Source organism: Physcomitrium patens, chromosome 14 (assembly GCF_059467195.1).
Source record: "Physcomitrium patens ecotype Gransden chromosome 14, ASM5946719v1, whole genome shotgun sequence".
Classification (NCBI taxonomy): Eukaryota; Viridiplantae; Streptophyta; class Bryopsida; order Funariales; family Funariaceae; genus Physcomitrium; species Physcomitrium patens.
In genome coordinates, this window is record NC_143423.1 from 16,985,824 (window position 1) to 17,057,141 (window position 71,318).

At 34.7% G+C, this 71,318-nt stretch overlaps 6 protein-coding genes across 9 annotated transcripts; 3 read left to right on the top strand and 3 right to left on the bottom strand.

The window, feature by feature from the left end:
• The first annotated feature begins 7,765 nt into the window (after positions 1 to 7,765).
• On the top strand, positions 7,766 to 13,238 carry LOC112291294 (UDP-sugar pyrophosphorylase). The gene is made up of 17 exons (XM_024538483.3): positions 7,766 to 8,274; positions 8,582 to 8,683; positions 8,816 to 8,932; positions 9,075 to 9,215; positions 9,407 to 9,491; positions 9,587 to 9,714; positions 10,000 to 10,071; positions 10,202 to 10,266; positions 10,411 to 10,471; positions 10,585 to 10,702; positions 10,871 to 10,998; positions 11,216 to 11,292; positions 11,656 to 11,761; positions 11,983 to 12,042; positions 12,232 to 12,312; positions 12,485 to 12,724; positions 12,840 to 13,238. Exons 1-17 carry the CDS (start codon positions 8,185 to 8,187, stop codon positions 13,017 to 13,019), a joined length of 1,851 nt encoding a protein of 616 aa, XP_024394251.1. The 5' UTR covers positions 7,766 to 8,184; the 3' UTR covers positions 13,020 to 13,238.
• A 690-nt stretch (positions 13,239 to 13,928) lies between these two features.
• LOC112291293 (uncharacterized) lies at positions 13,929 to 17,007 on the bottom strand. 2 transcript variants are annotated; one of them, XM_024538482.2, is made up of 3 exons: positions 16,865 to 17,007; positions 16,617 to 16,666; positions 13,929 to 16,441 (listed from the first exon to the last, which is right to left on the bottom strand). In XM_024538482.2, the coding sequence occupies exon 3, from the start codon at positions 16,426 to 16,428 to the stop codon at positions 14,371 to 14,373; it is 2,058 nt and encodes a 685-aa protein (XP_024394250.1). In that variant the 5' UTR covers positions 16,429 to 16,441; positions 16,617 to 16,666; positions 16,865 to 17,007; the 3' UTR covers positions 13,929 to 14,370. The 2 variants fall into 2 exon arrangements, with proteins under 2 accessions (XP_024394250.1, XP_024394249.1); XM_024538481.2 differs by lacking the exon at positions 16,617 to 16,666 and having other exon boundaries at positions 16,865 to 17,006.
• A 2,784-nt stretch (positions 17,008 to 19,791) lies between these two features.
• On the bottom strand, positions 19,792 to 25,588 carry LOC112291621 (choline/ethanolaminephosphotransferase 1). 3 transcript variants are annotated; one of them, XM_024539299.3, is made up of 18 exons: positions 25,284 to 25,588; positions 24,968 to 24,977; positions 24,530 to 24,580; positions 24,261 to 24,338; positions 23,967 to 24,042; positions 23,693 to 23,715; positions 23,364 to 23,464; positions 23,100 to 23,194; positions 22,854 to 22,922; positions 22,659 to 22,728; positions 22,481 to 22,544; positions 22,204 to 22,244; positions 21,879 to 21,963; positions 21,634 to 21,696; positions 20,995 to 21,053; positions 20,753 to 20,805; positions 20,478 to 20,550; positions 19,792 to 20,168 (listed from the first exon to the last, which is right to left on the bottom strand). In XM_024539299.3, exons 1-18 carry the CDS (start codon positions 25,418 to 25,420, stop codon positions 20,135 to 20,137), a joined length of 1,182 nt encoding a protein of 393 aa, XP_024395067.1. In that variant the 5' UTR covers positions 25,421 to 25,588; the 3' UTR covers positions 19,792 to 20,134. The 3 variants fall into 3 exon arrangements, with proteins under 3 accessions (XP_024395067.1, XP_090112207.1, XP_024395068.1); XM_090256081.1 differs by having other exon boundaries at positions 24,968 to 25,079; XM_024539300.3 differs by lacking the exon at positions 24,968 to 24,977.
• Positions 25,589 to 48,177: 22,589 nt separating this feature from the next.
• LOC112290959 (uncharacterized) lies at positions 48,178 to 50,401 on the top strand. Its single transcript, XM_024537847.3, has 4 exons — positions 48,178 to 48,407; positions 48,529 to 49,035; positions 49,391 to 49,617; positions 49,838 to 50,401. The coding sequence occupies exons 2-4, from the start codon at positions 48,812 to 48,814 to the stop codon at positions 49,843 to 49,845; spliced, it is 459 nt and encodes a 152-aa protein (XP_024393615.1). The 5' UTR covers positions 48,178 to 48,407; positions 48,529 to 48,811; the 3' UTR covers positions 49,846 to 50,401.
• A 6,136-nt stretch (positions 50,402 to 56,537) lies between these two features.
• Positions 56,538 to 59,376, top strand: LOC112291274 (uncharacterized). Its single transcript, XM_024538445.3, has 7 exons — positions 56,538 to 57,134; positions 57,240 to 57,413; positions 57,576 to 57,668; positions 57,816 to 57,884; positions 58,003 to 58,209; positions 58,440 to 58,565; positions 58,810 to 59,376. The coding sequence occupies exons 1-7, from the start codon at positions 56,775 to 56,777 to the stop codon at positions 58,951 to 58,953; spliced, it is 1,173 nt and encodes a 390-aa protein (XP_024394213.1). The 5' UTR covers positions 56,538 to 56,774; the 3' UTR covers positions 58,954 to 59,376.
• Positions 59,377 to 61,156: 1,780 nt separating this feature from the next.
• On the bottom strand, positions 61,157 to 65,937 carry LOC112291273 (uncharacterized). The gene is made up of 7 exons (XM_024538444.3): positions 64,986 to 65,937; positions 64,314 to 64,545; positions 63,492 to 63,568; positions 63,132 to 63,174; positions 62,850 to 62,910; positions 62,648 to 62,717; positions 61,157 to 62,512 (listed from the first exon to the last, which is right to left on the bottom strand). Exons 2-7 carry the CDS (start codon positions 64,540 to 64,542, stop codon positions 61,583 to 61,585), a joined length of 1,410 nt encoding a protein of 469 aa, XP_024394212.1. The 5' UTR covers positions 64,543 to 64,545; positions 64,986 to 65,937; the 3' UTR covers positions 61,157 to 61,582.
• Positions 65,938 to 71,318: the final 5,381 nt, after the last annotated feature.

Here is a 71,318-nt window from a genome sequence, read left to right on the forward strand (position 1 = left end):
GTTTTTTTTTAGTTCATTCTGTGTTATATTAAAACAAAACCTTAATTCCTGTATTTCATATATGTATAAATAATACATAATAATTATTTGATAACCTTTGATATATTTAAAAGATTTATCCTATTAAAAATCACTTTTAATAAAACTATATTTAAAAAAAAAAAAAAACATTTTGTAGATCTAAAAATACAATGAAATAATATATAAGAAAAAAATATATATATATATATAAACCAAACATATAACCATGTAAAACATTGTTATTCTTTGTATGGATTGACAATTAATGTATGAATCACAAAATAATTGTCATCTTCTACTTATTGTTTGGAACTGTAATTTTCAAGATAAATTAGTATAACTTTAAAATAACCAAAAGATTTATTTTGTAAGAAAAGCATAAAGCTACTCTTAACAAGTTTTTTAATAAAAACATAAAAAAATAAAAAATTGAGGATATTTGAAGATTTAACATTGCAATAGAAAAACTATTCTATGTTTTAATGCTTTAAATATTTTCTTCCTTGTTCATTCAATAAAGTAATTAAAATAGTGCATTTATATTTTTTAGAATTTATTATTATTATTTTATCAACATGGTTACTTGAAATTAAGATTTAGGTTTACAAGCAAAATTTTAAATCTAAAATAATAATGTATAAAAATATATATAAGAAACCAATCATGCCTTGCTTTTTTAGAACATATTCTATATATAGAAGAAATTCAATAAAATTATATGAACATGGCTATCGGCTTAATTGATAAATATTTTATACTTAAAAAATACAATATATAATAATAGCAAGATTGGTCTTATCCTTCTAAGCACATTGTATATAGGTTTTTATTTTTATTTTTATTTTATTTTATTTGGATTCTTTAAAAACTTACATATATTTAATATATTACAAAAATTTAAAAGAAATTGAAGTCAATTAAGAAGTTATGTGTGATAATGTAGTAAATGTATATCAAAAAATGTTATTTTCTACTTTGTTGTAAAAAAATCCAAATATTGCCATAATTAATAAATAGAAAGAAAATATTGAATTAATTATAGAAGAATCAATCACACTAAGCAAATATATGGGCTGTATATAATTTATTTTAAAATATGTCTTTAAGAAGTTACTTGACATATTTTAATACAACTACTTTATAGATGTAATCTTAGATAGTATGAATTTTAATTTCAAATTTGATATTTTGACATTTCTACAATTTTAAAATTTTAAAATTATAAGTACTAAAATTATATAAATAATTACTTAAAAGATGCAAAAAATTAATTTTAATCACAATGAAGAGATAACACAATTACTTCTATTGTTTCTAGATTGCAATCATATCCTATGCACAAATCTACACATGATTTGCAAGCTAAAGTTGACAATTTGACTAAATATTTCCAAATACAAGGCTTCTTTGGAATTGCATTAGCAAACATTGAAATCTAGTTGTAGACCCTACTAGACATTGTTATTATGCCACTTAGTCTTCTATTATTCTATCTTTAAGAATCTACACACAATCAAAAGATTGTCAAACATAAAAAGGACTTGATTATCATATTTTTTAACTCTACCACTTCTAAGACTATTATACTTATAAGAAATTTGATTACTTTAGGTCTTGGATACTTGGTCCTATTTTAACATGGAAACCAATGTTATTCATTTTAATAAGATGACTTGACTATTAAGTATCTTAGATATATATATTTCTATATTTAGATAAAGATATATATATATATTTCTATATTTAGATAAAGATATATATATATATATATATATTTCCAATTACAAGGAAAAGACTTAAGTCACTTTATTATTACTATTTAAGTTACTTTACAATCTATAATTTAAAAAAATTAGTTGTAGTTATTTATTACAAATTTTAGAATGCACATCTTTTTTGACTTTTAATAATATTTATTAATTCAAGATAGACACATCTTTGGTATAAAAGTTTCATCTCGGATCATATTTTGATTTAAATGACTTTATTGGCATAGGAGTTAATATCACATAATAGTTAAATATATCTACATAGTTTTAGGAAGAGGTAACAAATTACATAATTATAAGATAAAAAAATTAATATATATGGTTTTTTAAAATTCTAAAAAAGAAAGAAAGATGTAGCTAAAATTATTTAATTTTTTAATAAACAATATTCTACATATCTTATGAGATAAGTTAAATATGGTTAAAAGATCTTGTAACAAATGTTGTAAAAGAGTGTTGGCCAAAGACAAAGTTAACATATGAAATATTTAACTACTTCTTAAAAAATTGCTTAATTTTAGAATAATAATTTTGGACTTTTAGAAAAAATTCAATTTAAGATTCTTTAGGTTTATGAAGGCGAGAAATAGAAAATTTTGATCCTTTAATGTATTAATATCCTTTCTTGAACAATCTATGAAGAATCATTCAATAATGGTGATCTTTGAAGATAGCTTATTAAACCTTTGTACAAAAGATCTTCTAATAGACATTTTTTTAAAAAAAACACTCTTCATATAAAAGTTTTTAAACTAAAAATAAATATTTATTAAAAACCTCTTTTATTAGATTTTCCATTGAAAACTCCTTTGATTGTGACCATATAATAAAAAATGATATAATTACCTCAATATATATATATATATATATATATATATATATATATTTGAAATGAGCCAAATACTTTCATTTATATAAAATATAATAAATATATGCACCAAAATCAATTAAAATATGTACCACCATTTGGTAAAATATATAATTCTATTTAATATTAGAGCTTATCAGAAGTTCAAACTTAATAATAACACTCTTAATTTATTTTAATTTTAAAAATTATATATCTAAATTTATTATAATGTTTTAAAGAAAAGATATCATCAAGGTGTAATGTTGAAGGCCTAATAAGAAAGATAATATAATTACATAAATATTATGCTTATTTGGTAATTCAAACATATAAAGCCACAAGGCCAAAAAGTAACATAATAAATCTCTATTGAATGTGTTTTGGTATCTATACTCACCTATTATAAGAACCTAATGAAATTTTGAATATTTTCTTGTAATTTGGTAGGAGGAGATGATATTAAAATTTTTAAAGAAAAAAAAATAAACTTTTTAGTTGAAAATACTTATTTTTTTTGTTTATTGAAAATATTTTTTTATTATATATCTTTAATAAAGATGAATTAAATAATATTTTTCAAGTAACTTGAGACTATAAAAGACATGAAAGTAATAAAACAAGTAGCAAAAAACTTATTCAAGCCTTGGTTGTATTTTAATATTGTTACTATTATAAAAAGAATATAGTGAATACTTATCATATTTTTTAAAATATAATGTTTTATTTATTGATAAGATTTTTTTAAGTGAATGCTTATTTCTTTTTTATTATTTATTTTAATAAGCTGGTAAATTTAAACATTAAAAAATAAAATTACACAAAAGGCAAATATAGTATTTATTTTCTATAGAAAAAAATACAATTGATTCCAAGAAAATGATAAAAAAGATAATCCTTTTATTATACAAAATTTCTATTGGAGGCTCTTCTAATATTTGTATAAATTTTTTAAAAAAACCAATCTAAATTAATACATATATTAAAAGTACTTTGTTTAATTAGAAGAGCCCTTAAAGCCATAGTTAGAGAATATCAATCAAGAACAAATCATATTTTTTTGACCATGAACTTATTGTTCACTTAATCATGTTTTGGAATAAATAGCTAAAAATTTTAAATTTTAAATTCAAAATCTTCTTTCATAAGAAAGATGTCACATATTCTTATTAGAAGGTACCCCTTATTAGAAGGTATCTCTTATTAAATGTAATCTTTTTTTCATCCTTTAAATTATAAATCTTTGCAAATTAACTTTTCTAATTGTTCTCAATAGAGTGCAAGGTTCTTAATTTAAAACTAGGATTTGAGACCTATTAAATGAAATATATCTAAAAATATCATTGACCATATTATTGATATTATTTTATAGTAATACAAATACAAAATAAAAAAATGGTTGCACTTTGATAAACCTAATTAAAAAATACAATACATCCATTCTTTATTTTTTGGTGATTTTTTTTATCTTGATTTAATCCAATAAAAGTCCATTCAATTCAAGAAAAATAATATATTTTATTTGATCATTTACATTCAAATATAGATAAATAAAAAATAATTGATTAATTATATTTATAAGAAATTTGAAACAAGGTTAGTAATTAGTTATGCTTTTCAAAAACTAAAAATTTTAGATTCACACTAATTATGAATTTATTTTTTACTAAATTATTTGTAATATTATTATATAGATAATATTTAAAAGATGATAATAATGTGTGATTATGTAAATTTAACATTATCTTTTAATTGGCTAAATACAATCACATCAAGTACAATGTCTTCAACCTCATTGCTATTAGTGATGTTGAATTAGCTAATTGAATCATCCTTACAATGGTCTTGAATTTGTTTAGCCACTTGCAATATATTGATGTAACAATTGGCTTAGAATATGCTTTTATATCTTTAAAATTCTTTGGAATTGGCAATGATAATTCTTCTTAGTCATTTTGAATATCTTATAATATGACAAAAATAATTTTAATATTGCCTTTCATAGATTGTATATCCACAATATTCTTTTGCTTGATAAAACTTGATCTTAATAATTACAGCTTAGAGTCCATATTCACTTAATTAACAATCTCAATGTGGTTAAAATGACAACCATCACATTGTAGTAAAAATATGAAAATTGAGTAAATTATAAAAGTTGTGTCATACCAAAGATACTTGGAGATATATTGAATTTATAAATATAGTGATAATTCATGATAACAATAAATTTATACATAATACAAATAAATTTATAAGTATTTAAAATATTACGGCCTTTGAGTTGTGTTTTAATTTGGCCACTATAAATCAAATGACAAATCTAAATTTATTGATACATTGACCAATACACATCTATGCTTTGATCTATTGATAGCTAAAAACCAATACTTTTAGCAACTTAGAAAAGAACAATAAAGCACTTGAAAAATAGTCATTCATCAAAATTATAATGTACATAAAATTTTAGAAACTTAGAATGACCATATACAAGCAAATTCCTGAAGATCTTGAGTTGTATGTAGATTATTAGAAAGTGTTGTGAACAAAATTTTATAATATGACATAATCCAATAAATATCAATTAGAATGTATTGAGTTTTTGGATCCTTGAGATTCATGTCCATGATACCTCTGCAGATACTATGTTGAAGTTGCCAATCTTAAGATCTAATGCTTTGTCACATTGGCTCTTGCTTCCAACCATTAGCACCATTTACCCAAGCTTCCTCTCCCTCCATTGCTACATCAATTAGTCGCTTACTCTCAGGGCCAAAGAGCCAAATTGGCCCAGATCTGGGATGGAGAACTAGGATCGAGATGGGGGATGGGCAATGAGAATATGGTTGGGAATGGAGAGAACAAGGATGTAGGATGGGCACTAAAAATAGGGAATGGGAACTGTGGGAACAGGATTTGGGAACGGGGAGATGCAATGATGGTGGATCGATTTAGTAAAAGCATGGATTGATTTACCATTCTCCTATATATATTGATATATATATATATATATATTACATACTATGTAAGTTTTTCACCTTAAATTTAAACACAAGGAATACCCTGTTTTGTGTGAAAGAAACAACACCACCCTAAACCCTATGGATCGTGGAATCCTACAGCTACTTTCTTGAATGATTGGTGGTGGAATTAGAGTCGAAGATCAGTGCAGGGTGGCCTAATCCTTGTGATTTTGACTTTTTTCTCGAGAAATTTTGTGGGTGTTTATTTTGGGTCATTAGAATTTTGTTGGAGTTTGAGTTGCGGTGGATTTCAATGAGGTCGAGGTTGATTCTGAGATGGGCGAGAAGGTGTCTGTGAGTCGTGTTGCCTCTTGCGTTATGAGTGAAGACGATCTGCTGCTTCAGAATGAATGTGAGACGTGTGCATCAAATTGGAGTGTGATGCGATGGGCTTCCGGTGGTGCTGCAATTTCTCCAGAGAGTCCAAATCGGCCAGGCCTTCGAAAGTGCTAAGTGATACACGATCGCTGCTCTTCCTCTGCATCTCAGAGAAAAAGCTTTGATATCAGACTTCAGTCTGTTGCCTCCCACTAGGATCCCAGCTTCCCCTCACGCCACCAATTCCAGGCTACGTAGAAGTGATGACAAGGTCAGTAGAACAATCGGCCAAAATTCAAAAGATAAGATAAGCTTTACACCCTTCTGATCAGGCTCATCTCGACGAGCCAAATTCTTTTAGTTTACACTCGCTGAAACCCCTTGCTGTTGAAGTAGTCTTGCAAACTCAACAGCTCGGCAATCTCTTTTACCTTTGAGGCTTGAGCCTCATCCACCAGACCTATCGCATTGCATCCAGAGGTGGCAACAAGTTTCAAACCGGTTTGAAATTTGTTGGATGAATACAAACCGGTTTCAGGGTATGTTCACTCTGATTGGAACCGGCTTGAAACCGATTTAGAACTGGTTCAGACCGGTTAAGGAGTTGCCACGCATTCGTGTCTTTCAATCAGCTCTGTTTCATCTCATCCTCAGTCTATGCAAAGGCTACGAGCTGGTGGGTAAGACGATGATGCCACCATCCGTGCAGCAATTCGCAATTGACTAAAGCTGAATCCACGAACAGTCCGTCGTGTAGAAATTCAACACAACAAGGACTTGCAACTAAAACTTACTCTCCAACACTGGAAATTCACTTACAAAGTTAACAGCATGCTTACAACGGTGAGCTCCAGAGGTTTCACTGATGGTCGACAGAAGAGCCTTCATTGTGTTGAAGTTCTTGCCAAATCTAGTCATAACACTCCCCTAGCTAGTTCTCTCTGAATGTCCAGTTGTGCACATCTCTACTCTCCGAAGGGTGCGGACATGAATGGTTGAGTACCTCAGTGATCGAGATCGCACCTCTAGTTAACAAGTCCATGCTATAGAGTGAGAACTCGTGTCCATGTGGTTCAACTGCCTCTATTCTGAGATTTGTTGTGCAACTCGGCCAGCAGCGAATGACTCGGTGTGCTGGGGCAGCTTCAGGCTCTGAAACGGGACAACCACCTCAACATCTTGCATGGTCAGAAAATGTGAGATGTTACTGCGGAGCCAAAAGCTAAAACTGGGCACCACTTGAATTTACGAATTGTTACTTTCCTGGACCATGGACTTCAAGAAGCAAAGCATTTCGCACGCAGTGTTTTCATTGCATGAAGCCTGGTATCCATGTCTCACACAAATTGGTGCGTGACAAGACAGGAGACGTATAATATTTGTGATCGTTAAGCCCACGAACACCCTAATGTTATGGCACCCAACAACTAAGCGAAAGGGACTTCTTAAAAAAATAATAAAGTCGTATCCAAACCGAATGTCTTTTAGTATTTCAACAAACACATTTTTTCAATACTTGCACAATCTGGATAAACAACTGATCAAGGAGAATAATTAAATTCTCCAAAATTTTACTCCTAAAATTGAGATCAAGGAGAATAATTAAAATTTGGAGAAATTTTGAAAGATTGCAAATGTTTCACCATCACGGAAAGCCATAAATATCTGATGCATGAGTTGAACCACGAGGATAACTATAGACTCACGAATTTTAAATTTGAAAAAAACTCAGTGTCAGAATCAGGCACACATAGCTTATGTGTGACAATCAACTTCTGTTCGTTACGAGCCAATCAGCTCAACAAACGGTCTAGAGAGCGATTTGGAAGAGTTAAATGTTGACGACGAAGAAGAAGAGGAGGAGAAGGAGGTTGGGATGCTGAAGCCAAAGTGGAACGGATGTGGTGAGGGTGAACTTTTTCTTTCCCGCAAACTGCGACTCGTGCAAGCTTCTGAGAATATGCTTACGCATGCCTCGATCAGCTCCTGACCCAGCAGCTCCACATCGCACATGAAATTCCAGCTCTAAGATTGTCGTCGCAGGATTCAGACCGGAGCCCTGCAGATCGTAGAATTGGGGTTCGCTGTTTGTGCGGCTCAGTCTTGTATCCGGAGATTCAGAGTCGCTGGTTTTGGGTGGTGATCGGATTGGCAAGAATTAGTTTCGAGACGCTTGCCGTTGCGAGCTCGAGGGAGGGAGGGGGAGATGGGTGTCGCAGCGGTACCAGAGGCTGCTGCTCCTTCCACTTTGATGAATTCGATAGCAGCCAAGCTTCCCCACCTCTCTGAATCCCATGTATGTCTCTTCACATTGCTTGCATCGGTGGATTATTGACGCCCCTCATTGAGTTTGTGGGGTGCACCAACAATGAAGCCGAGGATTGCAAGCTTTCAAAGTGTTCTTGAGGCGGATGCTATTTATGAAAGTCGTAGATCATCGGGCGAAGGGTTTTCTTGGGATGAATTTGAACATGTGAGATGTAGAAAATTTCATGGTAGATTTATCAGATGAAGAATAGCTGCACAAGGGTTTGCAATTAGATTCTTAACACATTTGACCCAAATAGCAAGGCTAGTAATGTGATTGAATTGATGGATTGTAGGGGATGATGGTGGAGCTTCTCTTGCAAGAAGGACAGGACCACCTGTTCCAGCACTGGCAACCTGGACAAAACGACAACGATAAACTCAGATTACTCAAGCAGGTACTTCTTTCACTCTACAGTGCTTCTTTTGCTCAGTTTCTCGACTGAAAATTCGTTATCAATGACTAAAAATGTTGTTACAAGGGTAATACATACTTGCGTTCTCAAATTTGATCTGTTGCTGGGAAACAGGTGGAGAGGTTGAATGATAACTACCCCGGGGGTCTTGCTGCTTACATTCATAACGCAAGGAAGCTGCTTGCTGATTCCAAGTCTGGGAAGAATCCTTTTGAGGGCTACATCCCCTCGGTAAGTAAAGAAGGGTTTTTTTGTCACCAAATCTGGGTTCCGTTCGGCCTCCTCCTGGCATTAAGATTGGTTTTGTGAAGATAAGCTTTGCCAAGATTGAAATTGAGAAGAAACTTGACCCTATCGTAAAATGCATTTTCAGGTTCCAGTCGGTCAGCAGTTAAATTATGGAGATGAAGAATTTGTGAAGTTCGAAGAGGCTGGTGTGAAGGAAGCTAATAATGCAGTTTTCGTGTTGGTAGCAGGGGGCCTTGGTGAGCGCCTCGGTTACAGTGGCATAAAAGTAATCTTAATAACCCCCTCGCTTTACTTGCATAGATAGAGGTTTCAGAGCCGTACCTGGCCTTGACACAAGCTTGAATACTGCCTTGTTCCAGCATTTCAGTTTTTGTTGTTTGTTCTGGAAGAAATATAAGACCAAAGAGGATTATTTGGATCTGAAACATGATTTTGATCACCTCTTCATCTTCGCAGATTGCTTTGCCTTCCCAATTAACCACGGAAACATGCTACCTGGATCTTTACATCCAACACATCTTGGCTTTCCAAGAGGCTAGTGGTAAGCACGAGTCAAAGCATTTCACACTTCATGATCCAATTATCAAGGAATGAACAGTAAGGAATACATCCTTAGTATTGTAACATGTTATACAGGGAGCAGAGGTAATGGTATCCCTCTTGTGATCATGACGTCTGACGATACTCATCTGAAGACCCAAACGCTTTTGGAAGACAACAAATATTTTGGAATGTCTCCCAACCAAGTGCATCTCTTGAAACAGGTGACCTTTTCTTCACAGTACATTTAATGATATATCTAGCAGTGCTCATGGAATTGTTTAGTTTACATAGATTTTTCCTCAAGTGATTATTGTTAAGATCTATTGTGCAGCTAGGGTCCTTTGGTGATTCCTTTAATAATGTGCTGGGTTACATTGATATAAAATTGAATCCTTATTAGAATTGCCTTCTGCCTATTCTGCAAGGTTATCATTGTGATAATCTGTATAGTTGTTTTCCAATCGTTCTGGATAGAGAGAAATTGACATCCCGGGCATTGGATACAGGAGAAGGTAGCATGTCTGGCTGACAACGATGCAAGAATTGCTCTCGATCCGTCTGACTCTTACGCCATCCAGGTACGCATGTCTTTTACATGTTGCCTTGTACAGATTTCAAGACGAATTCTTGAATCGATGCTTGGCAATCTTCCGTGCTACGACAGATCTGAGATGTGTGGAATGTAATACTGTATGTGCTCTGCTTCAGACAAAACCGCATGGCCACGGAGACGTACATGCTGTACTTTACAACAGTGGGCTGCTCCCGAAATGGTTTGCGCTTCTCCAGCATTTTATTTCCTTACTTTTCATTGGGACATGTCAATGAAAAATGAAATAGCCTAACGCATCAATGTGTGATTTATGTATGCACTGGAATTGAATAGTAAAACGCTCTCAAAATTTCAACAAGTGCAGGCAGGAGGAGGGACGTAAGTGGATTCTATTTTTTCAAGATACAAATGGCCTGCTTTTCAAGGTATACTGCTTCTGTGTTTCGTGCTTGGGGATGTTTGTCGTGCACCATCATCATAGCCCATTTCAGGTTCATAAATGGATGCTTAATGTGTCTGCATTTTATATGAACAACAGGCCATTCCTGCAGCGTTGGGGGTTAGTTCGATTCGAGATTTGGACGTGAACTCACTAACAGTGCCCCGGAAAGCGAAGGAAGCCATTGGAGGAATTTCAAGGCTCACTCATGAAAACGGTTAGTCAAAGTTACAGAATGAGCACGATGAGAAGTTTTCGAGATCCTTGAGCGTCAGTGTTCTGTAGGTGAAGAATTTACAAGCCGTAGTTGCATGTTAAATTTAATTTTTCTAATCTTTCCAAGTGATGAGAATTATGGTCTTACATGTATGTTTTAGTATGCCAGGATCCGAAATGGTCCTGAATGTGGAGTACAATCAGCTGGATCCGTTGTTGCGTGCCTCCGGCCATCCAGACGGTGATGTCAATGATCCAGCTACTGGGTATTCTCCATTTCCAGGCAACATCAATCAGGTGAAAGAGTGCTCTCTGCTGTGCGTAATAGGCCGCTTAATAGGTGCCCGTGGTATTAGATACAAAAATCAATTACATTAAATCTTTTCGTTTTCATTTTGTCAAGTCATTCTGTTACATAATCTGTTCCGAAAACTGTAATATTATAGTGCGGGTCCTAATACATACGATTTAACGTTCAATTCTGAGCCCAGGTTGTTTTAATTGTCATGTGCAGCTAGTGATGAAGATCGGGCCATATATGAAAGAACTTTCGAGGACTAAAGGAGCCATTGTTGAGTTTGTTAATCCCAAGTAAGTGACTTGTTAGGTTTTTTATTTGATCCTTTTTTTTATCTGAAAGCTGGCGAAAGTAATGGCGATGGAAAAAAATGTAGTAGAAAAAGAAAAAAGAGTAATTACGTTATTCAAACACATTATTCAGTATGAGTCAGCCTTACTGAAGCAAGATGTCTCACCTATTTTTGACTTTATTACGTCTATTTGAAGGTTCCTTCCTCTATCTGATATTTGAGTCCCAAGGTCAGAAGTGCACCTTAATTCTCTTTTGAGCTCTGTATAATGGTGACATTGAGATGATTTGTTGTTCAGGTTTTCGTTAGAATAGATTACAACTTGCAGTGACGTTTAGATAATCTATTACATATTTGTATTCAGATACAAAGATGCAACTAAGACGGCATTCAAATCGTCAACAAGGCTGGAATGCATGATGCAAGATTATCCCAGGACTCTCCCACCCTCTGCGAAAGTGGGTTTTTCTGTAAGTTCAGTCTTATGGCATCCAAAAACCCTGTGACTACGGTTTTAGAAGGCCAAAATAAAAAAAAATATATTTTTCCATAAACAATTCTAGCAGTTCATGTAACTTCTTAACTATAGACTCAAAAGCGCTCCTTCGATGGACTGCCCCTCGTCAATTATGCTTTTCATAAACTACCTGATTGTGGTATCATTCCTCACATACTTGGATTTGATGTGTAGGTGCTGGATACCTGGGTGGCTTATGCCCCCGTTAAGAACAATCCCGAGGATGCGGCGAAGGTGACCTTTTTCCCTCTTCTTTTCTCTTCTTAGCATCATATCTCTTTGTCTGTTCTAGCATACACTCCCTTCTTGGAGTTGGGAGAAAGAATCGACTTCCTGGCTGAGGATCTTCAGTTAACCAATAAAAGCAAGGGAAAATTCATGTTTACCAGGCATATTTACAAGATTTAGATGTTTGATGTTCAGATACCCGAAGGAAACCCGAAGCACAGCCCTACGTCAGGAGAAATGGCCATCTACAAGGCTCACTGCCTAATGCTTCGAAAAGTAGCATTCCACCTATTTCTTTTCCGTCGTCTTATATGCGTTGAAAAGTTGCTGTCTAGCATGCTTTTGTTGAACTCGTTTTGTTCAAGCGTGGTGTTCAAAGCTCCTGCTTTTATCCTTCATTTTAGTGCAAAATATTATTAGCAATGTTAATGTTGAATGTCGTGAGCAGGCTGGAGCACAAATTGAAGACCCGCAGCAGGAGGTTTTTAATGGACAGAAGGTAGATGTGTGGCCTCGAGTCATCTGGAGCCCCAGGTGGGCTTTGACCTTTGCAGATGTGTGCAAGAAACTGAGTGGGTCTCTACATATCTCACAGCGCTCTACTCTTATTCTCGACGGTGCACAGATCTTACTTGAGGACGTCTCCTTAGATGGGACTCTTGTCCTTCATGCTATTCCAGAGACTGAGGTAAGATCAATCAGCATTTCAGTTACGTGGATTATACTTCGTTTTTTGAGAAGGTTATGTTTTAACCGCGTGTGGGTCTAGTCCAGGGTGTTAAATACAAGTGCTATGTGTGCAGGCTAAGCTTTCCAATGTCCGGGTGCGGAACAGAGGATGGAGCTTCAAGCCTCTGGATTACAAAGACACCACGTACCCAGAAGTCACAAGGATCCGTGGCTTTGAGATTGAGAAACTTGAGAAGAGCTGCATATCTTTTGATCAGCCTGGTTCGTGCCTGGTGCAGAATGTGTCATTGTAGGGTCATCTCTCTTAAGTAGCCTAGCATGGTCATTTTTTCTATTGATTTAGCAGAGCATGCTTTACGTCATACAGCCTAGCATATGTTCGATTTTCAAGTATTCAATCGAGTGGCTTCAAATCTTATTCCATGTCATCCACATCTTAGTTGAAAGGTTTTAGTCAGGTCCATTTTTGTACAAAAGTTGTTTTGGATCAATATCTTTGTTTCGGTTTGAAATCAATCTCAGAATAATGCGGGGACAGGTGTTGCAAGATTCTGTATACGACTTAATGACTGGTAGCTTGCAGCATCAAGTAGACATTTGTTGTCATATACTTCAATAATGTCTTAAATGCCATACGTCATCATTTGGTAACAGTTCACAATGGAGTTCGACAGAAAGAGGTCTATTTCGTGATTATATTTTTGGTTGAGAACTTTTAAGGGTTAAACGAAAGATAATAGTATATGCAATCTGTTTGACAATTTGTGTAAAATTAACGGACATGACTGTTTGGATGCTTTCTACAATCATTCCACTGGACAGCACACAGGATAGCTATTTAGTTGACAGAACGCCTTCATCTCAAATCATAGATTTAATACTTTTAAGACTGACCCAAGCTAGGACTACATTCTGGTGAACAATCACTACGCTGCGTGCGAAAACAATTATGCTTGTTTGATAATATCACTAAAATAAGCTTTGAATTTTCTTCTTTACATATTTACATAAATCACAACCAACAGCTGTTCAATTAAATCAGATCTGGCTATAAAAGGATCTGCAGCAGTGTCATAATCCTATGAAGTACGTCATAACATTAGAAAGCTAGAAATCGACTTATAGAAGGAGCCAATCTGTAAGGATGATGACTGAAAAAAAAATGACATGCAGACAGCAAGGAACATACGACGCACATGGAGTGGCTGCAAAACGGATGGAGATTTCCCTCGCCCGTCGCTTTATTAAGTATGATACAGTGGAGTCACACAACCTATACAAGCTCATGCAGATACTGCAAGTGGTAACTCTAGTTTAATGGGTAAATGAGCCGATATCAACTGACTTCATCCAGGGGAAACCTGACGTAGCAACGAAATCGAAGGAAAATATAAAACCTTGACCCACGTGCAGCCAATGCAATCCTGTCCTATCCCAGCTTATCTGCCAGCTGACAGCGGTACTCTTACGGAGCAATTCTAAAACCATGACCTGCAGTCACTGCCACGGTTGGAACAGTGAAGCAGGCCAGACTCTAGTTGTTTCTTGTACATACCTCCATGCGATATATGCCATCATGGGTACAAAATTTGTAGGCGAGTGGATAAAATAGGAATTGAATGAAGACTAACCAGATTCGCGAAGCTACGGGCTTTCTCCTCTCCTGTGGCGGTGCAATGACTCCTGCCTCTGTAATCTCATCTCCTCCCGAAATTTCTTTAAGAATGCTTCAGTCCGCTGATCTACATCATCATCCTGCTTCTCTGGATCTGTATCGATGCTGTCGTCGTCTACAACTCTCACCTCTCTTGGTCTCCGTGCTGGCATTGACTGTTGTTTTATCAATGAGGGAAAGCTAGCTCTTAGTGAACTCACAGGTGAAGAATTACTTCTTCCCGACGGCTTCATAGCTTCTGTTTCAACCTTCTCTGCTTTAAAACTGGACGCCCCCTTAGGCGACGTTCCTATTTGAGAAAGGATGTCAGGTCTAACAATCTTGGAAGGTGAATGTACCTTAAAAGTAGGGGTTGAGCTCACAAACGGCGGTCTAGGAGGTTCTACTGGCCTTGTCGGGGAGAATTTGGGCGTCCGTTTCACAAATTCTGCATAGCTTCGAGAAGATGGGCTAGACATTGGCCGCCTTGCATATTCTGGTGGGGTGGGTGGAGACAGACCAGAAGGATGATCTGTCTCGCATTCACTACTCTCCCGCTCCACGTTGCTTGAAATCTTCGGATTAAATTCCTGAACCAAATTTTTACCAGCATGGGTTGGAATAGGCTGAGTTTGTGAGATTTTATGCAAAATGACCGTGGGTAAAGTCGGAGGTCGTCGTCTCGACGAAAGACCTGGAGGAGCTTCGACACTACGGGAAAGAAATGTGTTGCTGCCATGCGTCTGCCTCTGAGAAGGAGAAACCGGGGGAGGAACACTTAAGCCTTCTCCAGCCGCAGGAACAACTGGAGAACACGGGGGAGATCCTACCGTGCGATTGAAACTTTGGGAAGCCTCGGGACGCAATTCTGGCTCAAGTTGGTTGTGTACATGTGAATATTGAACAGAATCATCTTCGCTATCGTATTTGATTTCACCTTCAGGCTCAGCTTCTCCTTCGTCATCAGCCTCAGATCCAGCGTGTTCCTCCTCACGTTCGGATCCCTCGAACTGTTCAGCAGGCTCATCGTCAAATTCTGATCTGGTTTCGTCGTCATCATAAGCATACCTGTTCTCCATGCGGAGATCAAACCTGCCCTCCTGGTGGGGCTCATAAGCATCTTCCTCCCTAGACTTGACTTTATCCAGCTGCAGTGGCTCAAATCTTCCCTCCACACTTAGCGAATGTCTCTCTTCCACTCGGGAAGGAAACGAATTGTCCATGTTGACCGAAAATCTTTCATCGGTCGCCCTGGGCATGAAACCATCATCTACCCTGGAGCTGTAATTCTCCTCGACAACTCTGGGGGAGAATTCGTCGTCCACTCTAGAAGAAAACAGCTCTTCAACACTGGGCACGAATCTTTCGTCCACACTCGACTCAAATCTCGTATCATGTCTAGGCATGAGCCGTTCTGCATCATCACGTTCGGGAGGCTGGAGGGGAGCAGGCGGACTCGGATGGGGCGGATCGGAATCAGCGCAGCTCACTGGCATCATAACCGAGGCGGGTTGAGCCGCCTGGACGGGAAAAGCCGATGCATGAACGAGAGCGTGTGCCTGTCTCGCAGCGTCGGCAGAGAAGTAAGCCTCAGGCATGCGTGAGGGATCCATCTGCGATGAGGAAACAGGCCGCTGAACGAGGTAGGATTCTGTGAACTTGATGTTCTGCTCTGGGCTGGCGCTACTGCCGGATCCCCCAAGAGCCCCAGACGTAGCGAGCAGAACACCAACAATGAGCACCACAAAGCAAGTGGAGGGCGTACACCATTCTTCAATAACCTCTTTAGCCTGTAGTACCAACTCCGGAGAAGGTACGCTGGTCAAGGCCAAAGGAACCGCTGCCATCATGATTGTGAAAATTCCAAGCATAACAGTTTCCAAGACTGCCCTGCTCTTCACTGGACTTACAGATCCATCCTCCTTCCCCATTGTCAAATCGTTTGGTTTCCGCTGATTTGCCATGGCCTCCACCTTGAACCCGTGCAATCCTTTCCCGAATGCTGAAGAAATGTCGTGGGACATCTTTGAAGGCACAGAAAACGCCATGCCCCCAATCAGCCTGGACACATAGACGGGCACATCACACACGCTAGCTTTGGTCAAATCCTGATTAACCGTGAAGAGCTCATACTGCACACATTGATGCCTGAACACAGTGAAAAATTGTGGGGAAACATAACCCAACTTGTGCGCAACCACCGGGTTTAGATAGAAGGACATCATTCATCACGCACCGTGAACAAGAAATCCTTCGAACATTCACAGGAATTGACTCCGTACGTCGCTGTAGAATGACAAGGGCAAGTCATCACAAATCCACAAGCCGCAAACACTGGTTCATGAAGCGAAAACTGAAGAGATTCCAGAAACAGGACACAAAAAAGCGGATTCGGTGCGAGTTTCGAAACAAAAGAGTCCACCAAAGCGATACAAAACGACTCACACTGCACATGAAAAGAGCAGGATGAGGGAGACTACTAACCAGCACGATCAGAGCCGAAAACCGCCAAAACCTCCAGCTACCGTCGACAGTACTACTCACAAATCGAAATGCCGCCAGTGCCGACGTATGCAAACAGATCCCACCTCCTGATAAGTCCCAATAACCTCAACCTCCACAACAGTCGGCCCGCAACCACATCACACACTCCAGCTCTCTCAAGTCCTCCTCCCAGCTCTCGCAGCTACCCCATCCCGCTCATTACACCTTCAAACCGAACGTCAACACCTTACACAACCACCAACACCACGCCTCCTCTCTCAGGACCCTCGCAGCTACTGCAACAAACAGACCGTCAACAAGATCCGACCCATAAAGTGGAACGTACAACCAGTCACGCGCAAGCAGCAACCCTACCCAATGGCTACAAGAGAGATTTCAGCCCCAGAAGCGGCCGACTTCGGGAAATTCAAGGCATTGGTAATGGTGGAGGAGGTAGCGTAGGACAACAGCGGAAGCGTTCACAGTTGAACAGCAGGGGGGTGAAGAAGGGAAATCGGGTGCTACAATTTGAAGCTATAAGCGGAGGGATTGTTGGGTGGGCTTGTTGGGCAGGCAGCTGGGTGACGAGTGAGGACACGGAGGGAGTAGTTAACAGTTGGGTGCGAGGAGGACTGATCGCGATGAGCTCCTGCAACGGAAGACAGCCCTCCGCGGCGGAGCCCGCAAGGCAGAGAGCCAGGGCAGCTGCCGCCGAGGCAGGGCCCGGCGCGCGCGACCACCGGGCCCACCATCGATGGTCGTTCAAAGTCCAGACGAACGAAACTCCTCGTCCTTCGTCGTCGTTCTTGTCTCCGTTGGTCGACGCGGCTGAGTGGGGGCATTGTCAGCCAGCTCCTTTTGATATACTCACAAATATTCCCATCAGCTCGGTTCCGTACGCCTCTATTACATGCCCCATTTTCTGTCTTTGGATAATGCCTGTGCGGGATGTTGTTATTATTAAAATATCTACAACAGCAAAATTGTTATTATTAAAATATCTACAATAGACAAAATTGTAGAGGTCTCTTTTACTGGCTATAAAGTTCTCTTTTTAGGTGGGGACCCCATTCCGCACATCATGCACTCACTGACTGACTTGCTTGCGATTTCCTGCAGTTGATGGGTCACTGATTATTTATTTATTTGGTTGTTTTTTTTTTTGTATTGATCATCCAGCCATGGACTTCGTGGGCGTTGATTGCTAAATTTGGCCAAAGCCAACCATTTGACTGCAATAAAAAGGCAATTATGTCCGCAACTGTTGCACCTCCTCACCCCTTTCCTTCGTCACATTCCGGTACTTCGGAACAGCAAAATGTACATGATCTCCTTTTCCAGCAACAGTAACTTCTAAGTAGAGCAGAATGCGAAGCTGGATTAGAGGGAACCATTGCTTCCAGATCCCATAATTAACCCGAGACTCACTTCATTAGTGGATACTCAACAGCAAGTAGGTTTTAATGAACGGGGATGGCGACAAATGTTTTGGACACTGGACCTTACTTGGTGGCGTAGGTTTCGGGTTCGAACCCATGTGGACGGTGTCTGTGGGGATTTGAGATTTGGGGGGCCTAGAGAATGTAACTTAGTTGATGTGATTTGAAATGGGGCTGGGCTAGGTCGGACTGAGTTGGGCCAGCCTAGTGGGCCTTTGTTACAGTAGGGGCAGGTAGGTAACAAACAGAGAGGTTGGGAAAACATGATAATAATAATAATAATAATAAGTTTGTGTTATTTGGTTTGCTTTTCTATTGTAATGGATCTGATCTGAAAGGTGGGAAAGGTTCCGTCTGACTTCTGGATGCTTAAATAACGGGTCTGGGGTTTGGTCGGCCGATCCGAGGAAAATGCCCACTACCACCAAAATCCTGTAATTTAGATTCAATTTTAAGCTCTCTCCATCTACCACCTACCAATTTTTTACAAGACTTAAGTGCTACAACCCAAATCGATCACCTTTCATTCCTTTTCATTTCTATTTTTTATTTTATATATATATTTTTTAAAGATTTTAATATGGTTTGATACATTATGGGTGGGGGGGGGAGTGTAATGGTGTCTTCAAACGTTTTTATTGCGGATGGAAAATGGATAACGAAGTGTAGCCCACGGAGTCCCCAGAAGAGGGAAGGCATCCAATGAGCTCATCCGATTTCATCATCCATAAAAAGGATGAGAATTCTGAAAGGATATGGATGAATGTTGGTTGGTGGTTGATGAAGAAGTGGATGAAAATGTCGTGGAAGCCTGTAGAAGCTCCCCCCCTTTGCTACTCTGTTCATCTCCTTGTCAGCGTCCCCACCCCTCGTTCCCAGAACAGGTTCCCCGTTTGTGCCCAAGGCCGGTGCTGCGTGTGGGCCCCCTCTGAGGATATCATCCATTTCACATTCATTCGCTATCGTATCACATGTGTCGTTCATCCTCATCCATCCCCATCCAATCTCATTCACTTGGGCCTTTATGTGAACATAATCCACATGTTAAAGATGAATGCGAGTGTTAGACATTATCCAACGCCGTTAGATGGAACTTATTCAATTTTTGACTTATTCCTGTGGAAGACTCTCCATTGTGGTTGTGGGGCACAGAATGTTGGTCAACTCTACAATTGTGAAGGTCAGGATTAATAGAGAAAGTTGATAGATAGGTTGATTATATATAGGAAGAAAATTATTCCATGGATGAAACTGCCGTTAGGTGCTGGTAGCGGAAAGCACAACACTTCCAGCTTTGCAAATTATTGAGGTCCGATTGACCCTCAAAGAATCGGGGCACGGCAACAATAAGTCATTGCAACACCCTGCGGAATAATTGAGGCTTATTATTGTATGCTTGAGCCCGAGGAGAAAGGCAAAGTTGTAAAAGGGGCTTAGGTTGAATGGCTTCAAAATGCAAGAGTTTTCATACCAAGGAGAAAGTAAAAATGACGAAAAATACGTTTCAATTCAAAATCCTTGTACACAGAACGATGCATAGGGAGCTACTTCATGCGACATGGAATGGCAGAAAAGCCTTGGTAGAGTGCAACGAGTGCGAAGAACCTCCTACCGTTCCAATCCCTACACAATGTCTACAACCTGCGAAGTGTGGATTAATCTCCTCAACACGAAGCATGCACTACGTAAACAACAATTATCTGGATCTACCACGAGGTCCAAATCACATTTTACAGCAAAATCACTAAACGTACAAAGTCTTCTGTATGCCCTCCAACTACAGCGAGAGCCCGCAAGACTTGATTTCAGATGCATCAAAGATTCCTCTTGCTTAGGTTCCTTTCCCGTCTTTGACTTTACCAATCCTGAAAAGGGAAAAGAAAAAGAGAAAAGTGCATTAGTAGCAGTCAAGGGCTTTAATATCCATGGAGTTATATTAGTGGTTAAATATATCCAATCATATTCATGGCATTAAACTTGGGTAGATATCAACAATTCATCAAAGACATGCTTGAAGTGTTAATATGGTTGTTTAACTATACATTCTTCGATTCGTCCTTTTGAGTTTATCCTAACTACTGTGCCATAATAGGCAAATGATCTCACAGAAGTGAGGAACCAGTGAGGACCCATACACAAAAAAAACATACAGAAGTGATGAATCAGCACATCACCTGAAGCAATGGATGCCAAGTGCCTCTGTAATCTCATGAATAACACTTACAACAAAGTGGCCGTAAAGTGAAGCTGCAAGTCATTCAGAAACACGAGTTTTATAATAAAGCCATCACAAGAGCAGTCTAGAACTTCATAACATAAATATAATTCAACAGTCTCTCAAATATAAATCTAGACATTACAAATCGTAGTGTCAGCTAAAAACCTTAACCCACTCTTACTGATACATAGAAGAAACTGGTTATTAATATAAAAAGCAATTGAACCGTACCTGTGAAAGCACAGAAGCCAACCAAGACCCAAGTCTCATCCACAAGAGGTTCACTGCAATCCAAGTTAGGACAAACCTTGTGAATACAGGTAATAGAAAATGAGCAAAAAGCCAATTGCACGCTTTCATCTTTTTTGTATTTTACTCCAAATTCTGACATTCAACAATTCAGACTGACAGGGTCAAACATAACACTTATGTCGCAAGCCCACACGTCAGTCTAACGATAGCATCACACTTACCCATTGAAATAATTTGCTGACAGTGCATTGCCAATCGCAAAAGGCAGGTACAAAAGTGCCTATTGAGCCAAATCATGAATTAGTCACAGAACTTTTAATTTTTTGCCTCGACTCTTGCATGCTGAAGCATAAAACATAAAGTGGGTCCCTTTGAGCATTCTCTTGCAATTAAAAGAACACCCCGATAGGTGCAAAGAAAGAATTTTCGTTCAGCCTCTTTTGTTCGCACAAGTAATATTCTACTTGAACAACGGATTTTGGGTCAACTCGAGGCTTGGGAATCACTCAACCCCCATACCACGCAGTCTCAGCCGCAATTTCAATTCCCTCATTTGTAATATAATGTCTCGGAAGAGTACTGGAGTTGTTAGAGAATGGCTAATATCTATTCTCTGAAGCCTGTAGTTAGAGAATCACTAATACAAAGCGGACTCCTTTAAGCATTGGCTTTCCACCGGCTTAGGGGTTACAGCCACTGAAGTTGATGGAATAACCAGTGACCACGTTCGGCTTATACCTTTAAAACAACGTAGTAAAAAAAGTAATCATTTTAAAACAGCTAACACCCATTAGAGAACTGAACTACAGCTGGAATGACGCCTTGCACTAGGTAATTCAGGTTTAGAAACTGCAACTTACCGTGCACATTCCTGTCTTCAAACCTTTGGGTTCATCACATAGATGTGCAAGAATTAGTCGGCCCTGCAATCCACAATCCCAACCGCCACCGCAGCCATTATGAGATAACACGAATCATGCAGACTTGACCGCTCAAATTAGAATCCAAGACATATTCAATGATCTCGCAGAACCTTCTGCCAGTACAGGAAAAATTCGAATATCCTTGATCTAGCTGATAAACAAGTCTTCACGAGGCATCATACCACTAGGTAAGCGAAGGCGAATCCAGCTCCCATCATGACCAAATGTGGTTGAAACCTTAAGATATCAGAAGGTGATGTCCACCCCCTGCACAGAAGAATAATATTAGATCTTAGCTCAGAAAATATCAGAAGGATTCACACCCACAAATTCTCTTGCTGTAGACATCGATGTGTCCACAAATTATTATACCGAGTACAATTACAGCGGACTCTTGACAGGTCGGATTTTTAAAAACATAATGTTGCTTACAAGTCGGCTCACATGTTCTGAAGTTTAAAACCCGCTTCATAAATTTAATGCAATGTGTCCAAGAAAGCGACGTACCAGAACAGAACTGCTCCTAGAAGAGTCCAAAATGGCAAGAGCTGCAAAACAATTCATGCGACAGTTGAAACTCATACACTAATATTTACTGAGGGAAAGAAAGCGAGAGCGAGTCTTCTTAATAGAAAAAGGTACATCCGTAATCGGCATTGATTTGATTCCGCCTTCAGCACCTCACACTAAGAACTCACAAGGGATTCCAATTTCGCTGCATGGAAATTATCAACAATTACACTTAAAAAAAAAATGCGTCTGAAAGAAATGTAACGAGGGATACCATTGCCAACGCCGTTCTAAAACTGGTACCTCTTCCCCTCACAACTTTGTAGACGTTCACAAAACTACAAGAAACTCCAAAAAATGGTATCAGTCCCAAGAACCAACAACGAGGAGCATGTTGGAATGCTTATATAAACATGTACAAAATAAGATTGCGTGGCATTGAGAGAGCTTACTTGTAGCCCACAGTAGGGGCAACTGCCACCGACATCATCAAAAAGATGACTACTACAGTCACAGATACATCTGCACAATTTCCACAACGACTAAGTATTTAGAATTAACTTACACAAAGCAAAACTTCCTTACAATGGCGTAGGTATCACTTCTGCGACCATGAAGAACTTTCTTGATGATCTTCGAAATCTCACCTGGAATGAATGGAATCATCCCCAGAAATGGAACGGCATTCTTAATACTTTGTGTCCACCATGTTGGGCCTATACACACCACAAAAAAATTGAGTATAACGAGAGCTCAAATCTTAAGAGTATATTGCATTTCATGCACAGTAGCATTAGTGTAGAAACATAAACCAGTCTTTTGAAAGACAATATTAGACCTCAATATGTGAAGACCTGACAGAACGACAAGGAGAACGGCAGAAGAAGCAGTACCGACGATTCCTGTAAAAATGTGGGCGCAGTAGATAATCATCAGCCCTTCAGTTGGACCATTGATTTCAGGAAGGATAAGCGTATCTGTGAAGAAACTGTGGCCCGACACCCAGCACAAAAATGTCACTTAGAGATTCAAGACAAACTCGATGTGTCTAAAACTTGCAAGTTATCATTTACGCTGCACATACATTACCCATGACAATCCCAGTACTCAACAATGCGCCTTCACAGAGAGACATCACCCATGACCAAGGATTTTACCTTTCCCAAGTGGCACCATAGAAAGGAATCGTTGCAATCACCCAGAACCAGAACGATAGTTTGCCAGCCATCACAGAGGATGCAAAAGCCATATTTTCAAACTGTCAGACAATACCAAGCACAGCAGGATGAAAGTCAAATATTTTGAATTGTTGGATTCAGTATTACACTTGACATCAGCTAAATACCTTCTACAGCTTCCTATTGAATCCATTTCATGCATGCAAAAACTAACAACAATCGATTTTGTGCTAAAAAAAAATTAGATTGGCTCAAGGAGTAGTTTTGACAGAATGCAGCGAAAAGAAAAAATCGAAGTTGTCACTAACCGAGCAAGTGAGGGCATCACAACCTGCCAACCAAGGAGCATACACAAACAACATGATGACGTCAATAACGAACACCCACTACATATCAGAAACACCTGTTTCACGCCTAATTGGTCCGCTGAAAATCAAAGACAGAAGCTAATTCAATGTCGATCAACTCATGCAGAAACTCAAATTTACATATGTAAGAGTGCCTACGCACTGATAAGTGAACTAAGGGACAACATGCCTGATAAATCCACCAGCAGCTTACGAGTTCAACAAAGCTGTTTACCGTGATCAAAAAGTTCTCCAAGAGGACTCGACGAATTTGTCCGCCTAGCTTGTTTCCCATCAACAGCATCAAAGGTCTGTGAAGAAGATTGGGTTTAGAGCCGTATCTTAAGGGTGGATAATTAACGCTGCATCCATATCCGTCAATTGAGAAATATCGCAGCTGCCACTAGTTATCATCTTTACATATTGGGAACTGGAGACTTACAACTACTCTAGGTACGAAATTATCCAAATACCAAGTTTTCGTTGACACTCTTCAAAAGCATATGGTTACAGGGTCTTGAGGTTTAACCTGGTAAAGAAAGAGAAGGATGCCATGTGCAAAGTGCACCCACCGAGGAAGTGGAGCATCCAAGTGCGGTGAATAAACCTGGCACCAATCATTTCTCAAGGTTACATCAGATGCCATCCTCGGTCTGGATCCACCAACAGAAGTCATCAATTCTAAGCATCATTTTAAGTACGAATAACGATCCTTCACTATACTACATGTTTGACTTAACTTGATTCTGAAAATGTGAGAGAGTGAGACTTTATTCTGTCAGAAGTCCAGGCACTTACATAGCTCAACATCGCTGAAGTAAGGATCATCCCAAAGCCCATCAAAGTAATCTATCACAACCAAGAATGCACTCACGGTCAAGTTGTTGAACGTTCAGATACTGCGCAACTTGTTCTCATTCTGAGTACTTCGCAAGCTGGATTTCCAAAGCTTTTCCAGTGAAAAAAAAAAACTTGGAAAATTTCTGGATAGCCGGTGAACATCACAATTCAAGCATGAAGTTTCACACTCGTCCATGAATGGAAGCTGGAAAATTATTTGAACTCGATTATTCAGTGAAACGCAACTACAAGAAGACATATGCCCTGGTTTGCAATCATTCTCATCCTAGTTTCATTCCCGAAAGAATGACGACTGACGGTAAAACTCTCAAAGAAAATGAAGTCAAAACTAGCATTGCAGGAAATCACGTTAAAATCGCAAAATTTGAGACGTACCATGTTGGGACTGAACAATTGCACAAGAGGTCGAAGCCCAACCAGCACAAAAAAATATCAACGTCAGCAACAGCGACAAATCCATACTAAGTCCCCACAACACTCCATTCTCCTGAAATTCCGAGCCAGATATTTCACAAATTGGTCGATCTCAAAACTACACCCAGGACACGACAGCTCAATTCTGAACACACACTCTCTCTCTATCTCTCTCGACCCAAACACCCAATCATTCACAGTACCCCCAAAAACATCTGTATTCAACTGCAACAAGTGTCCTCACGCACTCTTCCCACATTCGAACGTGCTCACTTACGGCATCCACATGGGGAAGAAATTCACGGCAAAGCGCCAGAATGGCTGGAAAACCCATTTGGCCATGTAAGAGCGATCGATCCCGCTGTACTTGTAGCGCTGCAGCGCCTCGACGCCATGCTTACTGACGTAGCCCATGGCCACTCCTCCAGGTGTATGCAACACCCGAAAAACAAACTCACCGCCAAACTAGTGACAAAAAAAATTTCTAGAAAAGAAAAAACAGGAAAAAAATAGCTCAGCCCCCCGAATGCTCAACTACAAAGCAGCAAAATCCCTGCACATGGCACACAATCGGTACCAAGCAGCAGGGAAACTGATCAACTCTAGTCGAATTCTGAACGAAGGAGTCGAAACCTCAAGTGGGCTACGCAACACTGAGGGCTGACGTGGCGTTGACCCAGGTAACTCGGCACGAGCCGCGTGGCAAGGCGCATCTCAAAATTCCGATTGCTTTTCCGGATTGGATTACGATGGAGCTTTCGGATCCACGTGGCAGAGGCACATTGGCCCCCGGACTCTTGATAAAAGTCTCCATCCGTTGGATGATCGGTTGAGGTGTGATAATATTCATCCATTCTAGGGGACAATAGGGGGATATTAGCCAAGTGGGTGGCATAAGTAACATTCTTCATTCTATAATTAGGTATCTCTTTAAGCACCTTTGGCATTAGAAGCCCAAGACAAATTGAATCGTTCCTCTCCCATCTAGGAAGTTACTCTACATCCACTTTTTAGTATAATGTGCTACATAAAATAAAATGATTATATCTTGTAGATGACAATTATGATAAGCAGGAATTTATATATGTAGAGTTTTTGAATTATGTAGTAGGCTTTAAAAGTAGAAAAAACAAGACAATTTTTTTTTTTTTTTTTTTTTTTCCATTTTTGTTTGGGAATTGTTAAAGTGATCCTAACATTTACTAATTCAACCCACCCATGATCATTGGTTGAGGATCCAACCATTTTTTTAATGCTTTTTGATCGATGCAGATCTGGTAGTAGAGAAGTTTTTGATCATGGTTGGGATGGCTGGGTCAGTTCATTAAATACTTGGATCACTTTAACAATTCTATTTTGTTTTTGAATGAATTAATGGACAATTAAGGTTATAATAGCCTTATTTTTTTATTTTTTAAAATATTCTAGATGAAATATTCTTCATATTTATTGGATGAATAGCAACAATAGAATATCATTTTGCACATTTTTAAATTGTTGGTAAAATTTCTTTTTACATTTTACAAAGGATGTTAAAGAACCAAAAATACTTGACATGCTAAATAAAGAATTTTGGGCAGTTATTACTTCTAATATGGTTTTATAATTCACACATATTGTAGTCTTTGGTTTCTTTGATTTTAAATTATAACTTTTAAATATTAGATTTTACATAAATATATTTTAGATAAATGATATTACCATATATATATAGAGGGAGAGAGAGAAAAAAAAAGTTTCTAAAATAATAAATAAATATAAATTAATTTCTATTATGTTTTTATGTTATTAAGTAGAAAATTAATTGTAAAACTCCAAAGTTTGAATTTATAATTTTTTGTTCTGTTCAACAAAGGTTGTCTTAGTAGTCTAAGTCCAACAACCTTTGAAGAGTTAAGATATGTAAAACAACATTAAAAACCATAAAAAAAAATCTATAAGAAAAAATTAAAAAAAAAAAAAAAAAAAAAAAAAATCGAGGATGATTTTAGAGTTATCTTGATTTTTTGAGCTATTTCTTTTAGTCATAACCTAGTCCTACCAATTTATTTTTTATCCAACTATTTTTGTTCTTTCTACATTTTATTCTAACTTATCTTTGTTGGCTACTTGCTCTAATATTTACAATCTCAACTCTTCAAAGATGGACCTTCTTTTTACTATGCTCCTATTATTGTTTTGATGTTTTAATAATCATATTAGTTATTTATTAGTTACTTTATTAATCTTAAAATTCAATGTTTTCTTTTTTTCTTTTAACTTAGCTTCATATACTATAATACATCATCTTTATCTTTGAGTTGTTGTAAAATACACATTTTTCCATCTTAGCTTATAATCATGTATTTCTAATGTTTTATACCACAAGACAAATATATCATTTACATTCATCCATATTCTTGGAATATAATATTTTTCTAGTAGTGCATTGAAAATTCCCTAAAAACTCATTATATATATTATTCATCAAATTTTGGAGCACAAGATTTTGTATCTTAAATCTATTTGATTTGATACAAAATCTTGCAATTTATGATTTAAAAAAAATATATAAATATGATATTTTATAAAAATATTTTTTCTTTTTATAGTAATTACTTAAATTAGATTATATCAATTTGTATAGGATTTGATTTTGATAAATAAAAATTTAAAAATATGAGAGTTGTTTCTATTACTTGATATGTCTCTTTCAAATCAATATTTGCTCTAAGCCTTTCAAAGAATTGGTTGTGGTATGCAATGGTTTGAGTGATAAATTATTCTAATGAGACTAATTTTAGTATTTATAATATTAAATATTAAATACTTTTCTAAGCCATATAATAATTAATCAACAAGCATTTTATTGTTTCAATCTATAATGGAAGTAAAATGTTGAAATTTTATAGAATAGATAGTTGTTAAATAAAATTATTGTTATAAAGATTGGACTTCTGACTTTGCTACTTTTTTATACTTGTTATTTTTAATTGTGGTTACAAATGGATTTACAAAAAATATTATATTATAAAATGATCATAAATATTTTTCTATTAAAATTATAAAATTTCAAAAAGAAATATTTTAAAATAAAAATCAACCTATAAATACCACTTAAATGATACTATCAAAATATTAAGCAAGATATAATTATGAGAAGAACTTGACCTAGCATAAAAATCTTCAAAATTTTGATCTTATTTCATTAAAAATTTTAGTTATACTAATCTTTAATTCCTTTGTATTTATAATATCAAGATATTTGGAATTTACTTATACAGTTGATTTATTTGTACTTGCTTCTTATAATTTTAAAACTTCTTGGTATAAACTTTAAATTTTATTCTTAATTTTTTCTATAAAATTACTAATTTTATTATTAAAAATATAAATATTTGAGATTTGAATTTAAGGATTATTGAAAGAATTTCAAAGATATATAATAGATATAAATCTATTTTTAAATATCACATATATAACATCTATAATTTTTATTTATTTATTTTAAAATATTTTTATTTAAAATAAAATAAAATAAAATAAAATTCAAAATTCACAAAGAAAATAATGTAAAACTTCTAATATAAAATAAAAAAATTCATGTAGAAAAGATATATACTTTTTTAAAGAAAAAAAAATAATGTTAAAAATTGTTAGCTAAAAGATAGATTGTTTGCAATATTTGAAATACAATAATGTGTCTTAAGAAGTAAGGTAATCTAAAAACTTATTAATTAAAATATCTATTATAAAAATATTAACAAATTATTAAATACATAAATTTATAAATAATTATAAAAATAAAAATATTAATTTATTATTTTAAAAAAAGACTATAAGCAAAGATGAGATAATTATAAGATGTAAAGAAAATCAGAATAACTATTATCAACTAAAAAGAACATAGAGAGTCTTAAAACTAAGACTTGAATATTAAAAAAAAGTGTTTGAAAAGACTTAGGATGGTTTTAATCTTGCATCTATATATACAAGCTATCAAAAAGTCTTATAAAAACTTTCTAAAAACCATAAGGCTTGTGATTTGAGCATCAACTTGTGGATTGCTTTCTATGCAATTTCTTAAAGTAAAAAACATCTAAAACAAGTTTCAATAGCTACATGACATATCTATAAGGGTCTAAATATCCAATTTTTATTAAACATGTTTCTACTTATTTCTACATACTTTCATTTAATTCTTTGTATTGAAATAATATATACATTATTATAATATATTTAATTTAAACAAAAAAAATTATAAATAATGGTCAAATTACTTCATAAGTTGAAAAACTCCAAGCTCTTTTGAATAGTATTAGCAAAAAATTCTAATCTATAATACATAAAAATGTCATTGGTAGGTTTCTTTAGCCATCAATAATATTTTATAGAAAGAAAGAAGATCTAATTATTTGATCATTTTTAAGGCCTTCATGTTTACCTTCAAATAGTATATTTTATATGCTATTAGATGTAGTATCTACCTATAATAATATTGCTAAACATCAAGAATCTCTTCAAAGATTGTAGTACCAAATATAATGTATTTTGCCATCTATATAAGAAAAAGCATAACTTTCTTAATAACCTTTATTATAATTTTAATATTACTAAAGTCAAAAAATTTAATTACTTTATTTAGATTTTTTTCAAATATAAATTCTTTTATTGTTGATTATTTATAATAAAAAATAATTATCAATTGTTTTTTGAAAAACAAATCCTTGATTTATACCACCTTGTTGTCATTAATTAGTCTTTGATTTTTATATATGTAAATAAAAAGCAACAACAAGTCTTAATGCAATTAGAAAATTTTTAGATGGCTCTCATATGCATAACAAGATAAAGATTTAGAAACTTATTATATTTAAAGAAAGCAGACATGTTTAAATAAAAAAATTCAAAAAAAATTTAAAATAGATTTGCAAGTTTAATTGTATAAGAAGAAGTGAATTATTTTAGGTATAGCAATTTTTTAAAAATATCCAAAAAGATTAGATCTTGATAATTATAAGTATTTGGTATATTTAATAATGTCATGATTTTAAGTAGTTTTTAGCTTCTATAATTATTTTTGTTTCATATAAATTAAACATATAATAACTTTTAGTTTATAAATATCTCTAAAAGATATTTTTTATTTAGTTTTAATTATTTTCTATAGCACACATAATAAATATTACTTTTTCTTATTATTATTATTATCTCATGATCTACTAATAAGTATTCAACCATAAATCATGTTGATATATATTTTTTTTTTTTTATAATTTTAATATTAAATTAGCATATTAGACCTAAGTTAATAGTTTAATATCTCATTCATGGTTTATTATAATGTTTTTTATTCATAGTATTTTTTAATATACTAATATATGTAAAGGTAAGACTAATATTGTTCTTAGTCTTATTAACACGTTTCTTTTTTTCTACTCTTGGTTTAAGCCTCTCTTGTCTCTTTAAATTACTAATAGTCATGTTATTTTATTTTTTCATCTCATCCGTTGTCGTGTTGTAACACGAGTATACAGTGAAAATAAAAAAAAATAAAAAAAAAAAGAAGAAGGGGAATTTTATTAATATTCAGTTACCTCGAATATTGGGAGCATCGACCAACTCCAGCGCAAATACTGAGTGGTCAGGTTCAGTCACCCCGTTACAGTCAACCGGGGCATACTGAAATGCTCCATTCGATTCTAATAACGGGAGTTAGCAGGATGAGAAGGACCAATTCACACGACGGGTTTGAAGAGCCAATTGGATCCAATTTCGAGAATCCAATCTGGGTCCTCTTACCCAATATGAGACCTGTATTGGTGGGGCAACCCAATGCAGTCTAGTTACGGGAAAATCCAGGTCTTACTACGGACCTCAGCCAGTCTGACGCGAAGACCAATTTGATCCAATTACGCGAGCATCCAGGTTACTACAAGCATCTTACCCAATATGGGACCTGAATTGGTCGGGCGACTCAATGTGGTCCCGATTACGGGGTTTCGATTCTGTTTCGGGCTGTCCTGTTCTCTGTGCCGTTTCAGGGAACGTTGTTTATGGTAAATGGATCTCTTAAAGGTAAAAACGGAGGAGAAGGCCTTGATGACGTGAGCCAATTTTGGATCTAAGCTCTGACGGCGGGAGCCAATTCCGGATCTAAGATGGAAGATTGAAGAAGTTCAGAGGATAAGGTTAGAGGAGAATATAGTTTTAGGGAGGGGAGGTTTTTTTTTTTTTTTTTTTTTTTTTTTTTTTTTTTTCTCGGGGAATCGGAGGGGGGAGCTAGTTTTCAAGCTTTTGCAAGGTTACCAGTTCGGTTTCATTGGAGGTTTTGAAGATCAAGGGAATTAGAGAGAGGAGCTTCATGCTTCGGGTCGGGGAAGGAAAGACATAGAATTTGGATTTTTCTTCTTCGTAGAGAGTTGGGAAGACTGAGGCAATCGCTGCTGAAGTCAGTGTTGTAATGGTGAATCGGGATTTTTAAATGAAGTGGGTTTGAATACTCTTGACTGTTTTGTAAAATCGAGTTACGTCTGTGATTGAAGGATTAAAGGGGTGTCTATAGGATTGAGTATGCGGAGTGAATGAAATTTATTGGGTTAATCTAACAGGACAGTCAGTGGATACAAGATCGTAAGTACAAAGGAGTATTGAAGATTAACAGTTTGGGTTGTTCGGGATTCTCTGTAACATCTAGAGACCTATCGGCTGGGGCAAAAAAAAAGACTTCGACAACCAGTCGAAGAGCATCCGTATAGATTTACGGTACATTGTTGCAGTCGTTTATATTCTAGTAGTCAAAAACTGATAGACTGCTTGACTATCGGCGAATCTCCATACTACCTTCTACAGCCAGACGCCGGCGCGTTCTCGAGCAGGAAAGCACGTAATACGACACCGTATATCTTTTCATGTCACTTTTTTTCTTATTTAGTGATAGATGAGTATATTATCTTTTAAATTTTGTTTAAATTTATGTCTTATTAAAAAATATATATAAATTTTATTTTTATGTTTATTTTATTTTTTATTCAAAGGCATACACTCTACTATAATTGCTTTAATCTTTAAATCCATATATGACTAAAGAAAATGTTTATGAATTATAAAAAATTTAAGTGCAACACAAAGAATTTGGCCACAACTAGTAAAATTATTAAATTCACCTTAGGTTGTATATTCATGTATAAGACATATATATATATATATATATATATATAAAGAAAAGTCAGCAAGAATATTGATAAGTGTAAGAATTCTAAATTTTAATAGATTTGTATTGAAAATATCAATATTAAGTCATTTTTGTATGTTTTAAAAATCTAAGAAAATGCCTAAAATATATAATTTATTTGTTTAGAAACCTTTGATAAATATTAATTTAAAAAAATATATATAATGATAACTCAAATATCAAAAAATATATAATGATAACTCTAATATCAAAAAATATATAATGATAACTCAAATATCAAAATATATATAATGATAACTCAAATATCAAAAAATATATAATGATAACTCAAATATCAAAAAATATATAATGATAACTCAAATATCAAAATATATATAATGATAACTCAAATATCAAAGATTGTCTATTTTAGTTTCTTTTGTTGATTCCATATTTGGATTACAATTGTTGTGCATCTATAGAAGTTCATTGTACATATCTTCAATTGTATTGTCATATTCTACAAATCTATCAACTAAGAATTTAAAATCTTCTACATTATTAATATTATTGTCTAAAATTATATTAATATAGTATGTATAGAAATAATGTCAAACATAAGCTTTCAAAGTAACATGAATCCCTACAATGACAATATTGTAAGAATTAATATGTATTGATCACTATTTTGAATTATAATTTTATTAAAATTTAGATATATATTAATATGAAATATTCAAATCTTGCTCTTCCATCTTTAAAATTATATTATTATTATTATTATTATTATTATATATGCACATATACATTCAAAGTATATAAACACTTGTTTTTAAGTGTAATTAAATGATATTTGCTCATTGGTGCAAAATCTTCTTAAACTAAGTTGCAACTATATTTTATATAATAAAATAATCCTATAAAATCTAAATTTAGATTTTTTAAAATATAGAAAGTTTTATTTAAAAGTCTAAAATAGCTACTAAAAAGTACATAAAGATAACATTCTTATATTCTTGTTTTTTTTTTTTTTTTTTTTCATATTTATCTTAAGATCCAACAATACATATTATTCTACCTTATATAATAAAAGACCAAATCTCAACTTTAGTTTTTTTTACTACATAATTTTTACTTCTCTATCAAAATTTATAACTTAAAATATTTATTTTAATATTATCATAATTTATATTTTTTTTTCTATACTCTTTTATCTTTTATACTCATGGATAAATATCAATGTTGAAATAATTAAATTTTTTATTCATTCTATCTATATATATATATATATATATATATATATATATATATATATATATATACGTATATATATACATATTATCCATTTATATAAGAGTATAATATGAAAATATAAATTTTTATCTAGAATGTGGATCTTTATAAAATATTCTTTCAATAAAGATCTTTCATCACAAAAATTTATTAATTAACAAGAAATTCTATAACAAGTTTATAATTTCTTCTACTAAATGCACTCAATACACTAGATTCATATCACATTACATTCCCTCCAAGTTAACATGTATCTAATTTAGTTTCACTACAAAAACCTTCATCTACCTTCTAAACAAATAATGCCATTGTAGCTCCATTTTTGCAAGTTCATCACCAACACCTCTACCAGAATCATTATTCACTTAAATAAACTTCTACCATTTTAAGTTAAAAAGGAACCAAATATCTTGAAAGCATGTTTTTTTGGTTGGATAAGAGTTTGCTCTGTCAACAAGATACCACCATGGATATCTAAGCCTCGTTAATATGAATCTTACTAATAAAAGTAAGCAACATACTTTGATGATATTGTAGATGGTGGATGGAAAGAATGGATTTAATCAATCACAACAAACAATGAATATATACATGCATCAGATTGTCAAGGACGTACACAAGCAAGTTGTCGAAGATTCTAAAAGGTTCTAGAGAAGCTTTGTAGTTTGTGGAAGCTGCTTAAGAAGCTTCATAGATTGTGGAAGCTGCTTGAGTAGCTTCTTAATTCATAGAAGCTACTTCAGAAGCTTCCTAGCTTCTAGTATATATAGGAGCTGAGACTGAGGGGATCTCAGTCTCGACAACACATCTCTTACAGTTCTAGTTCACCTCTCTAGTGTTGTTCTTGTACTCATTTGATTAATCTAGTTCTTGCCAATTCTTCTTGAGCTTCTTGTTTCTAATCAATATTCTAAATTCGTGACAGTTTGTCAAGACTACACTCATCTTTCATATCAGAGCTAGTTCGTTCTTGTTAGAGTAGAGATTATCCCTCTGCTTGAAAGTATTGGTATTTTAGAGGTTGCGGATTACCCTCCTCTAAACTGATATTTCTTCTATTATAATATTGGAGTCTTATCTTTCTTAGAGAGAGTGGATTATCCCTCTTCTTGAAGGTTTTAAGGCATTTTAGAGGTTTTGGAGTATCCTCCTCTAAACCAATACTGCCTTCTTATAGAGTCATTTCTTTCCTTCTCTTAGAATGGCCAGAGGTCAAGATATTAGTATGACTAAAAGTTTGGAATCCAAGTTGGACGCCATTATGAATGCTCTTGCTACATTATCATATAGAACTACAAAGATTGGAGGAATCATTATAAGACTTCATAATGATAGAACATCCGGGATGGCACAATCATAGATTCACCAATCTCAAGCTTCAACACCAAGAGAAGTAGCTTTGCCTCTAGTTCAACAAGGACCGTTGTTCTTACAACGAAAAGAGCTCTAAATTAGCCTTCTAAATAAGTTCGATGTTACGTATTCCAAGTTTTGAGGTTTTTTCAATAAAATTACATTGATAATAGTTTTACAGCCCAAACGCTATCCGACAAAGAAGTCATGTGTTGGACTGGTTGAAACTTTGCTTATGGAGCAAGCTCTATCATGGTTTTCTCCTTTGTTTGAGAAAGGATTGTCAATTTTGAACAACTTCAAAAAAATTTTGGAGGCGTTTGCGGAAGCATTTGGGGAATATGATAAGGTGCGATGGACTACAATAAAGATCCGGCCACTACGAGAAAGAGTACGCTTTGTATCAATCTATGTATCACATTTCAAATAATTATTATAGGACATCAATTGGGACAAGGAAGCATTGATGAGTCAATTTTATTGGGGCTTGAAGGATGACGTGAAGGATTTGTTATTATCTCTTTCTGATCCACGAACGCTCAATGAAGCCATTAGCCAGGTTGTGAAGTGCAATAATTTCTTGTTTCAACATTATCAAGACCAACGCTAAAGACAACAAATAGCTCACCATGCTCCAATTATGTCAATAAGTAGCTTGAACTCACATGCACAGATAGAAGATATACAAATTGATGTGATACGTATCAAATTTCTAACTCTAGAAGAAAAAAAAGTAGCATATGGAGGAAGGACTATACTTATATTACGGTGAAGAAGGCCAAAGAGCTGAAAACTGCTCCAAGAAGCAAAATCAACGCATTATCAGGACCAGAGGTGTGTTTGTTCAGGAAAATGAGGATGCCTAATCACAATAGGGATCGTGCAGTTGGACAATTCAATACCACAATAACAATCAGGTTCCTCTCTTTCTGCTCAGCTTGTCCATTGCTTTATCATTCCTCTATCTTTTGGCCTTCAGAAACTAAAAACTTTAGCGTTATTAGATTCAGGAGCATCTGCTTACTTTTTAAATGAAGAATTTGTTAAGCGTCATGAGATTCTTCTAGTACAAAAAACCTAAACCCATTTACATAGAAGTAATAGATGGACGACCTTTATTGTCTGGTAGTCTCATCCATGAATCAGAACCTATAGAGGTGACCTTTAAAGACCATAGTAGTTATATTATTTTTAATATTATTACAATCTTATCAAACCCTATTATTCTTGGTCTTTCTTGGTTAGAAATGCAAAACCCATCCATAGATTGGAGATTACGAAAGATGACATTTCCTATAGAACATTCCAAAAATAAGCCTGTTAGAAGATCTTGAATCAAAAAATCCTTATTTAATGGAGCAAGAAAGTTTGTAACATCGTCCAAGGAAGGCACACCGTTTGTCATTTATGCGACTCCAATTAGCGAAGAAAAGATTTTGACAGCAAGTATACCAGAGCAATATAAGGATTTCGAAGACGTATTTCAAAAGAAAAATGCCAACATACTACCGGAGCATCGACCATAGGAAGGAGCACAACCACCTTTTGGCCCAATCTATAATTTGTCACAGACAAAGTTAGCGGAATTGCAAAAGTATATTGACGAGAATCTAGCCAAGAACTTCATTCATCATTCGAAGTCGCCAGTTGGAGCACCAATCTTATTTGTGAAGAAGAAAGATGGCTCACTGCAAATGTGCATGGATTATCGAGGTCTCAACAAGCTGATAAAGAAGAATTGTTATCCATTACCCTTGATATCGGGTCTTGTAGAACAACTTGGATATGCAAGGATCTTAACAAAGATTGATCTAAGTGGAGCTTATAACCTCGTACAAATCAAGGAAGGAAACGAATGGAAGATAACTTTTTGTACAAGGTATGGCCATTTTGAATATAATATCATGCCTTTCGATCTTACCAATACTCTGACAGTCTTTCAACACATGATGAATGACATCTTTCAAGAGCACCTTAACGATTTTGTTGTCATCTATCTAGATAATATTTTGATAATTTCCAAGAACATAAAAGAGCATTAAAAACACGTTCATCTGGTCCTTGAAAAACTCCACAAGCGAGGACTTTATGCCAAATTAGAAAAGTGCTTGTTTAATCAAATTGAGATGGAATTTTTGGGATTCATTGCAACTACAGAAGGTTTGAAGATGGACCCTAAGAAGGTGGAAGCAATTGTATCATGGAAAGTTCTAAAGAAGATTAGAGATGTAGAATACTTTCTTGGCTTTGTTAACTTCTATTGGATCTTCATCAAGAATTATTCTCAAGTTGCTACTTTGCTCACTTGGTTGACATGTAAAGACAAGCTCGAATAGGGACCTCTAGCAGAAAAAATATTTCAAGATCTTAAGATAACATTTACTATGGCTCCAATCTTGGTACATCTGGACTTTGCAAAGGCCTTCTATTTTGAGATCGATGCTTCAGATTTTGCTATAGGAGTTGTACTTTTGCAGATAGGCATAGATGAGAAGCTTCATCTAATTGCATTCTACTCTCAAAAGTTTTCAGTTGTCAAGATCAATTATGAGATCCATGATAAACAACTTCTTGCAATAGTGGATTCTATCCAAGAGTGGCATTACTTTCTCGAAGGAGCTGTGTATCTAGTGACCGTATACACGGATCACAAGAATTTAGAGTACTTCATGTTGGCTTAGGTTTTGAATCGTCGTCAAGCTCAATAGAATATGTTGTTATCCAAGTTTGACTTTGTTATTACTTATCGATCTTGGAAGCAACAAGGACTATCCCATCCATTATCAAGGAGATCGTATCTAACACCAAAGGCTGAGAAGCAGTGTTTGATCAACAATGTATAACATTGTTGAAGTCAGAACAATTCAAGCTTTGCTTTGCTTTGCTATAGTGTCAATTAATGCTGACTTCTTCAACCAGATACGTATTGTGACTATTGGAGATTCTATAGCCCTCGATATCATGCAACATGCTAATAATAAAAAGTTCAAGATAGAAGGAGATCTTTTATACTTTGAGGAGCAGTTGTATACTCCAAAGGGACCAACACGACTCTCAGTTCTCCAATCTCGACATGACTTTCCAATTGCGGGACATTTTGGATTCAATAAGACATTGGAACTTATTTCTCAAGATTTCTAGTGGCTCCAAATGTAGAAGGATGTCAAGGATTTTGTCCTCTCCTATGATATTTGTTCAACATCCAAGAACCCTCGACATCGTCCTTATAGTCTTCTTCAGCCATTGTCTATTCCATGTCGTCCATGGTCTTCAATTTCTATGGACTTTATTACGGACTTGCCGCCATCAAATTTATTTGACAGCATCTTTGTTTTGGTGGATCGGCTTACAAAGATGGCACACTTTGTCCTTTGCAAGAAAACATCATCAAGCAAAGATACAACAAGGCTCTTCCTTGATAGTGTGTATCGATATCATGATTTATCAGATGATATCATGTCGGATCAAGGAACCCAATTCGTATTAAAGTTCTAGAGATCTGTCTTTGAGATATTGAAGGTGGATATCAAGCTTTCTTTGACTTTTTATCCTCAAATTGACGGCCAAACGGAATGGGTGAATCAAACCTTAGAGTAGTATTTACGATGCAGCATCAACTATCAACAAGATGATTGGACTGCATATCTACTGTTAGTCAGGTTTGCATATAACAACACCCTTCATGCGTCGACTCAATAAACACCATTCTTTTTCAACCATGGGAATCATCCGAAGCTTGATTTATTGAGTCCATCAACCAATAACAATCCGGCAGCTGAAGGATTTGTGAAACAATTATGAGAGCTTCAAACTACCTTGAAACTTCAACTTCAAACTGCCCAATAAGGTATGAGGTGTTTGCAAATAAATTTCAGAATCAGGCACTTACTTTCAAAATTGGAGATAAAGTATGGCTGCTTCGACGGAATATCAAAACCAAGCGGCCATGTGATAAGTTGGACTACCAGAGATTGACACCATTTATCATCCACAAGCAAATCAATCTAGTGGCATACTATCTAGGATTATCGGCTACTAGAAGGTACACCCACTCTTTCATGTTTCTTTGTTGGAGCCTTATTGAGAGTCATCTTTTCCTAAAAGAGTCCAATGTCCGCAACCTAGTATTGAAATTGAGAACCACGAGGAATATAAGGTGGAAAAGGTACTAGATTTATGGTATAAGTGGAGAAAATTGGAGTACCTAGTGCATTAGAGCGGCTATGATATCAATGAGCACACATGGAAACCAGCAGAAAATCTTATCAATGCATTGCAAAAGGTACAGGAGTTTCATCGATGCTATCTTCACAAATCTAAGTCCTTTCAATGAAAGTTTTTCAGTGAATTTCCTTTTCCTTGAAGCCTCTTAATCTTCGATCTTACAAAGAAAGGAGAGAAGGAACCTCTAAAAGACATAATTAAAGACTATAAATTTGTAACTTGAGCCCATTCTTCCATGTTTAGTGCTTGTATTTTTTGGTGTGATATGGATAGCCAAGAGATAGATACTATATCAATTATGTCTTCTCAACCGAGTATCTCTTAAAAATGATCCCAAGATAAAGAACCACTTGTACCACGAAGACGACTGAGGATACCTAGTAATAGGTTACTAGTGATTGTATTTGAGGTAGAACCTGCCTATGGTGATCTTTCCGAAGGAGTGTTTGTAGGGTATTTTGACAATGAAGACACAGAAGTTCATGCTTGGTCGGAAATCAAAGGTGTAGGATACTATCATTGGTTATAAGGACCAATGAATTACTTTCCATGCAAATAACAATTGGAGTATAATGTAGACACTATGCGACAAATTTTTAACTTCTTACATTGGTACTGACTCGCAATAGGAGTGCTTCTCGGAGACCTTGAAGCTAAAGAGGGGAGGAGGTATGTCAAGGACATATAAGTTGTAGAAGATTCTAGAAGGTTCTAGAGAAGCTTTGTAGTTTGTCGAAGGTACTTAAAAAGCTTTCTAGCTTGAGGAAGCAGCTTGAGAAGCTTCATAGATTATGGAAGTTGCTTGAATAGCTTCATAATTCATAGAAGTTGCTTGAAAAGCTTCCTAGTTTGTGAAAGCTATTTGAGAAGCTTCTTAGCTTGTAGAATATATAAGAGCTGAGACTGAGGGGATCCTTAGTCTCGACAATACACCTCTTGGAGCTCTAGCTCACCTTTCTAGTATTGTTCTTCTACTCATCTAATTAATCTAGTTCTTGCCAATTCTTCTTGAGCTTCTTGTTTCCAGTTAGTATTCTAAATTTGTGACACAGATATTAATCCAGTTGTGCTCTTCTGAGCCTTGAGATATTAAAAAATATTATGTTTTTTGATAATTGATCATCATAAGCTTCCATCATCTCATGCATTCTAGATTTCATTAAGTATTCTTCTACTATTTTTGAAGTAGGTATTAGTTCTAAGCTTTGAGGTAGCAATCTAGAAGAACATGTACAATAAAAGTATTTATATTTTCAAGTGAGAAAAAGATAGTAATGGAAATTTTCTTGTGTGTATAGTATGAGACATGGAAAAATCCGTGTTGATATAAGACTGTAGGCCCGACATTAGGAGTGGTGGTATTTCTAGTCACTGCCATTGTAGAATGGCTATTGGATGTTGCATTGTGCTCTTTTAGAAAATAGAAGGTGTGGCATCTATTGCATGACTTCAATTGTGTTGTGTACCTACGTATTTTTGGCACCATCTCATTCTAAGCTCGAAGTTCAATGCCATTGGAAGCCCTTCAGACACATCTAACAAAGAATCCAAAAATATTGTAACTAGAATATTGGCTTACTAGTGATCAATTTTGAACATCAATTCTTTATCACATAGAAAGTCATTGATATAGTAGTTATTTAAAATAATGGTCACAATTTCATCCAACAATATAAAATATACATAATTATATTTAAAAAAATTCTTTTTTTTATTTTTTTCTTTTTTCATTGAAATCTTCTTTTTTATTACTGTAATTATATGATGATAATATAATCACTCTTTTGTCTTGGACTTGGTTCAAATATTAAATACCTATTCTTTAATCTCATTTTAACAAGGAGTGAAATAAATCCAAAGAGACATAGGTATCTCTATTTATGTTGCTTTGAACTTCTAGTTCAATTATGGATTTTTAATTAAATCCAATCATCTATTATAGTATTGTAATTTGGCTACTATTTGAAAATAATATATAGATATATTTAGTATATAATTCAATATATAATATAGTAATAACTATATTATTAGATTTTAGTTGGTTACAAAATGTGGTTAGATTATTACTTTGAAGTAGTTAGTTTAAAAGACCTACTATTAAAATTGATTTTGTATTGATAATAGTTTTATATATTTATAGCCACCTTTATTAGATATTGATGATTCTTAATTTTTTTATTATTTATTTGGTATTTAGGGCACATATTATATAAAAATTATTAGAAAAAAGATTAAAAATGGATTTTGGTATCAAAAGGAGTAGTTAAGTCATTTATATGAATGATTAGAGATGGATGATAAAAATCTCCATTTCTATTGGCCAAAAGTCATGCACAATGAGCTTCAAGGAGGTTGTTTAAGGACTTATTCAAATATTAGAGGTTAGAATCAATAAGTTTAGGTTTTTGGATATGGTTTTGGTAAAAATTTTGTGTGATTTAGAGTTTTTGTGAAAAAAATATAGATGCTCAAAGTTAATGTATTGATTTTGTACCTAAATAAACTAATGTTGATGTGAAGATTGATGAAGAGAATAAAATATTGATGCTACTGACATCATTAATACCTTCTTTTGAGCATCTTGTTATAACATTATTATATGGAAAGAAAACCATTATGATAGATGATGTTATTACAACCTTATTGTCAAATGAGTTTATAAAAATATTGATTAGTAAGAAGCAACATTCTAAAGTTATATTATTTAGACATAGGTAATATGATAGAAATCAAAACACAAGTAGAAATATGTTAAGATCAAAATCTAAGCTATATAAAAATTGTATGAAATGTTGGAATTATAGAAAGACAAACCACATTAAAAAAAGATTATACAAAGAAAAGATCTATAGATTAGAAAAGAGATCTTGAAGGTAGTTAGAAAAGAAAAGTATATAGAGATCAATAAAGTGATAGAATTCAATCATTCAAATAAGCTAATGTAGCAAAATCAAATAGAGAAGATCATATTTTGAATGAAACTAATAAATTTGATACTTTTTGTGATACATTGATTTTGAATTTAGATTGTTTTCATCACATGTATCTATACAAATAATATTATAGCACCTATCACTCTCTACATATATAGTATGTATTAATGAGCAATACTATGACTTATAAAGTAATAGAAATAGATTCAACTTGAATCTAAATAAATGATAGGATTGAGAGAACTTTGACAAATATTAAATATATTTTTTTATTTATAAAAGAACTTGATTTTTAAGAAACCTTAGATGAAAAAGTTTGTACATGGATTCCAAAAAAAAGAATTTTCAAAGATTTCAAAAGATTCTTTGGTTTTGATGAAGATAAAGAAGCTTAGAAAGTTATATCATCTTAAAAAAAAATTATTTTATAGATAGAATTATTATTGTTATTATTGTGTGTACCTCAAACAAAGGTATTATAGATTGAGCTTTGTTATGATATAAGTAATTGGACCACTTAAGCAACCATGGACTACAAAAATTAGAAAAACATAAGTTGCTTAAAGATGTGAAGAATTATAAGTTTGATGTTTGTTAATATTGAATATTTGAGAAGCAATGTAGAGTGAGTTTCAATACTATTATTCATTATACATAGAATATATTGGATTATATATATTTAGATGTTTAAGGATCTGCATTAGTTCCTTCTATACATGTTGTTCTATATTTTGTCTCTTTTATAGATGATTTTTTCAAAAAGGTATACATGTGCTTAATATAAGCAAAGTCAAAGATATATGATTTATTCAAAGAATAGAAGACTATGATAGAGAAGCAAATAGGAAAGAAGATAAAATGCTTGAGGTTCAACAATGGTAGAGAATACAAATTTAAGAAATTTAAGTTTTTTTTGTAAGGAGTGTGGAATTGTGCATTACTTTACACTCTTTGGAATCCGGTAACATAATGGAGTATCAAAATAGATGGATCACATATTATTAGAGAGAACTTGGAGTATACTAAGTAATATAGATTTGAAGAAGAACTTTTGGATAGAAGTTATAAAAATACAACATGCTTTTAATAAATTTTTCTTCTATTACTACTATTAGTTAAAAGACAATCAAGGAAGTATTAAGTGATAGAACTAAAAATTACTTTGTACTTTGAGTTTTTAGATGTTATACATATATTCATATTTTGCAAGAGAAGAAATCAAAGGAAGATCCAAAGACTAAAAAGGTATTTTTTTATGAATTACTTTTAATTGTATATATTCTTCTATTATAATATAAAATACTTACTTGAATATTTGTCTTTTTTTATTAGATTTTAACATCTAAATTCATACATGTATTAATTAGTTTTGTTTGGTTGTTGTAAGTATCAACTATTAGGTAACATAATACACTATAATTATTTGAATATGTGTAGCTTTCAATATGATATAAAAATATAATAAGTCATTAAAAAAGGTTATTATTAGATATATATATATATATATATATATATATATATAGAATATCAATATTTATTAATTGACTTAGAATTTTTTTAATATTTTTTATTTTAATAAAAAAACTAAAAATTATAATAAATATGTCTAAAATATATATATTAAAATAATATGAATTTAAATACTTTTATTAATATTAAAAAAAATCTATGTCTCTATAATTTTAAAAATGTTGGCATGATAATTATTTACACTTCATTATATGCTTCTATATATATTAAGTAGATGATATCTTCCTTATAAAAATTTAAAAACGTTTCTTAAATATAAATTATATATTTAAAATTATGTAAATATGTCATTTAATTTTATATAAATTTTTTATAAGTTTTATTTTTTTTAGAAAATATATAAAAAAAAAAAATAACTTAATGCTTAAGCCACAATCTTTGTGGTCCTTAGAAAGCTTTTACAAAACTTTTTTGGTAGCTAATATTTATGGAAGCAAAAATAAAGCTATTATTTATCTTATTTTTAATAATATAAAATACAATAGAACCAAAAAAAATCATATATCATTTTAAAAAATAATAATTAAAGAAAGAAAATAAAGTTATAATATATAAGAACTAAAATAAAAACTATCAAATTCAAAGAGATTAGAGAGTCTTGAATTATAAACAAAAATATTATAAGTATTGAAAATATTAAAGATAATCTCAATATTTCTTTTATATATAGTAATTACAAAGAAGATATTGTCAAAGCTATTAGAAATTATAAATCTTGTAATCCAAGCATCTAATTGTAGATCACTTCTAATGCAACCTTCTAAAAATAAAAAACCACACAAGTTTTAATATTTTTCTATAGATGATCTTATTTTAAAATATGATAAATTATTACATTAGAAATATAAATAATTATTGAAGAGGTAATAAAATTAATAACTTCTATTAATACTTTTATATAAAATAGGCTTTTATTTACTTTGTAGAATCATAAACAAGACAAAACATGATAGATTAGTAAAATTAGCATCATAGGCATCTTTAAGTAGAAGGAAATAATAGCTTCTAGCAAAAATAACTTTAAAAATTTAGATTTTAATATTAATTTGAGCTTTCTTTGATGGATCCACAACAATAGCTATTAAATAAACATCATTTTATCAGTATTTTAAATCAAAGCTAAACCATATAAATATCAAGTATGTCCTTGATATGAAAATATGTGATATAAGAATTTTTCAAAAGATGTTTAAAGATCATTATAGTATTACAAGTTGAAAGTATTGATCCTAGATGTTAAGATGTTTTATTTTAAAGAATTTTTAAAGACTTTAATTTAAATTAAGATATAAAATTATGTTTACTAGCACTAAGAACAATTAGCCATGGTTATTTGTTAGAAGATCTTATTCACCTATACAGAAAATATTATAGAACATCATTTATTATAAAAGTTTTTTCATAGATGTTTGAATTTTTACAAATCTACATATGACCAATATTCTTTTTTAGACCTTATTACTATAAAAAGAAACAATATCACAAATACTTAAAATAAAAAATATTTTAGAATTTTTTTAAAATCTTTATTATTTTAATAGATATTTTAAAGAATATTTTAAATTTTTCATAGAAGTATTTATTTGATAACTTAAAAATCAAGCTATATTTGGTAGCTATTTTTAAAAGTTTTTAGAATAGCTTAGAAATTTAATCACATTAGGCACCTTCTTAGGAAGCTTCTATAATAACTCAAATGCCAAGCTTTATAAAAAGCTTTTTAGCACACTTCTTATAGTATAGCCAATAAGTCTTTTAAATAGCTTGTGTGGCAAAGTGTTAAAAACTTAAACAACAAACCTTTGGTTTTATAAGTAGAACAAGTAGAGATAAGACTAAAGCCTCTTCAAACTTGTCAATTCATATCTTAAGTTAGCTTGTCTTATAGCTTCCAAGCCTACTTATTTTTGACAATAAGTGCTTGATTATTGTATTTTTTTAATCTATTATTTTTTTAAACATCCTAGTGTTTTATCACAAATATACATATCAATAGTAGTAATTACTAAGATACTTTGAAATAAATAGGAATGAGTAAAAATACGTAATTTGATGATATCTTGAAGAAAAGCTTCTTCAAAGCTTCAAAGACATAGATTGGATTTTATAAGTATTTGTAGTGGGTTTAATAGATTGAAGACTTGACTTATAAATTTTTTAACTTAAGATTATTATTTTAAAATCTTAACTCTAAATTCTTAATTATTAACTTTGATTTCTAAAAATCAATTATCAAAAATCTTATATTCCTTATATAAAATAATTTAGAAAAGACTTGGAATATAAAGAATTAAAACAAAAAAATATAGACTTAATATAAAAGAATTGTTATAAAAAGATTTTAAAAAATAGAATTATAAATAATTAGTATACATAAAAAAAGTGATTAATTACATATGTGTTAAATATGTCTTAAAAAATAATGTGGTTAAGGAGTCTTAGGTAGTTAAAGTTGTTAAAAACAAAATAGATTTATTAAGATCAAATAAAAATAAATATTTTATTATAAATAATCTAAAAATAGCTAATAGCTTATATTATGAATACTATAATAAGAGTCATAATAAAAATTATAATTATCATTCTATTATATTCTTTCTCTCTACTTTATTTATGCATAAATAAGTTTTAAGTTTTAAGTCATAAAATAATTTAAAGAATGATTTATGAAGACTTTTGGATTTTCAATTCAATATTGAAGAAGCTTTAGAATTAAGGCCATAGAGTTATAATGCAAGTAGATAACTACAAGACAAGGCTCAATAAATAGAATCTAAAGTCTTACTTCAAGCAAACTACATCGATGGACTACTTCAATCTTAGTAAAGACTCACTTGGTAATAATTTGATGTTATAGGATATGTGAGGGCACAAAAAGAAGAGATTAAAGAACTAAGATGTCTAAGATAAATATAGAATTTATCTAATTTAAAAGAATTATTCAACCTTGTCTTTGATAAAAACTTTGGTCTCAATAGAGTCATCATGATAATACAATTATCAACCATGAGATAGATTTTAACCACAATATTGACATTAATCTCAACTCTAAAAACTCATATTAATGCTATAAAGATGAAAAAATGATCATTATCAAAGAATTACTATATGAAAAAGGATAGTTCTTATGTAGAAGTAGAAAAAGAATAACCTATATTTGTCAAGGTGTGAGAAGTGTGGTGTTTAAAATTTGCCACATCTTACACATATTAATCACTTCTGGTAAAATTTGAGTATGTGGCACAAATGTTGGAAACTTGCCTTCCAAATTAGAAATATGTCTTATAACTTCAACACATGTTATATGACCTATAGAACATTGCTACATATCTCCTTAATTAGATAGAATATATTGAGGCAAGAATAAGACAAGAATGAGGCCTTCTTTACTCTTATCTTTGTTTTTTTTTTATTTTTAGACTTATTACAATACTCTCTAGTCTTCTTTTCTTTGGCAATAGTTATTCCAATTTCAATATTATAACTATCTTTAAATGAATATTTATTATTTTTTAGTCATATAAGAATGTATTGATTTTTTGATTATTTAGTCATTTATATCTTTAAAATCTTATTTGCTTAAAATCATTCTTTCTTAATTAAGGTTCTAATTTATATTTATAATAGAATTGATCAATAAAATATATATATATATATATATATATATATATATATTAAAAAATCCTTTAAATAAATATTTATTTTACATTAATTAAATCTTTAAACAAATACCATTAGAGATCTCATATGCTTGATTATTCAAAATTTTGTTCTTTTGATCAATATATCTTAATAAGAACCAATATTAGCAGGTGATTGCAAAAACTAAGATAAATACATGTTTTACTTATGTTTATTGAATTGCTAGTATAATATAATCTAATACAATAAGACTGATATTTTAGGATTTAGATTTATACAATAGAAGATTTAGAATAAATATTTTAGAATTTTATAATTTTAGGATTTAATATTATAAAATCTTCATATGAAGAATTTATTTATTTTTCAATAATTTATTGTGCTCCTACTTCTATGTATTTCTTTTCTTCTCTCACATCTCTTTGTTCTATTTTTTAAAACTACCTTCCAAATATACAAGTTTTTTCTTAAACAAAATCTTTGATTGAAATACAAAAAAGATTTATTTTTTTGTTTAATAGTTAAATTTTTGTCTTACAATTGATGTCAAGTAAAATACCAAATTTAACATTAATTTTGAACTTGACCTTAGTATCCACATTTAAGGATGAAGGTTATAAAAGCCTCTTGAAAAAGTTGATTTTTCTCTCGTTTTCTTATTGGATCTATCCCTATTTTCAAAAGGTGCAATTATAACAATGTAATTTTCACTTCTACAAATTTTTTTATTAGGGGATAAACAAGGGTTGACTTGTTCTTCAATAGTTGACCTACGGTCTCACAAGTGACATCAAGTGGGGTGTCAACTTAAACAGTCACTACGAGCATGACCTTAATATTGAATTTCAGTTTCAACTTTATTATATTGTACTTAAATGTTTTAGAACTTTTACTTTTTACCATGACTTCCTTTTGTGTTACAAGGACCTACCAGAAGAGTGGACTATTTTTGGTCGTTAATTTTTTTTATTTTATTGTGCCCACCTCCTACTACCCATTTGGAGACTGCGACTCCAACGGTGCAAAAATTTTCTTCTACAAGTTTTCCAAACCCACGCGGTGTGAAACTGTGCAAATGCAAACTAGTTTGCTCGTCCAGGAGAGGGGAGTGCGGAAGGAAGAGTGCTCGCAGGGCCGTTGCCTCGCGATTCCTGTTGAATGCGGTGAAGAATGCGTCAGGGCGAAGGCGATAGGGGCCAGCACACGGTGGCCAGCTTGCTGTTCCACTACTTGTCGTGCTCGTGAGATGCTCATTGTTTGCCAAGTCTACGCGGTGAGCTTTGCACAATCAAGCTTTCATCTTTGGAAGTGCTGCTAAGTAGAGTGAGGTCGTGGTGCAATCTCGGAGCAAACTGGCTTTTTCTTGTCGTTCTGAAGTTTGTTCGTTTCCACAGAGGTTGAGCGAGAATCCCAGGAGGTAGGAGAACAAAAGATTTTGTGGGGTTTTCAGGTTTCATATTTTTAGGGTTTCTTCAGTATTGTCTCCCGCATAGTATGTCTGCGAGCGATGTGCTTGTGCGGCCGGGAAGGAGGGCTGGAGGCTGGCGCTGGGACTGTGATTTCTGAATGGTCATAGGGCACCTGGTTTACGACGCAGCTTGATTTCGTCACTGGGTATGCTCTGCTGCGTGGAAGGGGAGAAGGAAGGGAATTGAAGGAAAGAGTGGGTAGGGTACCATGTTTTATGGTGCCATGATATGGGATCCTTGGCTGATACTTGCACAGATAGTATGTATTCAGTCACTGTACTACATGAGTTTAGGAATTTTCTTGTGGACGTTTGTGGGTACGCAAGTATCCGAACTCACGCTCAAGTATTTCTTCAACCATTCCTTAGTCACGGGGGCTTCGGTTGTCGGGTGGAGCATCATCGCTGCTTACGTCGTCAACGCTTTGTGCGGGTACGGATCCTGCTTATTCCTTGTGAATCAAACGAATGAATGCGCTAGAGCTGAGAGAGTTGCATACCCAGTGGAGGTTTCCTGCTGTCTATTGTGGTGAGCAGGTATATGTCACATGGGTTTAGATTAGCGTGTGCTCTTCGATGAACTGTGAAGGAAGTGTAGGGTTGTGGATTTTTGCAATGTCCCGACATGCTTGTTCGATCTCAACTCTTATGACTGAGCTTGGTGAACATAATGGCGGAAACCTTGTTCGTGGAAATGCGTAAGGCGGGAGTGTACATGGAAGACGATGTGTTTGTTTCGCTTCCTATCTAATCGTTTATACTGGCGATTTTTTGGATTTGTGATGCAGAGCGGCATATGTGTTTATATTGGTAGAGAGGGCCAAGAAGTGCCTAGATTTCACTGTGACACTGTACATTATTCACCTCATTTTATGTGTTCTTTACGACGGCTTCCCGACTAGCTTTTTATGGTGGTTTGTGTACATCTTATGTGTGGTGGTCACTGCTCTTCTTGGAGAGTGGCTGTGCATGCGACGGGAATTGAAAGACATTCCTATGCGAAGTACTCGTCTTGGTGAGTGTGCTTTCCTTGTTGTCTGCCTTCTACGCTTTTTGCTCGTTTTTGATGTACCTTGTATCTGGAAGCAAGGACTTCACGTGCGGCTACGATATGGTCTTAATTCTAGGATATAACTGTGAATGAGTTTTGTTTTCGTTAATCTGACAATAGAATTTTATCATTAACATATCCAGGTTCCTAACGCTGATATACGAAGCATCTGTGTGGTCTGCAGATGTTTGAGCACAGGAATTGTTTAAATTACAACGATGCCAATTGGTGTTGCACCCCAGCGTTGGCGGTGGGGTTCGGTTTTTTAAAAGCAGCACAAGAGGGATTTTCACTTTTGATGTACATCTAGAGGGATACACCTCCACATATTTCATGGTACAATTCTTAGGTTTCTTTCACTCTACAGTTTCGTTCTTCTTTCAGCATAGCAGCATAACACCAATTTGTTCTCTGGGACCAGTGGTGAATTTCCCCTGTCCCCAACCTGAATGGAACCCTTCAGAGAACATGGCGGACCCAACGACCTCGTGGTAGTTTGAAGAAGATGAAGCCTAGACACGCATTGTTAAATAACACAGTTCCTTACGTTGCAAGGCGCTTTGAAGGTTATGTCTAGACTGTGGTGGGAATGTCGACTGGGAAACCTACAGAGGGACCATGTTTTCTTTCTGTAGCAGTTCTTACTTTTACTTTATCCATAACATTTGTGGTTACGAAGTGCCAGCTTTCATGTGGGCATATTAGCTCATAAACATTGAATAATTGGCATCGTTGAGGAAATTTTGTATCCTTTTGATTCGGAATGTCTTCGGGAAGAGGGAACTCTTTTTATCGTCTTCCTTTTAACGCTGAACGGCCTCACTTGAGCATCCTCTTTCCTCAGCCTCCACTAGAAAAGGAGGAGTTACGCAAGGACATTGTCTAAGATGGCCTCAAGTGCATTCAGTCTGTTGTTTCCTGGCGGTTGGACCTCCTTGGAGGCTGACCTCAAGTTACGATTACAATTTCTTAGCTCTTACACATTGATTGGGAATAAACTGTCCATCATATTAGAAATATCTCTAAGTCAAGACAACCTTGAGTGGCTGGCCTGAATGCTTACAATAGAAGTTCCGACGCATTTCGATGTACTCTTTAGTAACCCAACCAACTTTGAAACGGGATGTATTTGAAATTGTTTTGAGTTTGAGCTGAAATGGTTTTGAAATAAAATATTTTGTGACCTGTGTAGATGTGCCCATTCCCGGATGAGTCTCCCGTGACCAGCCCTTGAATTCTCAGATAAAACAGGCTCTAAAATCAAACCCTTTCTGATGTCGAGTGGTGAGCTCTCATTTTGAACGGAATTAAATAGATGTGAAGTTGCAAGTAGTAGAATGTAGTATGTAACATTTTTTTTGTGTATTTGTGCAAATGAACTCATTTAAAATTCCTTATTTTTTTGGACGTTAACCTTAAATCAATTGCTGTGGGTTCCAGCGCCCTTTAAGAACAAGAAAATATCTCATATTTGAACTGATTGATTCTTCTTTTTACGCTACAGAACCGATACAAAATCTGATTTGGCAAAATTAGAATTCAATGTGTATCGTTTTAAACGACGTTACAGATGCAAATAAATAAATATACTAACATGAACCTAACATATTAAAGGATCTTATTAGAGGATACTTGTGAAAGTAATGCATTGTTAATATTTTTTTCTTAGAAAATCATAAAAAAATTTCTGACTTTTTGATATATATATATATATGTACATAATGTAACTAGCTATTTTTATTTTAAAATAAAATAAAATAAAATAAATCTAATTTGATTTTAAAAACATCAGTAATCTTTCAATATTTATGTGTAAGTATACATATATTAGCATCTTACCAAAATAAAATGGTTTACTAGGAAAATATGAAAGAATTTATCAATGATTTTATTAGAAAAATATAAGTAAAATAAAATCATTTTATTTGTTGTAAAAACATATGAAACTGGACCCTTTATAATAGAATTCTTAAATAAGAGGTGTCTTAAATTTAAATAAAATATTGACAGAGTTAATCTAAAATATGAATAGTATGACTTTAAAAGACAAAATCAACAAGACAATATTAGAACCAATAAGTCAAAATACTTAGAATTCATTTTATCTTGTACAAGCCTAACACAAAAAAAAAAAAAAAAAAAAAAAAAAAAAAAACTCTAATAATTAACATTAAAACTGATTACAAAATAGTAATATTAAATATAAAATTCTCACCCAACTTTACAAAATAATAAACTCTAACCTTGTATTTATCCTCTTATTTCTTTCACTTATTTGATTATATTATTAACATTATAGTTGAATTATATTATTAACATTATAATAGTATTATTTCTGAATAAGAGGATAAATACAAGGTTAGAGTTTATTATACCTGAATAGTAATAGTTTATTATACCTGAATTATTATTTCTGAATAGTAATAATACTAGTGATTTAAAAATTGTATACATATTTTGTCATATGTTTGCATTCAAATTTAAATAGAATATACAATCAAAACACTCAATTTTAATGCTTGGAAAAAAATATTATTATATACTTAAGTTGAATTATATTATTAACATTATACTTCACCTTTAACATGTATAAATTTTTTAAATCACTAGTATTATTACTATTCTCATTTTAAATATCATATAATCTCTAAATAATAGCTTTGATAAAACTGATGCTTAAATAGATTGAATAAAAAATAGTTACAAGTATTAATTACTATTATATATTTATTATCACTATTTGAATCTTATTGTCCTTGCTTTTCAAGTGCACCTAAACATAATCCACAAAAAAAAAAAAAAAAAAAAAAAAAACATATTTTTAAAAAACATTTACTTCCTTATATTATTATAAATCATTGTTTTGTTAGATATTACAACAAAATTATTAATTCTTTAAAAATTATTTATTTTAAATAATAAACCTAAATTTAAAAACTACATTAAATATGTGAATTAGAATCATTTCAATGTGAAAGAATCTCACATATTTACAAAACACTTTACAATTTTTAAAGGGTTTCAATAGGATTTCATATATTTGATATGAGATAAAATATTCAACTAAAACACTATACATGAAACAATAAAAAAATTCTTTATGTTTAAAGTTATATTACATATAGAAAGATGAAAACTCTATTTAATATTAAAATTGTTAGTACATATAAAATCTTAGAATAAAATAAACATTATTTTTATTTTAAAAACTAGCTTTTATTATATAAAATAAGACAATTAGAAAAATACAATTAAAAAAATATAAAATATAAATTTCTGTGTAATTTTGGTATTTGCTTTAATTACACAGAAGATTTAGCTTGGCATAATTGGTATTTAGAATGTAATAGTTGATCTTGTTGCATAATAAAACTGTAATTTTTAATGTAATGTTACTTAAAATAAAGAAATAGAATTATATAAATGATATTAAATTTAATTTGTGTATAATCTTTGAACAATTTTTGAAGTAACATAGATAGGACGTCAATAAGACTGACATAACTCTAATAATTTTGTATTCATAAATATTATAATTATATATATACATATATAATTTTAAAATTCATCATATATTAATTGTTTTTTAAAAAATAAATTTTACTAACTTAAAAAAAATTGATATTTGGTAAAATTTAAATTTAGTTGTACAATTTTAGTTTAAATATATTAAAATTAAAATTAAAATTATTATTTTAAAATTAATTACTGACTGTTATTACTGATATCTTAGATAATTTTGCAAATTTTTATTTATTTACTTAATTATTATAGAGAGAGAGAGAGAGAGAGAGAGAGAGAGAGAGAGTTGATTCAAATGTAACATATACATGAAATATTTTTTATTATTTGTTGAGAAATCAAATTTAGAAAATGCTACAATGAGGTCAAAACCAAATTTGAAAATTTGAAATTGATCTAAATTTTCCATATTTTAATATTTGCTTACAAAATCAGGATTTTAAATTATAACTTTGTAGATTTAATTGTGAATCATAATGTTGAAAGATAATAATAATAATAAAATATGTTTCTTTATGTGAAATTAAAACGCATTTTTATGTCAGTTCACTTATTATTTTAAGAGATATAAAAAATTATCATTAAATTACTTCTTAATACAACTTTTACAAAATTTTCGTGTTCTTCTGTGGTAAAAATCCATTTAAAAAATATTATAATGTTTTTAGAACATATTATTTTTTATACTTATTTTTCAACTCGTTTTAATTAATACTAAAAATAAATTTATATATTAAGATATGCCATATCTAGGACTTCATTTATTGTATTCAAATATTTTTGATTTTTTTATTACATGGTATTTATTTTAAAGAGTATAAGTTATGCATTACATTATTTAAAAATATCTGAAGTTATTATTGCATTGAAAATTATTTCATCTATATAGTTATAAATTCAATTTCATAAACAATGAGATGAAGTATAAGTCTACAATCTTTTTATTGCATATTTTGCATGAACAGAAGTTTAATTTTTAAGTTCTAAACATTTTATATGGTCATATTAAATATTTTTAAGATATGTATATGTATATATAATTTTAAGTGATTTTTGGATGCATAAAATGTATTTTAAATTTATAAGATTTTAAGTTTTTTTCACTAAATAAATTTAAACATCCAAAAAATGTACATAGTTATGCAATAAAATTTGTGATGGTTTATCAATTTATCCTCGTAGAATAAATTAGTAAACATCTGTTTATGTAATTTTTAAGTATTAATGTATGAGTGTTGAAATACAAAAGAAATACTCTGAATAATTTTTTGAATAATATGTTAACATGATTAATCAAGAAATTATGATCATACAACAATCTCAGATTATAAAGTAAATTTAAATTTAAATTTAAAATGATACATTGTTTCATATAGGTTTTATCTCTACTGTTTTTTGTGAATCAGAACTTAAAATCATAATGTTAATACCACCCAACATAATCACCTTCTAATTAAAAATGATAATTGAAGAATCCACAATTATGATTACTATTTTTAAAATACTTCGTTCTTGTTATAATCATCCTTTTGGGACCAAAAAGAGTTGTTGAATTTATAACGTATTGTAGTGTAGATTGTGCAAATTGGGACTAGCAAAATAGGTTGATTATAATCCAAAGTTGACTTTAACAAGGTTGTATATTACAAAATTCAATTATATTTCAAATTGTGTTTTTTATTTTATTATTAACATTTAAACATCAAATGTCAAGTTATTTATACAAGTTATGTATATTTACTATATAAGAGTTAAAGTTCATTTTCTAAGGAATATTTTTATAAAATATTGTATTTTCAAGGATCCAAACGAATTACATTTGCATATTAGATTTTACAATTAAAATTGGAACCAAAAAATCAAACTAATAAATCAGTATACAAATCTTAAATGAGTTAGTTCTTTTTTAAGCCAATTTTATTTTTTGACACAGAGATATGTTGAAAATGATATGTTAATATTTTTTAAATGATTAATTATATTATAAGAAAATTATTAAACATAAAATAACCTGTTAATGTTTTATGAATATTTTTGTATGATTCTTAAAGTAGACATTTCCTGGTTTAATATAGTTTTTAATATGTGTTAAAAAAATATTGTAGATTGTGTATACCTACAACCTTAGAAAAAATTAAAGTAAAAATGTAATTCTTAAAAAGTGCTAAAGTAAACTACTCTTTGAGTAGACTTGTACAAAAAGCATTATTGTCATTGTTCATGATTTGTATTTGATTAATTGATTGATTACTAACATACACTAATTTTTTGCAGATTTTTTCAAACCATCTTGCTTAGAATTCATAAATATGATCAATTTTAAATAAGTTTCTCAATTTGTATTGGGATTTATTTTCACTTTGATAGAAATAAGTTATATATGATTTTTTAAACAATAAATGTTTAAGAAAATATTTGTATTTTTTCACGAAATAAATTTTTATACTACTTACATGTGTAGAAGTATCATGTATCATCGTAGTTTTGATCTGCTGATGGTACTAGTTGAGCAACCCATGATGAGTATGCAATGAATGTTTAAGTGCGAAATTTAAAGCATCAAAATACTGGATTAAGTAAACCACGTCTCTATTTTATTTTATTTTTTAATTTTTTTTACCGTAATATTTAGAATATACCTTTTTCTCCTGTTAAAAATACAATACCTTGTTTAGATGCTTCGTCGGTTGACAGTTTATCACTGTAATAGATGTAATGGCATAGAGAGTCTAATACTAGTAACAATTTCTAAAAGGTCTAATTAATATATATATATATATATATATATATATATGCATATAATCACCTGCCTTCTTCATTATTCGAAAATTAATGAGACGGACATAAAACATCAAAGGTTGATTAATTTATTTGATACGTATATAATGTAAAATGTATACTTAAGTGAATAACTCGTTCAATTTGCATTGTTTCAAAAATAGATAATGAGAATAGACGCGATTTAATTAATTTCATACATACGTACATGCATACATGCATACATACATACATCCATCCATTTTGTGATGAAAGGAACGAGATTTGAACATGACATTAAAAGCATAATACGAAGGGGTGCAACACATGGGCACGGTCTCATGTATGACAAAGCGCGGGAACCCCCTTTTCCCGCGCAACTCACATCTCTGACGTGGCTCAACGGATGAGTACACGTTACGACGGAAGATTGATGAAAGCAACGACGAATCGTGACGGCAACGGACGTCGATCCCCTTACGCATCACTAATCACTGACGGTCAGATGACGACGAAACGTGGACGAGAAGGATGAGCGTCGTTGTCGTCGGGAAGCAACGACGTGATGGTGCGACGAAGCCTCGGCGTGTGGAGCTCCTTCGTTTTCTGGCTGGCTGGATACACTTCCATGGAATTGGATTCGTAGACTGTATAATTGTGCATTCGATGCTTCCCTCGCATCCTGTTTTATTAACCAGAGATTAGTTTGCTGAATTGGGTTTTCGAAACTCGGTGCCAGTGTTGGGAGGTGGTGGGAGGCAGGGGCGACGCAGGGGAGGGATCCAGTTTGGTGATGGTGTTGGTGGTGGTGGTGGTGTTGTGAGGGTTGTTGCGTTGGAGCTATGGAGCTTCCAGTGATAGACTTGGAGCCGTTTCTGAAGTGGAGGGCAGCGCAGAGTTGCGAGAGTGAGCTGCCGATTAGCTTCTCGGACGGATACGACAATGGGATCGTGGAGAATGGCGGTGGGGGTGCAGAAATTGGGTCTCCGCAGTTGGAATTGGGCGAAGGTGATGGGCTGGTGCTGCTGCGTGAGAGCTGTGCCAGAGTCGCCGCGTGCTTGAGGGAAACGGGAGCGCTTGTCATTCGTCATCCTTGTTGCTCTACTGAGGATAATGATCGGTTCTTGGACATGATGGAGCGCTATTTTGGCCAGGCTTCTGACCTCAAGCTCAAGCAGGAGCGCCCTGAATTGCATTATCAGGTGTGGGTTGTAGGTCGCGAGCTTGTGTTTTCGTAATCAAGTTTTTTTCTTTGATTTGGAGATGGTATTGCTCTTTAGTGACTTTGAGGGTGTGTTTTGATTCAGGTAGGAGTAACTCCAGAAGGTGTTGAAGTGCCTCGATGTTCGGTGGACCTTAAGTTGCAGGAGCATATGAAAAGCCTGCCTGAACATGCCCGCCCTATCATACCGGCTGGCCCCGATCGGAAATGGCGGTACATGTGGCGCATCGGACCGCGCCCTTCCACAACTCGGTTTCAGGTCCTTAACGCTGCTAAAATTCGTTGTTTCCATGTCGAACCCATTCTGTGTAATGTACATCACGGGGAGTCCGATTTCGCCTGCGCATCTCGACTTGTTGGTTGAATTGGTTGTTTCTAAGGCGGCGCAGTATGCTTTTTTGATCTGGTTGTGGTGTTTCAGGAATTGAATGCCGAGCCTGTCATACCTGAAGGACTTCCTGAATGGGTGGATGTCATGGATGGGTGGGGTCACAAAATGATCGCCGCTGTTGAGGTATGTTTATTCCGCAATTCTAAAACTGTCTATTGGGCCTCATTTGATCTACAGTTTTTAGGATATTCGGTGATAACACACTTTTAGGTACGACTGAATGTGATTTTTTGGGGTATGGTGTTGAGCCTGTTTACCTCTTGGTTGTAGGTTGTCGCGGAGATGGTTGCCATTGGCTTTGGTCTCCCGAAGACAGCATTCACTTCTCTTATGAAGCAGGTACTTTGGTATCCAGGGTTTGTTTGTGGGTTCTACTGTCCATTCCGTCGACTTTGAAACGATGATTGAGGAATTTTTTGTTTTAAATGAAATTGATGCCGTGATGGTTGTTTTTCAGGGACCCCATTTACTAGCTCCAACAGGAAGTGACTTATCCAAGTACGCTGATTTGAACAACGTGTTCGCGGGCTACCATTACGACCTCAATTTCTTAACTATTCATGGGCGCAGCCGATTTCCTGGACTCTTCATCTGGCTCAAAGATGGACGCAAAGTCCCGGTCAAAGTTCCAGAAGGTTGTCTTCTACTTCAAGCTGGCAAGCAGGTCTGTATTTCACTTGCTTTTACGGAGCTCTCATTGATGGATAGCAGTATCGTTTGTGCTTACTGAAGGTTAGCAATCTGGCCTTGTTTTAAGGAATTCATTCCACATACCATATCTGTTTAGGCCATTTGGTGGATTTGGATAAGTGCATGCTGGATTACACCACCTACTTTCAATGAAAGTTAAGTTGAACTTGTTATTGCTATTGTGAGGCGTGTGCTGTGGAGCAGTTGGAGTGGTTGACAGGTGGCGAATGCGCAGCAGGCATGCATGAAGTAGTTGTGAGTGCGAGCACTCTAAAGGCTGTTGAAGCGTCGCAGAAGGCTGGTAAGAGTCTCTGGAGGGTGTCTTCAACGGTAAGTGCTTGTTTCGTTGTTTCTTCTCTTTCATTTTGATTAGAATGTAAGCATCACCATTGAATACTTATTTAGAGCTTATGACTTCGAGAATGCGGCTTTTCTCGATTTGTGACTGTTGCATTGGTTCAATATCGAAATGTATAGATGAAATATCCCTAGAGATTTGAATCAGATAACTGCACATCTTTTAGCTAGGATGTTAAAAGCGGAAATAAAAGTTCAAGTATTGTGTATGGTGCAGATGTTCGCTCACATTGCTTCAGACGCACTTCTAAAACCACTTGGTCACTTCGCCACGGAAGCTGCATCTAATAAGTACCCTCCAATTTACGCCGGTGAATACGTGGAAGCGGAGCTTTCGACAATCAATCTGAAGAACAGCTAATGCTAGGTCAGGCTGTTATATTGGTCCCCAGGAGTTTACTGTTAATCTTAGCTTGACGTAATTGTAAGGAGATACAGAAGCCTTCAAACCTTTTTTCTGTAGGGCAATGATTACTTGAAGAAAGTAATGTGAATCAAGCCTGTGTCGGGGAAGGTGCTGTGCCAATCCAGCCAAGGAGGTTGTTGATCGCAGAAGACGTGTGTTTGCAAGCTACCAATCTTCCCTCCGTATGTTGGCTTGAGAATGTAGCAGTGAATTGAAATTCTTTTGTCGTCTTAGTAATCCAGGTCATCAACCCATAGCTTGTAGCATGAATCTATTTGAATATAGTCCGGGTTTACGTTATTTTTAGAAATAAGAAGCTTCTTCTCAGTGTAGTTTTGTGCAGAATTGGTGAATTAAACATTAAAATATTTTTTTACATATTACTTCTCCCTATTGGAGGATCATTATCATTTAGTGCCATTTTTTTCGTCTGACAAAATGGCTTCGCAACACTCTTTCGTGTTTTGTCAACTTGAATGCGCGATCCATCGTCTGCACACCAGCCAACATTTTTTGCGAACTCTTTGTAGAACATCACGGGATCCTGGAACAACTGAATTTCTTTAATTAACTTTTTCAAAAGCCAGTCCGGACACGCTCAGCAGCCACTAGTGACAGCTTCAGTCACGGATAAGAGATCAACTCAAGAGACAATTATTAACTTTCAAAAGATCCAGAGCAGGCTTTCCAATCGACAACTTTCACAATCAGCTGTGGAAAATTTCGAAGTGACTGCTCTGGGCATATTGATGTGGGTGGAGATGCTGAAGGTTCTAGTGAATTAATGTGGGCTTCTGAATCCCACTAGCAGACAGACTCCTCATCTTCCCGTACACTTAGACAAGATAGAAAGGATTGAAATTGGATTAATTCTCAATGTTTCTTGTCTATGAATCTACGACCTTTCAACTCTTGAATGGAATATGCCCAGTGGCGACACCGCTCCTAGCTTCGATCTTATTGAATGCATCTGCCTGCTTGTTTTCAACGGACATTTATCAGCAGGCTAGGATTCTGCACTGCCTGAACAAAGACTTGGATGTTCAGGGTCTTGCGTGTTCCATACATTAAATTCGAGCGGTTACATTGACCAACAGTTGACCTCAGAAAAGCCACTTCTGAGCTCCCACCATGACAAGACTTTTAGTTACCAGCCCCAGTTATCATCTTGCTTTGACACTCAGAAACTTCCACCATAAAAGCACCACCAAAAGCAACTGTAAGGTTCACGTCAGCCAAGCAGGACCCCACTAGTATGGTTCATATCTGACCTCTTCTGAGGTAGCCACCAACACCCAGTGAGCAAGAGGGTGACCTCAGTTGCTTTCAGAAATGGAGGGCTTAACGACCCCATTTTGGCTAGGTGTGCATTACATGGATCACTTTCGATGACTCTTGCGAGCCACCTGAAGAAGAAAAGTTTCGCACAATCTCAGTGAAACTGCAAGTCATTCGTCCCTCTCCGGCAACCAAGTCTGGGTCATCTTTACCAGTTATCCTGCAAGCATGTTTCATCGAGAGTTGTACCATGCAGCACGATGATCTGCTTTTGGAAAGAAATTCGACCACAGCACACACAGCAGCTTCGATCACGTACACGAATCCAGGACCCATTCATGCACAAGCTTTCACGATTGATCAAATTTCCTGGTTTGCTCTCTTTGTGGCTGAAGGGGGGTTCAAGAGTTCAGGGTTGTGGCTCTTGAATCCTCAACAACTGTGCAGAAAAAGACGCTGAAAACAGCTAAATGTGAAGCCTTAAAAGTGACAGATCTCCAGAGCTGAACCTCCTCACCGACATGTAACTGATGCGGTCTTACAAAATTTGAATCATTGGATCGGGATTTAACTGTAACCAAAAATTTCTTCTTCGAATCTAGAAGATGCGACTCAAGAGAATTACTTGGTACTGACAGTAACGTTGGCAGGTACAGAATCTTGTGGAGAAAACATACGTCAACCATCCTTATTGAACACAGAGCTACGTGGTTCACTACTACTTGGACATGAATGATGTTGGTGTCCTGTTCATGATATAGTGGATGATCTTGAACACCCTTGTTAGTAGAATGGAATGCAGTGGTGGTCTTGAGTCTATTTGGAATTGTATTAACATCGAAGATTGGATTGGATTATATAGTAGAAATACAAACGGATCAATTGCTAATTCACCAAACTCTTCGAGAGGATTTGCGTTGCGCATTATGAGAATTGAAGACTTGGGGGCCTCTAAGATGCTGTCATATATCAGGTTACATAATTCTTGTAAATGCGTCTCACATAGCTAGCCAGCGTTTGGTGCCCCCAGGACATGTACAATTTAGAAAATTATCTTTTTGAAAAGAGGAATCTGCTTCCAGATTTCTTCACTTGATCTGCCACTTCCAATGACTAAAAAGGGTTCAGAAAAGATGAAAGGTACAAGAATCAAACAGGTAATCGCCCACAACACAAGAAGAAGAAAAAGAACCCTACAGCTACTTTGTACTTTGGGCAGATAAAGCTCAAAATAGTCAACCATATCCATCTCTCTTCCGCTTAACCTCTGAGTGTCCCATTTCCCTGCCGGGGTTCTCAGCTCTCCTTAACCATCCTGGTTGAATAAGTGACCTCCACTGCCAACGTGCTCCCACTGTTCATACATGCCAACCTGTGGCAAGGGTGCAGGGCCTCCATCTCCTCGGCCACGCTCAGATGTGGGTAACGTGGCTTCTTTGTCGTTGGTAAGAAATGAGCCTGTGTCTAGTTCACCTGAAAGCTTTGGTGGTTGACGTGTACTGCCAGATGTACTACTGTCAGGCGGAGGCTGTGCTCCAGTACCTTGTACTTGTGAAGGCATAGAAGTATCTGCATCGTTTGCTGGAAGAAAAGATTGGGTATTAAAAACCCCCTCAAGAGACTGCTGCTGCGAATAGGCTTGCTGACTTAGAGGAGGCGCCTGAGTAAACGACCCTCCACCCTGACGAGGAGAAAAAGTACTACCAGAGGCAAAGTCGGACTGATTGGAGTGAAACACTCCACAACTCCCTTGGATATGTCCTGGTTGCATGAATGGTCCTCCTGGTTGGGTAACCCCTGAGACCTGTTGAGTCTCTAATTGTCCAGTCACAGGTTGGCCTGCTCCATCCTCCATTCGAGTCCGCTTGGAAGCACCCTGAACTGACGAGCCTTCAAGCACAGGCGGATTAGTGAACGTCTCATAGCCATACTGGGTCTGGGAAGGCTGCTGAGAGGTAAGGATGGTCGCCTGAGTTAGTCCCAAACTGCTGCTAGACACTGGCGCAGTTGGTACACTGTTTGAAGTAGGGGCCTCATTTGTTAAGGGTAACGCTGGCTTGGTTTCAACGACCGAACCAGTCTGTCCTTGGGTCGCCTCCGTTGTTGTGGGCGCTGTTGTTGTGTCAGCAGTGGTACTTGCACCATTATTGAGAGCACCAACTCTTTGCTGCTCTTCAATGATCTTTTGTAAATACTTCCCTTGTGCTTCAATTCGTAGCTGCAGATGTCGTTGCACCTATACATGAAATTAAAGCCAGTCAATAGAATCCAAGGTGATCCCTAGCATACTATCATTCCACATCTACCACTCCATGGAGTAAGAAATATCCTAGAGTGCAACTTCTGATAGTGGTTAGGGTGTAAAACAAACCTCTAGTTGCTCATGCAGCCGCTTCTGAACTTCCATTTGCATACGCAAGGCCTCAGTGATTTGTATTCCCCTGAAAGAGTAGAAAATTTGATTAGCCATCCATCAAGACATGATCAAATACTGAATTAAGTGTATAGCACTCTCAGTTACTACTCTCAATACTTGAACTTAACATGACAAGACAAAAGTTTCGAGATCTTACGAGGTTGCATCCAGGGCTGGCAGCAGATCTGCTTGATTTTTCTTCTTGTCTGACTTACCCCCTTCAACGCCCATAATTACCTCATTGTCAATCCCATCAAAATGATTTCCAAATTTAAATCGCAACCATTGCACATTTACCACACATGCTAAACACGAAGCAACATCGACCTCAAAATCATGAATCTCCCATCACCAGTCAGCACTTGTTTTGCTGATGAGAATTGATCCAATAAACATAAAAGCTCATTTTCAACAGAGTAAACAAAAGAATAAATCTCACCATCTGACAAGGACTCAGGAATATACTTTGCCAAACGATACTTCTGCAGACAGAAAAATGCGCATAATCTTAGCAGACCTCACAGCACTGGCGATTAACAAATATAATAAACCCGTCAAGCATCTTTACAGGAATCACACTGACTCCTATCCATACGTTATCGTCGATCAAAAAACATCAGACTAGCACCCTGTCGAAACAGCCATGAAGAAAATACACACGTTCACACTAACAGTTCATTCTCAACTAGCTGGTGCAGCTATAAATATCACAAAAAAACTCACACGATACAGTGAGATTAATGTGCTTAAATTCACAAAAGGGTAAGACAACAGTAGGAACTGGAAAGATTAGCAATACCTGCAAGTGACTTTTCACGTGATAAATTGTAAGACCTTGAACTCCCATGACTCTTAAGACGCCTTTAGGAGTAGCCCCTGACAGATGATCCATACCACGAAATGATCAGATATCCAGCAAAATCTGAATGTTTCAATAGAGCAAGTAGTTAAAAAAGACAAAAAAACAAAAAAGTAGAAGATATCTTATCTCAAAGCAATGGAAGTCACTGACAAATCGGACACTTCTTTAAAAACTTGGGCATTACTGCTATGATAAAAAGCAAAAGGAAGTGATAAACAAACGTGATAGCCACACAACAGACGGGATGCATACTACACTATAGTCGAATACATCCGGGATCAAGAAGAGCCTACACCTCAGTAGGAGGGTAAAGAAAACTCATTAAAACCCAGAAGATCATGGCTCTTCTACAAAACAACTAGCATTCTTCGCCCCTTATCCCAGATAAGCAGGGAGAGGACCCGACTCGGAAAGATAATAAAAAGTCACAAAACAACACTATGGTTGAAAATTTTAAACATTGCATTAGCCGAAATAAGAAGCCAGCTCATCATCCGACTAGATGAGACTCATATTGTGCAGAAGGATTCACATGGATTGGGCTTCTACTACATGCACAGCCAGGAGGCAAAAAAGAGAAATTACGAAGGTTACGGGAAGCGCAGAGCTTAAGGACCACGTGTAGTAAGAATCCAGTCTGGAGTAAAGCGAAAATGGAATATTTTAGCATATACTACTAACATTGCCACGACACCTATTTGCCTCTCCACCTCCGCTCCGAATCAATCCAACTGTTTGCTGGGCTGAAAGAGAGCTTACGATCGGGGCCGCCCAATTGGGTGACGGCATCCACAAACCGGTCATGGAGCTCAGGAGTCCAGCGCAATCGCTGCTTGGCTGCTGAGCCACCACCTCCTGAGCCCCCACCAGGACTGCCGGCCGAATTGGTGGAGGCTCCGGCTGCACTTGATCCTCGAGGCTCTGGCGCCTGACTTGCAGACCTCTGGGGCATTAAGCTGGTAGTTGAAAACTTCTTATTCTGATACATGATCTGTTCAGACAAAATTTGGTTGCAACTGAGATGCATTAGCGTAAGTTATACCATAACAACGGTTCCCTGGCTAATAAAACAATAGACCAATAAGTGATTGCATACCAAATTAATCGGTTCGTTACAAAGCTGAGAATCAACTCATTACGGACATATGCTAACACCAAAATTATAGCACCCCTAAGAATTAAAAAAAACGAAGAGAGTATGGTCTGGATTCGGAACCAGCACTGGACTTCTACACCAGTACGTTTCAAACTTCGGTGCGGAAGCTGCTTTGTAAAAGAGGGCTGACATTTGACCTAAAATGCTATCAACCAGAGAGCAAACTGGAATATTCAATCTGGCGGCACGAATTGACCACTCTGTCTCAAGAAATGGCACGCGTGTAAGTTTACATAGAAAGATGAAGGCGATGCTAGCAGGGTCTTGGAACCAACCTACGCAGATTGTCTTCACGCAGCACAAACTTCGCAGCATGGGCAACACCAAGATGTGTCACAACCCTGTCCTGAAAGGAAAGAAGCCACGAGGCTCGAGAAAGTCCTTGCTTTCGTCCAACCTTAATTCACCTGGAAACGAGGATTCCCACCAGGAAACGCACGTACCACTCACTCCGCAACCATGCCCCTCATATATGATCCATAGCCTGAAACACGTATTTCCAAGCTAATAAAACCTTGCACCTTATCCTTGTGACCATCGAACTCTCCCACGCCTCTCACTCTTTCGCCAGAGCTCAAATCCCCCGATATTTCGAGTCCAATCACCAACACCCCGAACGGTAGCTCACAATGCAACCCTCACCGGCCACCAGACACCCAGCATTCGAGTGCATCCGATAAAAACTCCTACTCAACCAATCCTCGACACTCAGCGTAACCAATCCACCTCCGCCACTTCTCTGGAACCCTGGGAATTCACATCCGCCGCCCACCAGGTCCTACCAATGGAACCGATACCCCCCCAATCCCGAATTTCAGCTGTGAATGCCGTGCGCTCATCAACACCGAAACCCTAGATGCACCAAGAAGAAGAAGAAGAAAGACGAGGGAAGCCAGCAAGAGCAGCTGATGACGCTGCTAGCAGCAGTAATCTCCACGGGTTAGTTTATCGCCTGAATGACGACATGATGGAGGCGATGATTGCACATGGGCAGGACCAGAGCAGCAGCAGCACCAACCCCCTCGCCTCCGCGCTCCCCACAATCCCGCTGGGACCGGATTCCTTTTAGACTGGGCTGGAAGATGGAAGGCAAAAACAAAATCAAAACAGGCACACCAAGACTGCCTGCCTGCCTGCCGGAGCAGCTGCCCCCACACGCTCCTCCGCCACCGCACTCTCTCTCGTTCTCTCTCGCTCGCTGTTGACTGCCTTCCCCTTCCCTTCCTCCACTTCTCTTTCCCTTTCCTTTCCTTCCCGCAGCTTGCTTACCCCTTCTCGCGTCGTCTTGGATGATGTTGTTGTTGTCGTTGTTGTCGCTAGCTGCAAGCTCCCCCTCCCTCGGCCTGGCCTCGTCGTCGCCGCTTGTCCTCCGCTCGTCGCCCTGTTCCTCTGCCCCCTCGCCGCTCCACCCGGCCCGACCTGGACCCCAGCCTGGTCTGCCCATACCGGCCGGAAGGGCCTGGTACCAGAGGTGCTGCTGCTGCAGAGGTCCGGACCAGAGCTCAAGCAGCAACGGGTAGGTGGATAGGTGGGTAGGTGGGTGGGAAGAAGGGGAGGGGTGTGCTGACAGTGTCGCCGGCTGGGTACTTCCAAATATTGTTACCGCCTCTCTCTCAGTCATTATGAGGAGGGAGGAGGGAGGATGTTTACTCTGGATAGTTACATCGGGAACGGGGGGAAAGGAGGCAAGGGAGTATATGTATTCCCATGGTGTATACTATACACATATACATACAGCCCTGGTCCTTGTGTTGTTCCTCGCCCAACAGCATGCACTGACACTCTCACTCCAGATGGGATGATGTGAAGGGGGAGGGGGATTGATGGCTGCTTTCCATCACTAACTGCCTTTTTCACAAAAGGGTACTTCTCTGTACTCTCTCGAATATATATATATATATATATATTAAAAAAAAACACACACACACACACATTAAAGGAAGTGAAAACTCGATAATAAAGTATATATATATATATATATATGGATATATCGCACCATGACTGGGTGGTGTGCCTCGTGTGTCGCATCATACCACCCCTTAATTAATTAATCAAGAGGATATTATTCTGTATTCAAATTTGACGTATTGAATTTCGATATAAATTGGGTTTTTAAGTGCATCATGTGCTCTCATACCAGAGCAATAAATTTAAAAGTAAACAAACAAAAAAATAAAATAAATAAAGATTGGTGGTATTTTGAACGACATGTCTGTTATCATGCTTGACAGAGACATTACGGCAGTTCATTTTTGTGCTTCTTAATACGTTGGGTCATGATTGGATTGTGCATACATTAGTTGATAGAGCATTTGGCAAATTTAACTAAAAATGCATGGTTATGAATATAAACTAAAACTGTGTGTGTATTATGCATTGTTGCAGTTTTCATAAATATTTTATTATCTCCTTGATGCAACTTTTATAAAGGATTCAGTATGGCTGTCTCATGCTTACTTGAAACAGGAGTCTCGGAATTTGAAGTAATCAGCAAAGAAGATCCTGCAAGCTCCTCCACATCAGTACAAAAAGTCCTCCTGAGCTAGTGCCAATGCACACATTGCGATCTATGATAATTTTTTGTCCAATCTCAGTAGAATAGCAAGATGTGTTTGCAAATATCTTCAAACAATACAATTTGTAATGACAAGGACATATATTTAGGGTGGGACAGTTTAGGGTTTTGTTTTGGGTCGCAAGTCCTCAGTTTTAATAGAGGTGGGTATGTAAGCAAATATTTATTAGTTAGTACTAGCATACACATTAAGAAAGGAGTTGATGGCTTTGCCAGCATCATATGCAGTGACACTAAAAACCTAGTTGGTACATGCCCCAATATCACTCTTGGTATTAAAAGAAAAAAAGAGATCGGAGAAGGAAATTTGAGATGATAGAATGAAGCCGAAATTGGTTGAATCAACAATACAAATGGACAAATTTGCAGATATATATTCCACTTGCTTGATACTACATGAGCATCTACTTGATGGTTTGTTTTGCAATAACAAAGGCTTCTATTAAAGAAAAGAGTGTTGCAAGTCATATTTGATGATACCAAAGTCAAAACTGAAATAGAGTATTATTAAAAAAGAGTAGTTATTGAATACTTTATAGGAATGAAATAAGCTTTGAAGCTATTGCAAGATTAGATTGAAACCCTAACTAAGAAAATATTTGAAGAATTAAAATTAGGTTGAGATATAGAAAATTATTTTTTCGAGGTGATTAGCAAGGCAAAAGCTGCCACCTAGATCCTGATGTAGACTTTATATATATCATGATAGAGCATTTGTATTTTGCAACTACGGGTTTTGAGGTTCAATCCAACCAAGCTTGTGGGCATAAAGATGCTAGTATAGATAATCTTTAAAATAATATTAGATGAATTTTTAAGTAGTGTACATGATTTTATATACAACCTAGAAATACTACTAGGAAAATACAAAGATAATATGATTGGTGTTGACCAAATTTTTATATTGTGCTCAAAACTTGAGTATTATTTGATCTCACTATAGGAGCTATCAATCCTATTACCACCAACATGACATTCATCAAAATCAATTATAATAACTTACCAATCTAATGCATGTACTGTTTTTTATGGTTCATTGTCAGGGACATGAATTTCAAAGAAAGAGAATCCTCGATACACTCATGCGTCACTAAAGAGAACTAAAAAGTCACTCAAAAGATAATATAATATTAATTAGAATGGCTATTGCCAAAAACAAAAAGATTAGAAAGTCTTGAAATAAGACTAAAAATTAGAATGGCATTGACATGAATGAAGAAGTCTTCATTCTTACTTCCATATATACTTTTAACTAGGAGCTATGTGGTGATATCCTATAGGACCTCCAAAATATGTTGACTTTGCTAGCTACATGTCTTAACTTGCAAGGCAAGTTATCTATGTATGTGCCACATGGTTAACTTATTCCACAAGCTATTATGTAGAGTCAACTTGTTTTACAAGCTATCAATATGTAGTAAACTTGTTGGCCAAGTTTCTGACCTATAAACACATCTAAAGTCAAAACCGTGTCTATGAAGCTTCTAGAAAGCTACACTAAAAGACTTTATGAAATTAATCTATATTTACATACTTATAACTAATCATATAAGTAATTATTGAAGTAAATGTATATGTCCATGATACTCACTTAGCCAAAGAATGTGAGATATTATATAGAATATGGAGAAATGGGCAACTTGAGACAACAAGTATAATGTATACAAGAAAGGTATTGATATTCGCTTCCTTCTCTTTCTATCAATTGGGCTGCCTTTAAGAATACAATCTAGTGTAGGACAACAAACTACCTTACTAGAATTAGAAATAATTAGTACAAAATAAGGAGGTCAAAAGATTCTAATCTTAGGGCATATCATAGATTCATTTATAAGTTTTAGATATTTATTATGTCAAAGTCAAACTCCACTATGAGATATCAATTGATTACAAGGATAAAACAATAAATTGAGCCTAGAATGAAAAAAAAATCTAGATTGGGTAAAATGAAGACTTTGAGAGACAAAATGAAGAAAGGAATTGCTACCAAACTTAAGTGAATTCTTAGATGTGAATGAATTTTATGAAGCAAAGAATGAATGGAATATGAGACAAGATAATGTTTTCTTATCAGATCTTCTACTAATTAAATAAGAAGTAAGATTAACAAACATATTAACAAATTAATCAAACATTCTAATATACTTTTGTTATCTTTGTGTGGATTCTAAGGTCCACACAAAGATAAGAAAAGTATGCAACATGTACTACAAATCTATCAAGGACTAATTAAATTAGATGGCATATTATATTTATTCTAATGTTAGATAATTTAGCAATATTCATAACTTTTATCTATAAGATTGAAATCCCACCTCTATATCATACTGCCAATTATAAAGTAAAAAGGCCTAGCAAGAACTTGATCGATTGAATAGAAAGTATAGTTCTATAGGATCTTATTGCCACCTAAAACAATCTAGTGATTGCTAAAAATCTCAATTTGAAAGCAATCACCTTACAAACAAATGAAAAAATTGTAGTTAAAAGAGAGGTTTTAGGAACCAACATCGTATACTTTGACATACACTTTGAATGAATATTCCATTCATTTAATATAGTTTTGTAGATTCTAAGGAAAATGAATCAAAAAATGACAACTTATGTTACCTTATTATTCCATAAGTGGTTCCACAAGCAAAGAATTGATAATACCATTGCAAATTATTCAATTAGCATGCTACTATCTTATTAATTATCACCCACTATAACTTGCAAATGAAATGTTTAAATGGAATCAATCAAAGAGACTCTATGAACAAAAAAAGAGAAGTTTTGGAATAGCTCAAGAGAACATTCTAGCACAGAAAGAATTTTCGTTGCCAATTCATACATAAAGATAATAATTTTGTTGTAAAATGTTAAAGAAATTAATACCTTTGAGAAAGTTACTATAGTTTATAACTACATCCAAAACCTCCAACATCACATAGAAATCTTATGTTTTCTCAAATATAAGCTTCAAAGCAATAAATTACATGCATTACATAGTCAAATATAGCCGGACGTAAGATTTTATAGTTAAGAAGTGGCAATGTCTTATAAAAATACATAGTCAAAAGAAGAGATAGAAAATAGAAGGAATATATATATATATATATATATATATATATATGTGAGTTTTATCTTATATAGTCCAATTAGGACAAAAAAGTGAAATTTTTCAATTAGACCATGCTTAGTGGATATAATTCCATGGCATGCAAAGTCTAGATATATGCATTCTAAATATGTATGCCCTTCTTATCTCTTTCAAGCACTATGAACTATGAACAAACCTCATTGATAGTGTACTAAAAGATTGTTGTTGGCTTTTAATTAACAATTGAAATTTTGTTGGAACTAAATCAAATAATTCTACTACAATATGCTCATTACCACCAAAATGAAAAAAGAGTCTATTTGAGTCACTTAAATTTGTACTTCAAGTAGCCAGTGGTGTTATAGACGTACAACTAAAGAAGGTTTGAAAAGCTTCTAGAAGATTTTAGAAGGTTCTAAGAGATTTTAGAAGGTTCTAAGAAAGTTTTTGTAGATCCTAAAAGATTCCAAAAGATTGTAATATTTTCTAAGAAAGTTCTAGAAGGTCATAGGAGATCCTAAAAGGTTCTAAAAGGCTTTAGATGATTTAGGAAGTTGCCATAGAAGGATCTTAGGCTTGCTTTGTTTCCAAGCCTCATGAAAACTTTTCAAGAAACTTCTTAGGATCTAAAATATATAGAAGTCAAGGCTGAGGAGATCCTTAGTCTTGACAAGTCACTTCTTGTAGTCTAACTAAGATCTTCTTACCTTATATCTAGTAATTATTTTAATGTCGAACTAATTCTATTTTTTGGTCTTCAATCCTTGTCATGTATATGATCACTAACAGTTTGTTGAGACCACCATAAAACAATATAAGAAGCTTGGTCTTTCTTGACAAAGAAAAGGATTACTTCTCTTCTTGGAAACAATATAGCATTTTAGAGGTTGCGAATTATTCTCTCCTAGACTAATATTATTCTTTTCTTAATATTCTTTTGATTTTTTTAAT

What these genes read in the sequence shown, in the direction of transcription:
- LOC112291294 (XM_024538483.3), top strand. Translation starts at nt 8,185, where the DNA reads ATGGGTGTCGCAGCGGTACCAGAGGCTGCTGCTCCTTCCACTTTGATG. An exon ending in TTGAGGGCTACATCCCCTCG is followed by an intron (nt 8,933 to 9,074) that starts GTAAGTAAAGAA and finishes ATGCATTTTCAG; the next exon opens with GTTCCAGTCGGTCAGCAGTT. An exon ending in AGTGGGCTGCTCCCGAAATG is followed by an intron (nt 10,267 to 10,410) that starts GTTTGCGCTTCT and finishes CAACAAGTGCAG; the next exon opens with GCAGGAGGAGGGACGTAAGT.
- LOC112291293 (XM_024538482.2), bottom strand. Translation starts at nt 16,428, where the DNA reads ATGGCGTTTTCTGTGCCTTCAAAGATGTCCCACGACATTTCTTCAGCA.
- LOC112291621 (XM_024539299.3), bottom strand. Translation starts at nt 25,420, where the DNA reads ATGGGCTACGTCAGTAAGCATGGCGTCGAGGCGCTGCAGCGCTACAAG. An exon ending in CTAGGAGCAGTTCTGTTCTG is followed by an intron (nt 21,964 to 22,203) that starts GTACGTCGCTTT and finishes TCTTCTGTGCAG; the next exon opens with GGGGTGGACATCACCTTCTG. An exon ending in CTTGGCATCCATTGCTTCAG is followed by an intron (nt 20,169 to 20,477) that starts GTGATGTGCTGA and finishes TTCCCTTTTCAG; the next exon opens with GATTGGTAAAGTCAAAGACG.
- LOC112290959 (XM_024537847.3), top strand. Translation starts at nt 48,812, where the DNA reads ATGTTTTATGGTGCCATGATATGGGATCCTTGGCTGATACTTGCACAG. An exon ending in GTCGTCAACGCTTTGTGCGG is followed by an intron (nt 49,036 to 49,390) that starts GTACGGATCCTG and finishes TTTGTGATGCAG; the next exon opens with AGCGGCATATGTGTTTATAT.
- LOC112291274 (XM_024538445.3), top strand. Translation starts at nt 56,775, where the DNA reads ATGGAGCTTCCAGTGATAGACTTGGAGCCGTTTCTGAAGTGGAGGGCA. An exon ending in GCCCTGAATTGCATTATCAG is followed by an intron (nt 57,135 to 57,239) that starts GTGTGGGTTGTA and finishes GTTTTGATTCAG; the next exon opens with GTAGGAGTAACTCCAGAAGG. An exon ending in AAATGATCGCCGCTGTTGAG is followed by an intron (nt 57,669 to 57,815) that starts GTATGTTTATTC and finishes TCTTGGTTGTAG; the next exon opens with GTTGTCGCGGAGATGGTTGC.
- LOC112291273 (XM_024538444.3), bottom strand. Translation starts at nt 64,542, where the DNA reads ATGTATCAGAATAAGAAGTTTTCAACTACCAGCTTAATGCCCCAGAGG. An exon ending in CCAGCCCTGGATGCAACCTC is followed by an intron (nt 62,718 to 62,849) that starts GTAAGATCTCGA and finishes CTACTCTTTCAG; the next exon opens with GGGAATACAAATCACTGAGG. An exon ending in GGCTGCATGAGCAACTAGAG is followed by an intron (nt 62,513 to 62,647) that starts GTTTGTTTTACA and finishes TTTCATGTATAG; the next exon opens with GTGCAACGACATCTGCAGCT.